Genomic DNA, 72089 nt, shown 5'->3' with positions numbered 1-72089 from the left:
TGGTTTTACTTTGAATTGCGTTGAAAACTTTGAAAGATTCTCGCCGATATAATAGATGGCATTTGAATGCAAAATATTTTTTTATAAACTCAAACCTTTCAAAACAAAATTTTTATGGCTTTATTGACTGTTTATTCCCAGCAGTAGTTTTTGATGGAGCTACTTTATTTTGTTCGCTTCCTATTCAGTTTGCTGCTTTATTGATTTCATAGTACAACAAAAAGAAGAATTGAGGGGCTCAAAGAGCCCAAGCAAAATCTGTCACTCTCTTCTGATATTATCGTGACTTTTTAATGCGGCCCCAGATTTCGTGGTAGTTGAACGAAAAAAATGAAAAATTGAAAACAAAAGAGCTTCGCGCTGATAAGGCTAAAAAGTCTGACAGCAATTCGCCGCTTGATAAAAGTTTCGACTCCGCTGCTGCTGCTGTGGTGCAAATTAATTTTACTACGCAACGAAATCGACCGCCGCTTCGGTTATCCTTTAATTAATCTCTGAAACTAAGTTTTGAGTTTTATTCTCTATCATTGCGAAGGCAAAAGTTTTTTTTTTGAAAAGAAAATTGAAGACACTGTAAAAGAAAAAAGGTCGATAAATAAAAAGCCGACTCGATCAGGCTCTTGTGCGATTGAGATGAAAGTGTTTTGTAATAAACATCGGTTTTGTTTTCACTTCAGTGGACGTTTGCGAGTGAAATATCAGCTTTGTTTTATAATCAAGGAATGAATTCTTAGGAGAATTAGTGAAGCTCAGTAAAAAAAGCATAATGTAGGCTCATTTTTAGATTTTTTTATTTTATTTAAACTTATTTGTTTGTAAAAGAATGTAAGTGAAGTTTTTAGATAAATTGATTTGTTTTTTTTAGCTGTAAAGAGATAAATACTTAATTTAGCAATGTTTGATTAGTTTAGAAAATTATTAAGTTTGTTTTTTTCAATAAAAGCTAAGTTTCATTATTACTAAAAAACAATTTTTTTTTATTTAACTTTTGTTAATTCTCATAATAAATTTAAAGACTACCAAAATTTAAAAAAAGGCAATAAAATAATAGTATAGATATATATATATATATATGTACTATGTTGTTAACTAACAATTTAGTAAATTTTAAAGTTTTGTTAAAAGTCTGTATAAAAGTGTACATACTTTTTATATACTTTAACACATAAAATATTTTTTATTATACGTTCAAATTTAAAAAGATTATGCGTTTTGTTAATATCATGTTCCAAAACTATGTTAACTTATCGATATATTTTTTACTATAGTAATTAAAGTCAACTGTATATCATAGTCTGATATATTTAGTTTTATTTTATATATTTTTGTATAATATGTTATGCTTTAATACTATTACCCAATTTAATAATTTTTTTATACTAATAACTGAGCTTTTTGGAAATTTAATAAAATCTTTTTAGTTTAAATTTTACTTTTAAGTTTTAGGAGTGAGCTTAAATATTAATTATTTACAAACAAAAGCTTCAAAACTTTAAAGTTAATATTTTCATTTTAGGTTAATGTTACAAAAATCATTATTTTTTTATTATCACTATGGTCAAGTCTTAGGCTATTTTTCGGACTAATCTGCTACTTAAATTTTATGAAAACTGCAGAAAGTAACGTCAAAAGCACGAAAAGCATGCAAACAAATGAACTATAATCAATAAAAAATGACAATGTATGATTGGAAAAGCAGCATGTTTTTGGCTGAAATCGAATTTTCATTTTCTTTTACCGTTGGCAAGAAAATTCATTGTTTTTTCTTTTTTTTTTTATTGTTAATTGTTTAGAAAGCAGAATTAATATTTTACATAAAGCTTTTGCTAAAAACTCATTCGTGTTTTAAATGGCCAGCGAAAGTAGTACTCAACTAAAAATTTCCATCATAATTAAACAATCAGTTTCAAACGCTATCAGTTAACCAGTTTTTAACGCTGTTTACAAAACCAGAAATTTGTTCACAGATTTATAAAACCTAACATTGTTTTATGTCGCAGGAAATTCAGGGGAAGGCAACAGCATGCATAATGCATAATAGCTGTTGATGTTTACTTGTTTCGCGAGGTTATTTGATTCACACTTACGTTCCGTGCAATAATCACTTTGCTAATTGAAATTAAAGTGAAATTTGTTGAGATTCTTCCCAGCTTTCCATTGCTGGCTCGCAATGGAGCTCGCATTGCTGCTTTATCTTTCTTGATCAACGCACACTCAACTTTTATTGATTTATTGTCTCAAAGTAAAACTCTCTATAAATTTGAGTTTCATTGTGTCAGCTATATACGTTTAAACAGTTACGAAATTGCTTCCTTTCAGTTTTTATCTGAGATTTTGACTGTTTTTACACAGCGAGGGTTTTTGAACTTTGTACATGAATTTAAAAACATGTATTGCCTTTGATATCAATTTTATCGATGTTTTTGAAGCATCAACAGCATATAAACTTATTTTTTAAACGCTTGCCGAAAATTAGAGTTATGAATAACACTTTGCTTAAGTTATTAAATCAGTAATATACATGCTTTAGTTTGTTGTTGTTCATTAAACTGTTACTATAAAAATCTACTAAAATAAAAACTGTTTTGAAAAGTTTAAACCACTAAATAAGTTTATAAAATGTTTTTCAATAATAAAATATAACTTTATTTAAGATAACTTAAAAATATTGAAAAAACTTCAGTTTAAAAGTTAACAGTATAAATTGAATTCAGTATAATTTCAAAAAAAAAAAACGCTTATCCAAAATCATTTCCAAAATTTTTAAGAAATAGTGCCTAAAACAAAATTTTAAAGAAAGTCTAAGAAAAATTTTCGAATGTTTCTAAAACTAAATGTTTTTTAGCGAGGATCTAAATAATTTTAAAGGTTAAAGTTTTGATTGCGCGAATTCATCAGACCAATCAAAATCCAAAACTGTAATTTGATCGATAATGACGTAACGGTAAGATGACTTGTATCCGGGTTCGATAATTTTTTGACAAAAGTTTAAATTACGAGGATTTGAGAAAGTTTTTGAGAAAGCTTCTTCCGACAAGCATGATCTCTCATGTCACTTGTTCGTCTTAGAAATTGTTGTTACCAGTTTTGTTGTGATTAGAAACGTATCATCTACCTGCAAACGTTTATAGGTCGAAGAAAGCTTTTTTTCTTTGAATTATATGTGAAAATGTGAGCATTAAAAAAATACATGGCCTTTTTGTATTATATTAATGAATTTATAAACTATTAGGAATAACTAAGAAAACATTTCAATAAATAACGAAAAAATTAAGATTAAACAAAATAACTAAAACTTCCTGATGGGTATGTAAAGTTATAGTTTTTTTTGATGATTTTTATTAAGTTTTTAATTTTAGTATTTTACAAATTTTTGATATTTGTATGTTTCTATGTAAGTTATTAACTTGATTTATCATAGTCCAAAAGTCTATTCAACTTAAATTCAAGCGTGGAATTACTAAGGAAAGTTTGATTCAACAAAAAGTTTCAACAAAAAAGTCCTCTATAAATTATTCTATACAGCAAAAGAGTGTTGAGGATTTTGCATTAATAAAAAAGGCTGTGCGGTAGTTTAGATTTCACGGTTATCACAATTTCCAAGCGAATAAACAATAAAGCATCGCAGTTTGACATGACAATTTATATATTTCATTGCCGTGACAAGTCGTTCTTAGTTTGTATATATATTTATTATTAACAGTAGAGCAAACAGTTGTTAGAGATTTTGTTGTTATAAAACTCCTTGAGTTAGTCTTTGTTATAAAAATATTTCATTACCTAGTATAAATAAACTAAAGTAGATAAATATGACTAAAGAAAAACGAAGTTTTGAAAATGAGTTTTACCAGCATTACACAAGTACTTTTTTTTAAGCAATAAAAGCTTTGATTTTAAAAGGTTTTTATTCTAAACCAGTTACGTTTTATATATTTTTTAGTTTTTCAAAGTTATTAAGTACTTGTTTTTAGCTTCTCTCTGTTTTTTTTGTTATTATTGATACTAAATACTTACATAAGTTGTTTCTTTTGTTAACTAGATAGCTGAAGATGTTTTAATCATTAAAAATTTCTAAAATAAACAAAAGTATAACATTAAAGTACATTTTTTTACGACAAAACAATCTTTATATAAATTTAGTAGATAGACGGAGCACTAATCTGTATTAATATATAAACTACTAAAATGTTAAGAAAGAAGTTTTTTTTCTAACTATATAAAAATATACATATAAATAACTAAATATAATACAGTATTTATCTACAATCATTGATTAATTATATTCAAAAATTAATAATGTTTAAAAGTGTTTGTTTTTTTAGAACAATCTATTTTTGTTAATAACTTAGATGTAGAAACATTTCAACAACTAATAATTAGCCTTTTACAAACTAGCTTAGAATAAAGTTGATTTCAAATAACACGAAAGTATTTATAGTTTTTATCATATTAATTTTAAGAAAATTAAATATTTAGAAAGCTGTCAGGATATCTATAAATTGCATTTCATAGCTGTCAAAGATTGTTTTAATATAGATTAAATTTATTTCTTATATTCAAAACTTATATACAGTAACCTCTCGCTTATTTACGCACATTGTGTCCACAGAAAAAGTGCGTAGAGATATGAGAGATCGTAAAGATACGAGAGGTACCAAATATACTTACTATAATGGCTGTTTTTTGATATTGCTTCTAGTTAAAAGCAGACTGGGGACTTTCTAACTATTAACAATTGTTTACTTTATCTATAAATATGAAAACAAAAGATAAAACTAAACAAATATCTAAAAAAATATTCAATTCATATAAAATAATAATACTTGTAGAATAACTTTACTTATTTTAACAATAAGTAGATCTTATCTTTATCTTTATTTATATGTTACATATTTGATACTTTACATTTATATTCTATTCTATTTAGCAAATTCAATTTATAATTAAGCACTTGTTTCCATTTAAAAACCGGTGTGTTGTCTATATTTAAATTTGTTTCTATAGCCTTTTACAAAAATATGCTTTTGGTGCTCTGTAAGAGATTTCTTTTTTTGAACAAAAATATATAACATATATTAAAAAATTTTGATAAAAATTATTTATGTTTTTACAACTTTTTTCTAATTTAATCTCTTATTGTTAACAAAATTTCTGATATACTGAAGTATAACTAAATATTCATTAATTAGTCAAGGAACAGAAGTTTACAAAGTCTAAAGATATAGAGAGGTGAGTTAGCATTTAAAAACATATTTTAAATAAAAAATATACAATTAACCTAGTATGTGCAATTATAAAAAAAAAAATTTTTACTTTTTGAATTTTTTAGAACTCTAAAATGCGTAACTAAAACGAGAGTGCGTAACGTCACGAGTGCGTAAAGATACGAGAGGTTACTGTAATTAATTTTGTATGAAGTTTCAAATCTAACCTAGTAATGAAAACTATATTCTACAAAAGTAATCCTAAAATCAAAAATTAAAATTTACTTCCTAAATTTTATATATTTAAAAGTAAAAGCGAGTAACTTTACTATCGTTTATTACGTAGTGATATCATTTTAAATTTTACTTTTTATAAATATTTGGAAATTTGTTTAGAATATAACTACTTTTGAATAAAAAATCTAAAAAACAATTTTAATTAAAAGTAAAAAAAAAATAATTACAAAAGTAAAGACTTTTTTAAAACGAATTATGTAATTAGTTAAAAACAGTGGTATAAAAATCATTAGTTATCAAATTATTTAAGTAAAGTGTCTTTATTTAATTTAGAAACTGATTATAAAAATTCCATTGTTAGTTTTTTAGTTAATCACACAACTCGGTAACTTGTGATTTTTTCTAAAAGACTTAAAAACTTGTTGGTAGAAACCGATTAAAAAATATTTAATGTTGAGATATTTATTAGATTAGCATTTTTAAGACATTTACATAAAATAATAATAATTTAAAAGATTTTTTCAGCTAGTTTGTATATTCTTTAAACAGTTTTAATTTTTCTAAGAAAACATTTGAATATGTATACCGCAAAAATGTTTTTTTGATAAAAGTTTATTTTTTTAAAATAATAACAGTTTTTTACTAAAAAGTTATTTAGTTAAATGGATAATAAACATTCAATTGCAAAATGTAAAAAGAAGCCAAGTAGTGATAAATTCAGTATAAGGTACAAAAATCAAATTATTTTTTGTTAACTATAAATTAATTTAACATTTTATCACAATAATATAAATAACAATTTCTTTTTCACGTTTTATAAGTAATAAAAATATTTTTTTTCATATTAAACTTTACTTCTTCAACCGTTTTTTGGTAAAGTGTCTAAAACATAGTATTTGTACAGTCTATAGATTTTGTTTTAAAATATTTCTTTATTAGTACAACATTGCATAAAAAATTTATTTCAAATTTCTACTCAAACAACAGATTTGACTGTAAAGATAACGATTCTAGTAGATCTTCGTCTAAAACGTCATTATACAGTGGTTAGTTTACATTTTTATTTAGTATTTAAAAGGATTTTTTTCAATTATTTCATTTAGCTGTTTATTTATCATTTAAGGCTTCAATTTTATTAAGCTTTGTTTTTGAACTTATTTTAAGCCGTAAAAAGATGTCTTATAGGAAGTTTTTATACTATAAAAATATTATTTTTAATTGATGTATTGTGTAACAAAAAATATAATGATATATAATAACTAAGTATGTAGTATAAAATTTATGAATGAGCTTAATGTTCGTGATCAAAATGAATTTGCGCACTTTTTCTTTTTTTATTATAAAAACTCTTAGCTCTACTACTTTATAAGTATGCAGACTGCCTACGTAAAAATAAGATAAACTGGATTTATCTGCTATTAAAAGAATAATTTTTGTTTTTATGAAGTATTTAAAAATACTAACTTACAAAGGATAACAACTTATGCGTTGTTTTACAATTATAAACTTTGTTGTATTTTTCTATTCACAAATAAAAAAAAGCTTAATAATCAAACTAAGTTATAAATGGATTTTTTGTTTTCTCAAAAGATTTAATTTCCTACATAGTAAAAAATGTGCGTTAAAAGTTTCATATTAAAAATTTATAATTGATTAAAATACTTAGTTTAATACTAATACATAAGTTTTGACTGCATTAGCCATTTGTTTACTAAAATACAACAAAAAATTCACGTACTATTCTTAGAAAAAAAAAACAGTAAGGAAAAACAAAATTAAATTTAAAACGATTTGATTTATCTAATTTATTTAAATACTCGAGTTTGTTTGACTGAAGCATACGGCGCTTTAACCTTAACGAGCTTCAGTGAATGCCAAGGCAACAGCTTTAAAATTTATGATGTAAAATTAGAAAATCTAGCATATTTTGCAATGTTTGCTAATTAACAAAACAACCCAAGTCACTAGTTTAACTATTTTATTTACAGCTAAAAGCAGTTTTTGACAACGTTATAATAAGTAAAAAAAAATTAATAACATCCAAATTTATTGTTCAATTTAAATCAAATTTCAAAAAATCTAATAGAATTACAACTTAAAAGTTTAAAGCTGTTTTAGTTATTTTTTGTGGAAAAGTCGTCCGTAACATAATCTTACAAAATACATTGATAAATTTTATATTAAAAGTTAAAAATATAGTTTTTCAAGTATAAATAGTTACAGTCTTATATAAGGAATATCATATAGATATGGATTATGGAAACAAAACATCGAAAAACTTTGAAAAAAGAAAAACAGTTGCTGAGCTGTTTAAAAGAGACGATCATAGTGTTAGTAGCAAAATTATTTTTTTTGTATCAAAACTACTAGTTTAATCAAGGTTTCGAACATATTTATTGTTCAGTAAATGAAATTATGAATAACTAATTTTGAAATTAAACTTAATTTTTTGTTACAAAAGTTATGCGAAACAAACTGATATTTAAACTTATGTATTGAATGTGTTAACAATGTAGTAACATTTTGTAAAATTTTGAGCAAAAAAAAAAAGCGTTGGACTTTTATAGAATTGTATTTAGTTGTTTAAAAATATTGTCATACAAAGTAGGAATTTGATTACTAACTTTTTATTTTCATTTTAGAAAAACTCAAGTTAAAACTGAAGATGTTTAAAATTTTAAGATACTTTCCGACGTTTTTTTTACATAATAAATACTGCCTAATAAAACTGATTTTCTAGAATACAGTATAACCTTTTTTAAATTGCGAATTTAATGACAAAAAAATAAATAAAACGATTTATTATGTTATAATTTTTGAAGATACTAAAAGTTTTACTTGGGACGAATGAAATGAAAAGTACAAAAAAAAATTCTTTAAAGTTTTTTTGGTTCATATGTGTATTTAAAGTATTATTTTAGTTTAAAAATGTTGTTTACTTTTAGAATTATTAAAAGCTTCTGTATTTTATTTTTGTTAGAGAATTTATAAGTCGGCCAGTGTTGTGAAACAATTAATATTTAATTGTAAAAAAATACCGGCAACTTAGCTTAGAATAACTATGTGTCTTTCATTAAAGCATATTTAAATCTTCACTACTTACTTAGAGTATGGGCGTCTAGAATAGAGGTGGTCAACTTTTATAGTCGGCGGGCCATATTTGCCAAAAAATAAAAACATTATGCTGGCCGCGTATTTAATAAAAAAGTTGTACTTTAAAAGCTTCAAAAACGCTTTAAAAGCAAAATTGTATTGAAACAGTTTTTAAATAAGCATTGTTGCAGTCTAAAGATCAAATTGAAAGTATATATGTTAAAATTTCTTATTAGTAAGATAAACTTTAATCGGTCCTCCTATAATATTTTCCACCAAGTATCACATCGCTGACCAATAACTTTTGTTTGTAGGGGCCAAGTCGTTGCCCACCGCTAGTCTAGAACAACAATCTAATACAACAAAGTCCATTTTAAATTACTTTACTACTTGAAATTTTATACTAATTTTGACAACTACCAATAAACTTTACAAACGTTTAAAAAAACACTTTTCAGCATGGTTCTTCTTCCCCGAGGGCCAACAGCGAAGGCGATCTTTTGGGCTACGACCCGGCAAGTGCGAGCAAGCCGGCCCGGAAGTCGTGGCTGAGCAGGGCGAGCACGAAGAACGACAACCGATCGGGAATTACACATCACCATGGTAACAAGAGCAGCTTCTTCAACCGCTTCGACCTCATGATGAGCAAGAGGGGGTCCAACGGAACCAACTCGCCAAAGTAAGCGACGTTTTGAGCTAAAAATTTATGATTAGTGATTTCGTGTGGGATAACTGCTAGTGTTTGCAGGACGGAAGACGAGCTCGAGTCGTACGAGTTGAACATCAAAAATCAAAGTTTGGAAGACGTGCTTTCTTCAAAAGGTAGGTGTTTTGGCTTGAAAAAGCTAAGGTGTGGTCTGGTTTTGTTTTTGCTCAATATATTTTAACTGAAAGCTTATTTTAACAATTCAATTTCTTCCAAATATGTCTTTTCAGAATTTTTTTATTTATTTTGACCACTGATGAGCTCTTTGAGTGAAGCTTAGTTTTCCAAGGAAAGTTTTCAAAAAAAAAAAGTACATTGTTCTTCTTTTATAAAGTAGAGATCTTTTATTGTTTTAAAAACATTCAGAGCTATAGTATTACTTGTAAAAGTTTGTTGAAAAACTGAAAAAACTTAACAGTGTTTATAAAACTGTAAAGTATGAAACGATCTTTTTTAAAAAACAATCATTATTCAATATATTTTTTAGTATAAGTAATAAAATAAGTAGCTTAAACATAAAACTTACAGCAAAAAAAGTTGATATTTGAAAAATTACTTATTTATTTTTTGCTAACAGTTTATATTTTTTATTAATTTAGTAAAACACTAAAAGAAGCTAAAACTTTTTCAGATCTTTTACCTCTTTTTCGCAACTTTCTCCAAAGCGAGCACAGTGACGAAAACCTGGACTTCTGGGAGAGCATCCAGGACTTTAAAGATCTGGCTTCCATGGATAAGTGCAACGAAATATACGACATGTTCCTTAAAGAAGGAGCAGAAAAAGAAGTTTGTTAAAAGCGTGTATTTTTCGAAAACAATTTAAGTTTTTTTTTTTTTTTTTGTAGATAGTTTTGTATAACTACCTGGTATCTTACGTATCGTTAAGCTTTTGACTTTTTTACTGTTCAAACCCTCATAAGATTCACTTAACGTTTCGGAAACAGATAAACGTGAGCTTGGAGATCAAAAAAGTGGTCGAGAAGAACCTGCCATTTCCGACGTACCGGGTGTTCGAAGCGGCGGAAGAGAGCATCTTCCAGCTGATGAAAACGGATAGCTTCCAGCGGTTCAAGACCAAGCTGCTCCACAATATGGCGTCGGGAAACTCCTCGCTGGTCGGAAGGAGCAGGTTTCGGTCGATCAAAACCCACGACAGCTGATCCTCACAGTTGCTTTGACAAAGTAGAGTGTTCTACAGTATTTTTGCGTTTAAATTAGAACATTTTTTTGTAAGTTTTTGTCGGAAACAGAAAAGAGAATTTTTTTGAGATGTTGAACTTAAACTTTTGAACCAATTGAAATCAAACTGGTGTTTTTGAGTGTTGGATATTACTTTAATGGAACAGTTCCTTTAATCTTAGGTATCTCCTTTAAAATTTACCTTAAAAACAATCTTTATAAAACGCTTTAAGTTTGAAAGTGTTTGTTATAATTTTTCTAAAACTTAACCACTGTTGAGAGTTTTTCAATTCAAAATAATAACCCTGTGTTACGCTTCTTTTTAAAATTCATATAAAACATCGCTCTAAAGTACGTTTCTGCTGCTTTTTTATTTAAAATCAGTCCTAACACACATTCCTCACTACCAGTTAAAAGTTAGTAATGACTTGAAACTGTTTTTAATACACTGAACAGTTTTCTTAAACACATCTTTCATACGTACTTTATGTTTTTTTTAAATATTCATTTCAATATTGCTTCGACTTTTTTGACTTTTTTAACTTAAACTAAAAAGTTTTTGTTGCTTTTTTATACAACGTAAAGTATCCTGTGTGTTTTTGTATAATTTGAAACAAAAAAATATAAACGAAGTTTTTTATTAATTAAAAAGTATGAAGAAAATTATTTAGAAAAAAAATTAACAAAACATTTTTTAAATTTATTTTATTAATAGATCTTTCCACTTAAAACACTTTATAGCTAGCTTAAGTATATATTATAGCTTTTTTAAAACTAGTGAAATGTTATTACTAACAAAACTCTAAAAACGTTCTTAAATGCTAAAAGTTAGATAAAACAAACTTTGTCCTTTTATAAAGTAATACACAAATAATTTTTGAAAAAAAAGTAAAGTTTCTACAACTACTGTTTTTGTTTATACATTTATGATGAGTTATTCAACACCTTATTGTGTTTTTTCTTTAATACATGTAGTAGTATAGCAAACGTAAACTTTGTAGTTTTTTTCTAAGTACATGAACAAACAAAAAACAAAGCTTTTTTGGCATTAAACAGTTCTTTTTAATTAAAATTGTAATGACTTTTTAAAGTAAACATAAACACATTTTTCTATTAAAATTATCTTAAAGTAGAATTTAGCTGAACAAATAAATTTTACAGAAATAACTATTTATTTATTTTTTTCAAGTTTTAATGTTTTATCAAAAACTTATTTTTTATCAAAGACTTATAATATAACATACATTTTATCAAAAATTATTATTATAAACTAGCTTCAATGTGCAAAAGTAGTAAGTTTTGTGTTTCTGCGTTTGTAAAAACTAAAAACCAAAATAAAATGAACTAATACGTAGTATAGTAATACTAAAGTCATTGATAGCAGTTTAGTTACTTTATTTAATAAAACTATCACACACAGATGATTTCCCAACCAAATAACTGCTATATTTATTTTTTAAAGTAAACGAAGTATTTTGTTGTTTTTAACCGTAATGTTTTTAAATAAGGCTCAATTGATCTAAAATTGTTTAAAACAAGGCTATAAAACTTGTTTTGCTAATAATCAACTTGCTCAATAGGTGTTGTTTAAGGTTAAAAAAACTTCAGAGAGTGAAAACTTTTACAAATACAAGCACAAATACTTCTTAATATAGATTTAATGCAACACTGTAATAAACCGTAAATATATTTTTTTAAAGAAAACACTAGTTTGACATAAACACAACAAACACTAAAAGAATGATAATAAGACTATCGTTATCTTTTTTGTCAATTTTTTTTTCTTTTGCTTAGCAACTAAAAAAAAGTTTAGAAATCTTGGCCTGAATCAAAAAATAACTTTTACAAACTTTTGAAAAGTAGTACCGAAAACAACAACCAAGACAAGGCAAAAGTGTGTCAGTTTGTATAATGTTATACTATATACTATTTATGTTACTATTCTTATATTACTATGAATATTTTTTATATGTATGACACAAAATAATTGAAAAAACTTAAATAATTTATTAAAATCTTAAAATATACTTTATATTACAATTAAATTTAGGTAAAAATTGTTAAGACGCTTACTTTCAGTATAATTTAACTAACTAAAGAAAAGCGTATTACATAACTGTACTAATTTGAAAAAAAAAGTTTAATGGTAGAAAAAAATCAGTTTTACTCTTCCCTCTACAACGATAAACGTAGACTGTTTCAAAATTTATCCGTAATATCTAGGGTAGCTTTCACAACTCCCCTCAAACATTTGTAAGACCTTTTTTGCTGTTTAACAGAAACTCCGGAACAACTCGTGTAAGTTTCAAATTTTTTTTCGGAATATATAATGTGTTTTTCAAAAATATTCCAGAGTATCTAGTGTAATTTTAGAAAAAGTTCAGAATATCTAGTGTGAGTTTTGAAATTAATTTCGTGTACCCGAAAATATTTTTCTACACACTAAAATACTCAAAATTCGCACCAAAATGCACCACGATAGACTAATGCTCTAAACGTTTGCGCTTTAACCAAAACTATTTTTTATAAATTAAAACTGACAACTTCTAAAGTATACTAACTCAATGAACTTTGTGTATCTTTTTTTTTGTAGAAATATTGACACTTTTTTTTATCTCAAACTTATTATTACTTGTACAATTAACTATTCAAAATAAAAATCTAAGCGTTTGCTAATAAAGATCCTAGCGAAACAAGTTCACTGGAATATATTATAATAACAAATTTAAACAGTACTTTTTCTTTATTACACTAAGACATGTTTCTGTGTGTGAACTTGTTAACACACAAAAATATGTCTTAGTGTAATAAAGAAAAGAACTGTTTAAATTTATTATCATTTTATGTACAACTATAAATGTTTTAACATATACTGTTACTCTTTTATCATTTGACAGAGCTTTAGAAAACTAAGAGTAAATGTGGCAGAAATTAAAAAGGTTATAAACATGATTTCACAAAAGTTAAGTACATCAAAAGTTGCTAAAGTATATAAAGATTTAGAACAGTTGCAACTTTACGAGTAAAATAGGCTAATATATTTATTATTTTAATATTTTAATAAAAAAAAGTTTTTACTTTAAAACTTTTATTAAAAAAAAATTTTGGTATCGATAAACAAATTATACTTAATTAATATATTCTATCGTAAGGCATATAGCTCGATGACTGAAAAGTCATTGTGTCATGGTGTACTGACAAAACTTTTAGGGTCAGTTTAATTTTCGTCTTCAATAAACTACATACATACAGCTTGGTATTTTTTTAGAATATTCATCACATAAGACAAAATCTAGTAACTTTCGAACCTAGACGCAAAAAAACTTTCGATCTAGAAATTTATTTTAATTGTACAAAATATAGGGATAATATAATGTTTTGGTTTAGTTAAAATCAAAGTTTAAATATTAAAGTTATCAAAGATGTGTTAATTTGGAAATAGGTTTATTGTAAAATTAACAAGCATTTTTGTATAAATCAGAGTTAGTCAAGTCTAGCAAGTCAGAGTCAAAAAATGAGTTGTAAAATAGAAATTTAAAATCATTACTGTTTCTTAAACAGTTATTCTTTTTAAGTTTTCAAAACACAGACTTTTTAAAGTTGCAAAAAAGTTAAAGGTCATCGTCATCTGAATCTTCGTTTCTGTTTTCAAACTTGTAATAGCCCCGATTATCTTTGGTGACGGGAGTGTCTTCTAACTCGATGCAAGAGTCTCTTAAACTTAAAACTTTATCTAAGACTTCATCTATGCATAAGTCGATATCTATTTCATCGAGCTCAATTTTTGTGGGAATCTTAACCTGAAGTATTTATATACGGTTATAAAATAAGGAGAGCTTTTTTAGTGTAATTGACTCGCCAACTACAAAATTAGTCCTTGCATAGATTTAACAAGTTTAAAATATAAAAACAAACAAAAACTTTTACACATAAAAAGCGAATGTAAATCATGTTGAAGAACTAAAATAAAGCCGAAAACTATTTTTAGAAAGTCTTAAATGTTTGATACTACCTTGTTTTATTTCAAAACTAATAACTTTTAGTATATCAAATCTTATTGGTTCTTTAAACTAATTCTGTTGTTTAAAGTATGTAGTTTGAGTTAGTAATTTAAGGTTTAATGTTATTATATTTTATCAAAAATTTAATAAAGTTTCTAAAATACTTAAACTAATTTGAAGAAATATTTTATGTTTTGTTTGCTAAATTCATGGCTTTTCTTAATTTTTTTCTATTGTATCAAGTACTAAAAAGTCAAACTTTTTATTTTAGTATTAATCTTATCTACTAAATTTGGCTCTCTAATTATTAGTAGGCTCGATTAAGCGTATAAGCTCTTTTTAGGTTTGGTTAGTATGGTTTTCTTTTTATTGTATGTAAAATTTCAAGGTGTCGTCAATGGTTAAAGTGTGACTACCATAAGTTAGTCATCAAAGTGTTTACGTTGTTTAAACGTTCTTAATTCATCATTGATTACTCAAAATTTTTAATATTTAAAAAATGATAACAGTTAGCTTTGCTTTAAAGAACTTTTTTTTTATTTTAGACATAATCAACTTTGTTTTTAGACAATAAAAATTGATATGCTGTAAATTCTTTTGAATCTTTACGCTAAGTAAAGTTTTTTTTTAATCTTGTCCCGTCGTTACAAAACTTTAATCATTGCTTTTAGAAACAAAAGTACTACTAGCTCTATTGGTAACATGACATATATTTTCACCTTAGCACAGAAGCTTATCCAGCCAGAGCCGCTCAGCATTTTTATTGTATTAGAAGTCTTACTTCCGACCCACTTCACAGCGATAAGTTTATCTTTTGAAATGTTCTCTCCACTCTTGAAGCGCAAGTTCAAAACAGCATACCTATAAATGAATACTTTACAGTACAATTTAGATTTTACTACAAAACAGAAAGTTTTAAGACATGTTCGTTTTTCGAAATAACATCTAAGCATAGTCAAGTAATCACTTTTACCACGTTAAGAATAAAAATTTAAAGTTTATATTAGTGTAAATAAGAAACAGAACATATCTTAAGAATTTTATTAAAAAGCACTATGAGAACTTTATAAGCTACCTGAAGTGAACGTGAAACCAAAGTAGAACTAAAGTTTTAATGTATTTCAAAAACAATAAATTCTAAACTTTCAAGAACAGAATTTGCTAGAAGTATGAAAAAAAACGGAATTGTTTAATTATAAAAATACATGAATTTACTTTAAACTCAGCAAAAGTTATCATAAAATAAAAGTATGATATATGAAGCTATTTTGTAAATTAAACATTTTTTTATAGCTCTTAAAGTCTGTCAATTGAATATACAAGACTTGTACTTTTTCTATAGAGATCACTAAAACTGCTAAACAAAGTTACTGTTATTTTGTTGCTGTGGGAAACTCATAGTGGCGTAATTTTATGTTTGTTTTTCTTTAAAAAAAATTGTACTAAAACACATTCAATTATCTTTATATTGTTCGCCAGCTTTTTTTTCCGTAGTTCAAAACAGACTAGATTTTTAGATATTATACAAAATATGTCCGTTTTTTCAAAGTTGATATAACATAAATATTTAAAACTATATGCGTAACATTTTTTAAGAAGTAAACCGTTTTTTCAACTTATTTAAAAAAAAAGTCTTATACGTGTACAAGTTTGAGCAAAAACATCAGAAAAAACAATTAAAATTTTAAATATTCATCAATGTTTCCTAAATTTCGAAAGATGCGAAGTCACATGCTGGTATAAAAGTCGATAAACTTATATTTTACACTGCCTACTTACTAATATTTGATTAATTTATACTTAGCTTCTTTTATTTTTGTTATTAAAAACAAACATTGACAACTTCTACCGACAGCACTCTGCTAACCTAAATTCATAGAATTATCTATAAAGCTTCAACTGAACGGAATTTCATATTTCGAAAGCTACTGTATTTTTGAATAATTTTAAAAATATTGTGTTTTAAATTACCTTTAACCTAGTTTTATTTTATTCTTTTTTAAGATAAAATTAAGAAAAGAGTTATATAAACATAAAGAATACTTAAATTTGATATATTGTAAGTAATTTATTTCTTATATTTTAAATCTAGTTCAGTTGTGATTGTAATGTATAAAAAATGTATAAAACATTTATAACCTAGCATATTTTACATCAAATGATGTAGCGATCGATCTGTAAAGATGTTTTTTAGAATTTTTGGGGAAACTTTTTAGTATGGAAAGCTTGTTTGTTTCTAAAACTCCTAACACCAAACCGTCTAAATGGTTGCTTTGAACTTTTTTACATGCATCTATAATCTCTGGTGATATGACTAAACCAGATCTAACCATTTTAAACTATATTTCTTGATATAAATCACTGTGAAAAAATTAACTTATTTAAACGAAAAAATTGATATGTCATTAACTTATTTTTTATCTTATAATATGTTCTTCTATTCGTATTATTGAAAGTAGTTTATTGTTATTAACATAATACAGTAATATGCCACGTAAATTCGCACTCTCATAAGTGTATATGTCGTTTATCTTCGGCATTTTCAAAAAACCTTAAACTAAACAACTAGTTAAGCATATTTATTTTATACCAGAGCTCCTTTTTGGAAAACTATCAGTTCAGAACTAATTTTTCATACTAAATTAATTTTTGGGAGGATATTGCCTCCCTAATCGCTCAACTAGTTTAATAACTATTGTTCTATAAGTTAGATTATTCTTAGTCAAGGTTACTTTTTTTTTTAACTGAAATTTCTTTTTTAATGTTTTCTTACTTTTAAGGCTAATCTATTAGCTTTGTGAAAATATGTCTAGAAAAAAAAAGTTTATTACTACTAAATATTGTAGTCTAGCTAGTTCTAAAATTTATCTTGACTTTTCTAATTGCATGTAAATTTAAATTTACTAAATCTGTACGTGTAAAAAGCATACACTTTAAACCTTGGATTTAAATTGGGTTTTGATAGGTTTTTTGTCAGTTTTACAGTTTTTAGCAACATTATTATACGAATTATACACTCCAAACAGCTTCTAACTTTTGACTTGGGTTAGCATGCGCAGTTACTTGGTAAGTTATTGTGGTTGTTTATCGTTTTGTATATAAATAAAAATATGTACTAACAATTTTACAATTTATTTCAAACTAAACAAAAGTTAGATAATAAAAAAAAATATATACACTGTTATGCTTTAGTAATGATAAAAAAATGCTCGGCTATGAAATATATTTCCTCAGAAAGTAACAAACTGAACATTTTTTGCTCCAAAGTACTTGTGGTATCAGCTTACAACAGTAAACTGTAAAAAATAATCTCTTCTCAAGTATATAGTCAAACACAAAATATTATATAATGCAACTAAACCGAAATAAATCTCAGCATTCTGTTATGTTTTATCTGTTAAGAAAAGTGTACTCAATGCTTTTTATTTAATAAATGAGAGGAATACAAGTCAGTATATAGTTACTAAGCTAGTGACGTTTAAGTGACTAACGGCTACCTACGCAGTTTGTCACGTTTCTTGTGTATCTTATAAAAGTTTAATGTTATTTAAAAAATGGATAGTACTTATTTTAAAAAGTAATAAATTTAATTACAAACTATTGAATTAAATTACATTTCAACGATCGAAAAAAGATTACAATAAATAAAGATTTTAATTAGAAGTATTAAAGTTTTAATGATTAAAAAAAGTTCTATTGAGTTCTGGTCATTAAAAAAAGTGTGTGATAATGGTTACAAGTTAATAGTTTTTCATAAACAAATACTAATTAGTAAATATTTTAAACTTACCCATTTAAAACAGTGTAGGTGTTACAGTTTTTTAATATATTTACTTATATATATTAAAAAAAAAATTCAAAATGTATTTAAACAAGATCAAAATCATCAAAGTTTTAAGCAACCTAAAAAAACATGCAGTAAAATGAAAAGTTTTATTATAAGTTCTGGAGACATTAACACATCGACGAAGCATCTTAAAGATAAAATTATTAGAACGCCAGAGAAAACTCCACCTTATTTTATTAAGCATGCTATTCCATCATTAGTTTTTCCTTTATTATTAATTTTTAATTGCTCCCTAGCATTGTCAGAAATACCAAAACAATGGAAAACATCTTATGTAATTCCAGTATACAAAAAAGGTATCAAACACGACCCATTAAATTATAGGCCAATATCCTTAACCAGTACGTTTTCCCGAATTTTTGAACACATTATTTCCCAAAAAATGTTTAACCACCTCTTCGACTTTAATTTATTAACACCAAAACAATTTGGCTTCGTTCCCCACCGATCATCAGGAATTCAATTATTAACATGTTTACATACTTGGCTAATAACTTACTTAAACAATGAATCAGTCACAGTAGTCTATACTGACATCGAAAAAGCTTTTGACTCTGTGTCACACATTAGATTATTAAAAATTATGACTCAATATGGTTTTGATGATAACTTAGTGAATTGGTTAAGCGAATTTTTAAATAATAGGACACAAAGTGTACTCATTAACAACACATTATCAGATCCTCTAAAAATTCACAGTGCAGTACCACAAGGTGGAGTCATTGGTCCTCTTCTCTTTTTAATTTACATCAACGATATCACTTTTAATACTCACATTAAAAGCGAAATAAGTCTATTTGCAGATGACGCAAAAGTATTTAGCAAGTCAGAAACTTCTTTACAAATAACATTAGATAATATTCACGAATGGCTAAAAACAATAAAACTTGATTTAAATCCAAAAAAATGCCATGTTCTAACCATCAATAAAAATAAACCCTTCTCTATTAACCTTTTAATTAATAAAACTAAAATACCAGCATTAAAATCTTTAATGGAACAAACATATAAGTTATTTATACAAAATTGCTCAAAACTCATCATATCAAATACTTAAAAGTTTTAATACCAGTTCTGCTAGTATTCTCACTAAACTATTTAAAATCTACGTTCGCCCTAAACTCGAATACAATACCCCAATATGGTCACCCTATTAAAAAAAATACATTATTAGGATTGAGTCTGTGCAGAGAAATTTTAACCGTTTTGTTTGTATTAGATGCAACATTTCAAATACCTCATACAAAGATAGATTGGTGAAACTCAGATTGGAGTCTCTAGAGTATAGAAGATGGCAGTTTGAATTGATAACACTTTTTAAAATTGTTAATGGTAAATATAAAGAATTTTTCAATCAGTTTTTTGTTTTTTCTAGGACCAATTATAATTTGAGAGGAAATAATAAAAAAATAAAATGTAAATATAATTTTAATAACAGTCAGTGGCAAAACTCTTTTTTCTGCAGAACAATAAATATGTGGAATAGGTTACCGCAGGATGTGGTTTCGTGTGGGAGGGTGGAACAATTTCGATTAAAACTAAAAAAAATTCGATTTAAATAATATAAACACAAGTAAAATACAGTGATTAACGAATAAAAATTCATTTTAAAATATTAGTATCACTAAGATCAATTTTTCTTCCTTACGCCTTCCCCCTACAGATTATAAGTTTTTATATATAATTTTTGTAAATGTGTAATCTTTTCTAGTCTATGCATAGGTTTTTATATGAGAATTTGTTTCGTTTTGTTCTATGTGCATACTAAGTTATTATTTATCGTACAGGACTATTTGTTTGTAATTTTTTTTATTTATTTTTTTTTTTACTGTGTTGTTTTTAGATTTTAATTTTCATTGAATGTAATTTGTTTGTTTCTTTTCTCGTGTGTATCGTTTAAGCGGCTCGGGTTTTAATTCCCGAGTCCATCTTTGCACAATAAACTCCAATAATAATAATAATATATAACTTATTCGAAAATTCAAATTAACAAAAAAGTGCATATGTTTCATAAAAACTATAAAACTGTTTTTAATCATCAGTTCTAAGTTCGAAATGAATTGCACTTTGCTAATCATTAATACAAAAGTTATACAAAAACACAAAAAAAAGTGAGGTAATTACAAAATTTCGTGGAGTATGTACAAGTTTCCAGTACAAAAATTAATCTTTTATCTAAACTAACAACTAAGATTCACAAAACTACAAATAAGTGATTATTACATAAATACTTAAATTTTTTTTTTTAATTTAAAGAAACTTTTTCATAAACTGACAAGACAATATGAGTTCACTCCTTTTGTTTAAACAACCCTCTTTTTTCAACGCATACACAATGACCGTTGATTCTTTTAAGCACAGCCTACATACATGGTTATAACCATCTGCTATTGGCTACACTTTTATCACCTCCCAAGTTATTCTAAAATCAATGTATTGCGCTTTAGGTCGCAAATGTACTTTAAAATCTCAATTTCATATGCACAACCTTTAAAATATTTGTTGTGTTTAGCATATCGGAATCTGAACTGAGTTGAGCATAAGCCGATGTAGAACTTCTTTTCAAGGTAAGAGTTAACTGTTGCCTTGTAAATAATGTTCTCAGAACGTCGGTTGCCCCTTTTAATTAAGTTTGCAGCCACCAGCGCAATTACATTGATTCTGGATTAGATTACTTTTATTTAATATTTTTTCATTGTGTGACTTAATTAATCTCTCCAGATTCGCCGTACATAAACAACTAATTCGCATATTATGTCTGTTGAAGATTTTTGATAATGGTTTATTTATGTTGAAATATTTTTCTACTACACACATAAATTCTCTGCCGATATTTGTTTTAACTGAAATACTGAATGGGAAATTACACCATATTATATTTCGTTTTTTTTGTTGTTGTTCATTTTAGTTTTTTGCTTCGTTTTTTTCAAATTTAAGTTTATCATTGTAACCGAACTCGTAACCGTCTTTTGTCTTTAAAAAGTTTCTATTGTTTTTATGAAACATGTATACTAATCTTTTTAAATTTGAATTTTCGCAGTCAATTATTTTAAAGCACTTCAAGTGGGCTCCGTGGAAGGTGATTTAGTTTATACAAGAAAATAATTTTCTACATACATATGTATATATGCAGAAAAAATTATATATAAAGCGACAGTCATAACTGAAAACCAGACCAAGTTTTATCTTGGCTCGACTGGACTATTGTTCAAGAATCACTACACAAAGCACAAGTACAGCTTCAAACACGAAAAACATAGAAATACGTCAACTTTATCGCAGTACATTTGGAAACTAAAAAATAACAAAGTTAATTTTAAAATTCAGTGGGAAATGTTAACAAGAACGAAAAAAAAAAAAAGTTTAAAAAACAGATGTAAATTGTGCAATGAGGAAAAAATCGAACTTTTAAAAGTTAAAAAATCTAAATCTCTAAACAAAAGAAACGAACTACAAGCTGGCTGCATACATTATCGAAAACAATTTATCTAAAGCTCTGTGTATAATTTTGTCTAAAATCAACTAACTATTCTATTTTTACGTAATACCTAATTTTATATAATTTTATTGCTGTACTTACAAGTTTGCTTTTCATTCGCAGAAACAGCTGTCCCAAGCAAAAGTTGATTTTGTGTATTTTAGCACTATATATATATATATATATATATATGACAATACTTTTTGAAAGTTTTAATAGCATTGACTTCTCGTTCAAAATCTACTATAGTATTTCTACTGATGTTTTTGAGTTATGATAGAGATATAACCTAATATAACAATAAAGTTTAATATATGTATATTATTAAATTAAAGAATTAACAATAATCAAATTTTTCCAATCTATTTTGCTTTCTAGTAAATGCTTTAACAAATATTTAAGTTTATATAAAAAAATATGCTTCGTGTATTAAATATTAGTTTGAAGTTTTAAATCGTTTAAATATTTTTTTACTATTATTACAATACTTCTTTGACTCCTTGTGCTGCCTTAGAACTTTTAAATTATTAAAGAAAATACATTTTTAGCACCTAAAACTATATATGATTTGTTATTTAAACTTTTCCTGTTAAACTTAAAAAGACATAACTTATTTTAACAATTTTTCCTTATTCATTTAAAATCAGTATTGTTTAGCTATTTTATTTACATTACAAGACCTTTTGAGTTTTGTTGAGTTTTGTTTACTTTAGAAGCTTTGAACATTTATTATTATTATTAGTAACTTTTGAACTTGTTTTGTTTGAACTTGAAAGTTTATCTTCCCTTACTACCACATGTACGTAAATAAATGTTGAAACAATGTTAATACTTACAGACCTTTAATTTGCCTTTTAGTTGAATATTACACTAAATTAGTGATTGCACAATTGCATCAATTGCATCAATTATATTTGCATATTTTTATCGCATAGTACTAAGCAAATTTTTATCGGTTTGTGTGATCTGAAGTTCTACATAAGGTTCACAAGCAAATGAAAAATTTGTTTTTAGCATTTCTCAGCAAATAAACTAATTAAGTCATCATCAGAATGACCAACAAACAGAAGATGAGACTTATACTCCGTCAGAGTTTATGGATCAATGCAACGAAATTTTCAATTAAAAACTGTTGATAACCGTACATTTGAATACTTATTATTAGTAAAGAATTTTATCTCTATGTGTATTTTGTTTAACCTTAAACAATAACTATCCAATTCTGAACAGTAATCAAAAACCGGGGTCTTGCTGCAAAAAAAATATTAGTATTTTAATTAAAATTTTAACTTTTTTAAATAATCTTGATTAACCTAATAAAACGTCCTGATATACTTTTAATATTTTAGAAGATAAACCTTTGTTTTCTTTAGCAAATTGTAAAAATTAAATTATAAATGAAAAAAAATATACAATCAAACTATGCGAAATTTATTGGAAATTCAATCAATACGAATACAAAAGCTTCGAAATGAAAGTAATATTTAAAAAAAATATTAATTTTTCAATATTAATTTTAAACTAGATTAGTTTGAATAGAAAACCAAACATTTTTTGAGGCTATACAAGTGCTTATTAAAGTATATATCCAGTTGATCACTAAATAAAAATTTATATTAAAAATAAAACATCTTTCTAATAGCGACTTATATTCAAACATAACATGTATAGAATTAAAAGAATTACTATTGAGAAAGTTTAAACGTATAAAAATACTAGCAAAAGATTAAAATTTATCGAAACTTTGCTTTCTTATGATATACTAACATAATGTATACAATATACTAACTGAACTTATAAAGAAAACTATACTTAATGTCTAATCCAAGGGTGGTTATTAATCCCATAAGAATTCAACATATGTTCAGGATGTTTGTGCAACATATGTTTTATGAAATCCGAATATGCAGCGGAGTGAGTTCTTGACAAGGGAAGTGATTTGGTAGTAATTTCTCCACGAGAGTTAAATGCAATTTTACCTTCAAGAACGAAGTACAGTACCAAAGCAGCACACCATCTATCCAAGCCTTTTCCGGTAGTTATATTTCTATGCATACGAAAAAACTCAGGGGGGTAACAGATTTCCGTGCCCGATATTACATTTAATATTTCTCTCTGATAAAAAATATTGAGAAGTAAACATAGTGTTATTTAACTTTTTTAAATAAAAATCAGATAATTTTGTACCAACTTAATTTTGTTTCTATTGCAAAGGTTTCAACTACTTATTCCATTAACTCTGAATAAAAACAACTAACAAATTTTAATTATACTTTACTATTATACATACTAATGCTCAAAAGTAAATTTGTATAGTAATACTGTACTTTTACTAGTTTGATTTAGAATAAAAAGGTAGTGTGCTCATTTTAGGACTTGTTAATTTTTATTAAGAGAACAAATTATTATATGCTAATACTTTTAACTTACCGGAAAAAAAGTTGCACAGCCAAAATCAAACAACTTGATTTCATTGGTGACTGGTTTGAAAAGTATATTTTCAGCTTTTATGTCCTTGTGTGCTATTGAATAGTTATGGAGCATTTGCACAATATTCCATAGCTGTTTGTAATTAGAAAGTAAATTATATACAACTATAGCTTCTTTTAATTTTTTTATGTATTCACGATCAACTATTATTTTATCTTAACTTAAACAGTTAAACTATTTAACGTTATATCAAGTTTCACATTAAAATAATTGTTTTTCTCTTCAAGTTTGTCTTTTACTTAAGCAAAACAAAAACGTTTATAATGAATAGTTCAACGGATTTAAACAATGCAAGAAAGAAGTAAGTTAATATGATATGTAAAATTTTTTGTAAGATGTATCAGTTTTATTACAAAACTGAGTGTGACCTTATACTCCAATAAAATTTACACCTAAACCTTTTTATATTTAGTATTATACGATTTTTTTTTATCTTAGACTTTTAATACGTATAATTTAGTTGAATATTTAGCAAACTTTTTCATCATGTGATCGAACTTAAAAAAAAATTTAACCAAAGCTAAACTTTCAAAAACATGATTTACATTAATAAAAATTGTTTTTGCTACTTCTTCTGATAATGGTCCATTTTTTCTTATATAATTTGCGAGTTCTTCAAATTCTTTTGGTTTTTCCATTACTATAACACAACACTTAGAAAAAATAAACCAATCGTGTATTTGTATAACGCCTAAAAGTAAGTATTACTTATAAGTGTATTTTCCAGACATAATTCAATTAGTTATAATACTATGAAATTTCATAAACTTGTTTCTAGCTTCATTTAAATATTTTTCAGGTACTAGTGTTCAAAAACTTTTAACAGGTTGCAATTGTAGATACTGTTTTACTTAACATCAAAACGTGTGTATTTTAACTTAAAACTATGTAATTTTGTTAAAAAAGTTTATAAGACGCAAATCACGAAAATCTATTTAAGTTAAGTAAACATTATTTAATTAGTAACCTTATCTATATACAAAACAGTAATTGTAATAAGTTTTACTAAATTATTTAGTAACTAATTTAAGCTATAAGATAGAAAAATTTTCCTAGTTTTTAATTTAATTAAATAGCTATTATAGACTAAGTAAAAGCTAACACATACCAGAATAGTACAAGTAACTATTCCTATCACATTCACAAGCACGTAAATGCATAGCTAATTCATATGGAAGTTGTTTGCGCTGGTACAAGGTAGTTAACTCGTTTTTATCATGGCTTATAACTTTGATCGCAATTTCTGATGAAGTGTTTAAAACAATACCTGATGACAACGCATTATTTTAATAATATTAACAATTATTACGTATCTTTTTAATTTTTACTTTGTGTACAATATCAAGTTTAATTCTAAAGGAAATTCAAAGAAAGTTTTACAGAATAAGTATATCACAACCATTTTTAGAAGTATTTTCTAAAATGCATATGTATGATATAAATAAGAACAAATTTTATAAGTATATAAAGCCTTAAAATCATACAAATCAGGATGTTCAAAATTTTAGTGACCTTTGTCTGGATTTAGCTTTTCTTACAACGAGCAAAAAAAAATTTAAAAACTAAGATTTTTAAACTTGTTTAAATTTATTTCTTAATACTACCTCTTCTTACCCGAATATACAGATCCTTGCCCTCCTTCACCAATCTTTTTGTTTATCTGGTAATGTTGGTGAAAGTTTGTTCTTTCACCCATTGAATCTCGGCTTTGTTTTGAATGGAACCACCTTGTAGAACTGCTGGAGTCGAAAGTTCCGAAGCGAATTTTGTACATCAACCAGTTGTGCAGTTTGAACATTGTTTTGAGCTGGCATTGTGTGGTGCTGCTGATCCATCAGTTCCTGGTACATTCCAATCAAACGTGGGCGCGTGTTCTTGTTCTGCATTAATGTATTAAACATGTGTTGCTCGTCTATTGGCTGATTCATTTGATGCTCAACATTCATTTGTTGGTTTTGATACTTTCGCCATTTTTTATTTCTTCGTCGTTTTTTGTTTCTTCGCTGGTTAGTGGTATCTGGCAACGGGGAGGCTGGTGTGTTGCGTTCATTTTGTAAACCATGACCACGTTGTAAGTTTCTACTCATGTTTTGGTTATTTTCACGGTTGTGATTCATGCTTTAGTATCTAAAATTGAAAATAAATAAAGTTATCATAAAGAATTACAAAACAATCCTTATTCATACATTGACAGCTTTATTGTACTAAAATTACAAAAGTTTTACAACTAGTCAAGATAGCAGCTCACTGTTCTGATAAATCAAATGAAATATCTTTGAATAGAACAGGAAAACTTAAATTGTTTAGTAATTAGAAGAGTATTATACCAACTATATAGAAATAAAATTATTTTAGATTGGATGTTTTTGAGCATGTGTGATTTTTACCTTAGTTAGAATGATTGTGCTTAAAAAAAAACTTAAGAGAGCTAATAAAAAGTTTTAAAAACTAATGCAACCCAATAAAAGTTAATAGTAAAATCACGTTTGACTTAGTGCTGAAATTTTTGCTTATGGTAGTATGACTTAGTTACATTTGAAAAATTGTTTAAAGAATTAAGGTAACTATAACTTATTACATGTTTAACTTCAAATAAAAAACATTAACTTAAATCTGCTTGTCTTTATCCAGAAACTGTCTTTATTCAGTGTTCTTTTAAAATTCCAAATTTATGACAATTTTATATTAATCAATTACTTCATTAAAAAGTATTTACTGGAAATTACTCGTAAATTTAAGCATTAAAAGATTATTAAATGCTTAATTGATTGTTTAGCTGTTGATTAGTGTTTCAACTTGAAATAAAAAATTTCAATATAACTTTGTAAAGCTTTAAAAGCTGTTTTCAGATATTTAGCAATCGTATAAGACTTTAAAGTAAATTGATAAATATTTTTGTTGAATCTTACTTTTATATAGATTTTAATAATGGTAAAACATAAAAACAGTTTCAAACAGAAGAGTCCTCGATAAGGTAAGCATTTTAAACCCAAACAAAATGAACCCAAACCTAACAGTCTTAAAATAAACTTTCCCCTTTTAACCTTAACTATATCTACAAAAATGATTATGCAAAATTAAGCGCTAAATAGTTTTTTATAATTCTTACAAACTTTATTTTATGTGTTTTTATAAATTATATAAAAAACCCATTTTTGTTCATTTAAAAAAAAAACAAGTTTAATTAATAAAGATTTTTATTTGTAAAAATCTTGATTAATTAATCTTGTATATATGTCTCCTTATTTTCAAATAAGTTGAGAACTGTTTTTGTTCAATTTAGAACCTCAAATGTAAACTTTTTTAAAATACTATAGAAAAAAAAGGTTTAAGTTTCACTAATTTATTATCGTTCGCGTTTAAAAATACAAAAATCAATTAAAAAGCTTAAACTCATACTTAACTTAGTAATAATTTTCAAAACTTTTTTGGCATATTTTATAACTTTATATTTTTCTGATACACTATCAAAATCCACCCGCGTTCAAAATTTACCTGTTTTTTTTTTCTTTTATTAATTTATTTGATATGTTTTTGTTTATTTTTCACTATATATTGTTACCCCTAACCCTTACCCTCGATCGGTAAACGGTTCTCAAATTTGACTGGGTGGATTTTGATCGGGTGGATTTTGATCGCGGGTAAACTTTAAACGTGTCCCGTTTTGTCTACACCAAAACAACGAGGTGAGTCTTCATGGTTAGTTACTAGAGACTCTTTAGGGTATGATTTTTGTTGATTAATATTAAAATAAGATGGGTATGCTTATAAAGAGAGCAACTAAGAAAACGAGCCAGTTTAAATAAAATAATATAACTTAAGTTCTGTTTAAACAAAGCTTTTAATTATAAACTATACTTTTATACTGTAATAATTAGTAGATATACGAATGTATATGTACTTGAAAATAGAATTCTTAGCATTTGTACTGAAATTTTTGTAAGTTCATAACATTTTTTAATCTTTATTTGGTAATTTTTCTTAAAACTTTTAATTTGTATTGAGAAAGTTTTTGATTATTTATAATAAATTTTGTGCAAACAACGTTTATTTTACAGCTAACGATTAAAATGTCGAAATAATTAATAAAATACTATATACCTTAATAATTTATGATTTTAGCAGTTTATGCTATAGATATGTAGTGCATAAAGATTTATTGTAACACTAGGATACCTGCCTGATTAAAAAAAGATATAAAAAATATTTCTTTTGAAAATATAAGAATAACTCTTTTACTAGCCTAATTAAAAGTAATTTATAGGTTTTTTTTAGGATAAAGTTGGTTAAAAAACCCATAGAAATTTTTTTTTTTAATTCCGTCAAACCATTTATTTTAAATGTTCCTAGTATTTAAGTATCGTAGATAAAAATTAGTTTAGTTCTTTTGATTATAAAATTTTTCAGTTTTTAATAAAATCGAAAAAAAAAAATTTCAAAAGTAAAAACTTTATTGAAAATTATTGCAATGGTTTTGAGATAATTTTAAATTCGATAAAAAGAAAAATAAAAAAAAAAGAGTTATAGTATTATGAAAAACATAATGTGTATTTCTAATCTTTTAATAAAGTTACTGATAGAGTAGTTACCAACATGTATATTCATTTAAAGATAATTTTTTTTAATGATTGAGCTGATTTGTTTTTTTGGTAAAAATAATTATATAAACAGTGTTTAGAAAACTAATTTATTTTAAGTCAACTAAGTACTTATTTAGTCTCAAAAAGTATTTAAACTTTCAATATTTATTGATGTACGTGATAATTAAAGGTAGTATAAAACTTTTTTTAGTTATTAGCCAAATTGTTAGCAAAAAAAAATACAGCAACCTAAAAGAAAATGTTTCAATTTCTAAAAACTTTAATATGATTTTTAGTTGAACATAATATATACATCAATATCTAATCTTCATAACACTACATTCCGGTTTATCCTTTTACTTTCTTGCAACATTTGAGAAAGCGATTGAAAACCTTCGACTAAACCTTCACCAGTGACAGCACTGCAGCCCTGCACATGCCAGTTATTGAGCTTCAAACTTCTCACATTCAACTTGTCAATGATTGTAGCGACGTTAGAAGCTTGAGGCAGGTCTTGCTTGTTGGCAAAGACAAGCAGAGGTACATTTCTCATGAAGTCGTTTGAAACAATATTTTGGAGTTCTTGGCAGGCTTCAGTCATTCGTGAGTGGTCCGTGCTATCCACTATGTAAATTAGTCCTGCAATTTTCATTTTGTAAACTTATATAAAAAATAAACCAAAAAATATTACTTATACTTTTGAATAATTTTTTAAACTCCATAATGAAAAACTATTTATCATTTCACTTTAATGATTATTTTACACCTAGCTTAAATTTAAAAAAATATTTAAACAATGTATACACATAAAAGTATAACTTTATGTAAAAAACTAGAGTAATTTAAAAATATTTAAGGTATAAAATAATCAAAATAAGGTCTAACCTTCTGCAGTTTGATAGTGATGATGCCACAGAGTCCTGATGCGGTCTTGACCACTGACATCCCATATAGTGAGTGACAAACCTTAAAAGTCATAAAAAGTCTAAATAAGTAAACACTTCATAGTCAAATTAGTAGCAAACCTTTACACGGGCTGACTGTTTCCACGTTGGAACCGATTGTTGGAATTGTACACACTTGCTCGCCCAATTTTAGATTGTACAATGTCGTTGTTTTTCCTAAATTAAGTGTAATCTTTTGTGAACACTTTTGTAAAAATCTTATAACATTAAAACTGCTTGTGTTAAATTGAAACTAAACAGCGTTTGCTTTTTTTCGGCTTGAGATATAGTTTATTAAAGTATTTTGTTAGGCTAAAAATTGTGAAAGCTGATGCGTATTTTTTTCGTAATAAAATAAAAAAACACTAATAATTCATCAAAAACACCAGAAAACACATGCTTAATTGTTGTTTTTACTTTTTTAACTGAAGGTCAAATAAACTTTTATATTTAGTAAATATATTATATTAATTTAATTGTTAAGCTATTTATTTAGTGCATAATATCTAAGAATGTTTAGTTATTCAAATAATATTTAATAAAACCTGCAGCGTCCAATCCAAGCATGAGAATATTTGATGGGTTTTCTGACGTAAAACTTTCCCAAATTTCATTTATTCTTGATAAAAAAATTCCCATATTCTTAATAATTTTTACTTTATAGTTAGCAAACAATGCATAAATTTGATTTTCGTTTAAAACTTTTTCTCATATAGTACACTTCATTCCATTGTCTTCTGGCGTAAACATTGACAAGTTGCAAAAATTTCGTTAGATTTGTACACGTGTCATGAACAACGTTTTTTAAACAAACAACTTAAAGAAAAGAACGACTTTTCACGTGGCTGTGACGTAATTTTGCAATGTAATACATAAAAGTTTAAAACCAGAGTCTTTCCGAATATAGTTTAAATTTCGCAAAAAAAGGAACTGACCTGGAGGTTTTTAAAGAACTATAATAACTATTTTTTTCACTAAAAGCTCAACTAAGTTGTGTATATTAAAAACTGAACTGTTTTTCTCTATTTATACGTTAAAAGAAGCAAAACATACTTTGACGCATCAGTAGATTTTTTTATAATCTAATAAAAAGGTAGAAGATATTTTTTTACAGTTTTAGAATAACATTACATTTTTGTTCAGCTCTTCAAAATAAAAGTTTGAAAGTTAACACTTGATGCTAAAACTTTAAAAATATATATTTTTTTTTTAAATTTACTGGTATGTAATTTTCGTTTGTATAGGAGTTTAAACAGATCAAAGCTGCTTTAGTTACATAATTTAACGATGCAAAATAGTTACATTCCATTAGAAAATGTTGTGAAGTCAGCAATTTTTTGATTAATTGATTTACAACAGAAACATTAGACAATTTGTTTATTAATAACTACAACGCAATTAAAAAAGTATGTTCTATTAAAAATCCATTACTTTTAATCACTTTTAATCCATGATATACAGTAGCGTATACATGTTTTGTATGTAACAAACTAAATTATTAACTTAGTTTCATTCAAACATTTTTATATAAAGTTAGTAAGATGGACAAGACTAGAAGTTTTGATGGTAAGAATAGTTTGCTACTTCTAAAACTTTTTTTTGCCAGGAAGTTCACTTATAAGACGAAACAATACTATCAAATAGTAAAATAACTAGAAAAATCATAAAAGTCAAATAAAAATAAGTTGATATATAGTTTTTGCTAATCTCAAGTTTTTATTTTTATAAAGTATGTCATAAATTTAATGTAACAAGTTGTATAAAGTGCTGAGAATAACTTATTGACCAATGTTTTAAATAACTGTTCGAGCTAAATTTTACTTTTATATTAAAAAAAAATTTTAACCAATTATATTTACACAATTCTCAGTATAAGTGCAATTTCTTACGCAACTAATTTTCGAAAGTTTAAATTAGTTTCAAAGCTCTGTAAGTATCAACAAAAAAATATTTAATTGCTAAAATGAATCCTTTTCAATAAATAAAAATTTCGTTTCTATTTATGTATAGATAGCATTTGATACATCATATGATAAAAGGAGTTTTTTAATAAAAGGTTATCAACAAAAATACTTAAAAACCATACTACATCTTTAAACATAATTTATAAATAAACTAAATTATACAACTAAAATAGAAATATGAAAACTTGATATTTTTAAATGAAATAAACGCAGTCGTCAGACAAGATATCCAGTGAACGTAATTGTTGATAACTGTATAAGTTATATAGTTATTTATTTTTTTATATAATAAACATCAGTTTTGTACAGCTATCACATATATGATATATTTCTATCTTATATAATTCTCAGTAAATCTTTGGCTTATTAAACATGTTTTTCATAAATTTAGAGTTTAAAAATTGTTCAAATAAAATGCGTAGTAAAAATGTATGTTTTAGTGAAGTAAGTTAAGTTTGACAATACGCAGCTTTTACTTTTGTTATTGGTTTAAGAATTTGTGCACTTCTAATAAGTTACGGTAAATACTATCAAAAAAATTGTTAAATATGGAACTATTCAAAATTCAAACATTAATTTTTAAATTTATTACTTTTAAATTAGTATCTTCAGGTCTTTTTTTATTGTTTTTAATCAAAAAAATATTTTGAACACAGCGTTTTTCGGCTAAAAAGTGCGTACCATTTCGGCAGTACGTACCTAGGTGGCAGGTTAATATATTTTGTACTGGGTCTGTTACAATGTTATTGAACTATCTAAAATTTAAAAATTTCAAAAACTAGGGTTGTTGCAAAACAATACTAATATTTAAAGTATATATACAGGCTAAGTTCTAAATTAACTTGTTTAACAGAATATATTTTATTTAGTAATTGAGTTTCTATCGACAAACAAATTGTACGAAATTTATTGGAAATTTTAATCAATACGATTACATAACCATCGAAATAAAACAAGATTTTAAAGAAAAGAATAAGTTTTTAATGTCAGCTATTAGTTAAAGGTGTTTAAAATGAAAAATAAACATATGTTTAAAATGTTACAAATTGCAAGATAAAGATCAAAATTAAATAATAATCTTTTCAAATAGCGACTTATTTTCAAAAATTTACATATTGAAAAATCTAAGGAAATCTGCATTAAGAATACTCTTTTTAAATACATATTTAATTAAAATGTTTGCAAAAAATCAAAAAACCTTGTTTTTCTATAATTGGACAACATACTTAATAAAGTTGAAAAGAGAATTTTACTTTCTCGCTAGTATTTCAACTTTAAATCCAAGCGTAGTTATTTATCTGTTGATGATTTAACCTATTTTGCGGATTTTTGTTTAACATGCTTCTTATAAAGTCTGAATATGATTGAGAGTGATTATTTGACAAGCGTGGTTCATTGAATTTAATATCTCGAAGAGAATAAAAGGCAGTTTTACGTTCAACAACGAAGTATAATACCAAAGCAGTACACGATCTATCCAAGTTTTCTCCGGTAGTAACAGCTCTCAGAAAATACTCGGGTGGGTAATTAAGTTTCGTTCCCGACACTACAGTTAAAACTTCTTTCTGTTTAAAACATTTAAAAATAAATTTAGCTATTTTTTGATTGTTAATAAACAAAAGTGTATACACTAAATTAAATTTGTAATTATCGCTAAATGTTTAATTACTTATTCTTTAGGTTAATATTCCTTTTGCTGTAAATAAAAACAACTAAATATTATTTTTATTTATTTCCTTATTAAACAGAAGCTTAACAGTTTATGTTGTTTATTAAGTTTACATTAAAAGTAACGAAGATAATGAATATCTTTTAAATTTAGTTAAACTGATACTTCTTACTAACCGGATTAAAATCTGCAAAACCAAAATTAAACAACTTGATTTCATATGTTATTGGATTGAAAAGTATATTTTCAGCTTTTATATCTTTGTGTGTTATAAAATTGTTATGAAGGTTTTCCATGATATTCCAAAGCTGTTTGTAGTTAGAAAGTAATTTATATATACTATAGCCTCTTTTAACTTTCTTATATATTCGTTTCTATTAATTGTTTTATGTTCAGTTCACCAGTTAAAATTCTTAATGTCAAACTAAGCCTTAATTTTAGTTATTCTTGCTTTTTATATATTTAGTTTTTACTATAACACTACAAAAACTTACAAAAAAAAACAATAAGAGAGATTTAATAAATGCAACTAGTAAAATAAGCCTGTAACCTATGCAATGTTTTTATTAGTATCACAATTTTTCTAAACAAAACAAGGTATAACTTTTTATTCTACTATATTGTATCAAAACTGGTTTTAATCTATAATTAAAATGTTTATAAACTGTTAAAGTATGTATAGCAAAAATTTCGATCATGTTATCGGTCTAAATTTTGAAGTTTTAGTTTGGAGTTCAACTAAACTTTCAAAAAATTATTGAATCTGTTACCTTTACAAAAAATATTTTTGCTGCTCTTTCTGAAAATGGTCCGTATCTTCTGATATACTTTGCGAGTTCTCTGTAGTTGTCTGGTTTTTCCATAACTATTACACAACAACTGGAAAACATAAACCAATCGAATATTTGTATAACGCCTGAAATTACGTGTTACTTTTAAGTTCATTTTTAATACTAAATTCTTTAAGTTAGAAAGTCTGGTGTTAAGTTTTAATATTTTGTTAAACCTTTACAGTTTTGTTTAATATTCAACCTTATACAGTTACTTGTTATAAAAGTTATGTAAGCAAAACTTATTAAAAAGTTGCAATTGTACTTACTTTTTCTCTAAATAACAAAACTTATATTATGTATAAAATTGTTAAAGTTTTCTTTTAATGTATAAGTAAACTTATATGATAAAATAATTTTTAGAGTAAAAATAAATAATTTGGGTTACTTGTTAACATCTTTATAACAATATGCAACAAAAATTGTTTTGTGGCTAATAAATACTTAGGATAAAAAATAATTTTATAAAATTATCTACACTTTTTTAGATTTTATATTTTTAATAACGAAGTAAATTTTAACACATACCATTTTTTTCACAGTCACAAGCAGCTATATGCATTGCTAATTCAGATGGAAAAATTTGTCCCTTGTAATTGGTAACAGAGTTGTTTTTGTCAAAGCGAATAATCTTGATCGTAACTGGTTGACCGCATAAAAATGTACCTGTTGACAAAATTTTTTCAATTAATATATATATATTTTAAGTCTAGTATGTAATATCTAGTAAAAGTCTAGCTATGTGCGTTATAAAAACAAAACTATTTAGATTTTAGTAATTTTCAATCATTTATAGAAAATTTAAAATATTTCTAAATATCATAAAAATAAGATATATTTTATTATTAAGAGATGAAGAAACACATTATCAAGATAATTAATATTTTAGTGACTGATGTATGGATTTGGCTCTTTTGACACCAAGCAAAAAAAGATTTAAAATGTATATATTGAAATACTTGTTAGTATAACCTCTGCTTACCTGAATATACAGATCCTTGCCTTCTTTCACTAATCATTTTGTTTACCTGGTAATCTTGATGAAAGTTTGTTCTATTATCCATTGAATCTACGCTTTGTTCGGGCGGAACCAAATCATTAACCATATTTTTAGGAGTAGTGTTGACAAACTGCTGGAGTCGAAAGTTCCGAAGCGAATTTTGTACATCAACCAGTTGTGCAGTTTGAAAATTGTTTTGAGCTGGCATTGTGTGGTGCTGCTGTTCCATCAGTTCCTGGTACATTCCAATCAAACGTGGGCGCGTGTTCACGTTCTGCATTAATGTATTAAACATGTGTTGCTCGTCTATTGGTTGATTCATTTCATGCTCAACATTCATTTGTTGGTTTTGATATACTTGCTGGTTGGTATTATTTGGGAACCTGTAAGCTGGTGTGTTGCGTTCATTTTGTAAACCTTGACCACGTTGTAAGTTTCTACTCATTTTTTGGTTATTTTCACGGTTGTGATTCATACTTTAGTATCTGAAAATATCATAAAATAAAAATTTTATACAAATCAAGACAATCGATCCTTAGAAATTTACATTTTTATCTTACTGAAAGTTACAAACGCTTCACAATTAGTTTTGATCGCTGCTCACTATTGTGATAAAGCACATTAAATATATTAGAATATACCAGGAAATCCAAAACTATCGTATAATTAGGAGGCGATAATACCAACTTTGGGAAATTAACTTTAGGCTAGTCATTTTTATATTTTAATTTTTTTTAAACTGATGTTGTTTATTAAGTAAACCTGGGATGTCTATTTCAAAGATTTTAAACTATCACAACAAAAGAAGTTTTTTATAAAATCACGTTTGGATTGTTGCTGAAATTGTTTATTGTGGTAGTTTGGCTTAGTTGTTATTGAAAACATTTTTGTAATTTACAGTAACTATAACTGAATGTATGTTAACTACAAAAGATGAAACTGTAAATTAAACTTGTTAATTACTTTAAATAATTCTTTAAAAACTGTTTTATTAAAGGCAAGTTTATATTTAAAAAATTGTGAACATTTGTTGTTTGAACTAACTAATTATTTTATAAGTAGTTACTAGAAATTACTCATTCATTCAAACATAAAAGATGATTATTTGCTTATTTAATTGTTTAAATGTTAATTAGTGTTTGAACATCAAATTAAAAACTTCGTTATAATTTTGTAATGCTTTAAAAAAAAATTTCAAATAATTAGCAATATCAGAGAACTTTAATTTAAATTTAAAAGTATATTTTATTAAATCTGACTTTTTTACAGCTTTTAATACTAAAAAGATGAAAACTATTTTCAACAGAAAAGTAGTTAATTGATTATGAACGAAGTTTGAAATTTCATTTCCAGATATTTTAAAATAAACTTTACCCTTCTTATTAACCTTAATTGAAGCTATAAAAAATAAATCTGTCAAAAACAAGCGCTAAATAGCTTTGCATGATTTTTACAAAAAAATATGTTTTTTATTCTTATTAATCATATTAAAATTTTATTTTTGTTCGTTTTTATAAAATACTATGAAAATTAAGGTTTTATTGCTGCTAATTTTTGATTTTAAGTTTGCGAAGTTACGAAAATAAATCTAAAGCTTTTAAAACACATACTTAATTTAGTAAAAAACTTAAAGCATTTTTTCGAGTCGTTAATATTTTTTTATTTTTCTTCACCAAAAAAACAAGTTAAGTCTTCACCATTGGTTTTTTGAGTTTTTTTGAGGCGAAGTTTTTTTTTATTAAGGACGGTTTATTTTTAAACGTTTTTTTTTAAATTCAATTTTCATAAAAATTTTTTTTTTTTTTGTTTTATAGTTATAAGTTTTAGTTTAATAATGTTAGTTGATATTGAAAAATAAAAAAGCTTAGTTGTAGATCTTTAGTGTTTTTCGTTGATAGGGCATCTATTTCTTATTTCAAAAAAATATTTTTTTATAATTTACTTAACTTTTTTCACTAACTTTAACTTTTTTAGTTTTAGAATATTTATACTATCAAGCATGGAAGACTAATCAGGTAATAGTACGTATAAACAACAAAACCCTTGTGTTGCGATTCACTGACTAAAACTAAATCTACAATGTAATTAATTACTAACTAAAACTGTATAAAAATAATAATGTTGTATGGTAAAAGTAAAACCGTAAACCTACTTAACTTAGCTAAAATTTTAAAATTATGTGTTTTTAATTATTTAAAAATATACTTGAAACTTCTAAAAAAAAAAAGAATAAACATTTTTAGTAACAATTTTTTGCACTAGATCTTAGCGATGAGAATATCGCCACACAAATTTAAAATATCTAAAAAGTAATATTATAAATTCTTAAACATGGTGCTTGTAAACATTAATTTTTCTCCCGAATTGTCATAAAAATGCACTACAGTCTAGCTTCATAAAATCAATTAACTTTACTTCTTATTGAATATTTACTGAAAACACGATAATTACTTTATTTTAAAAAAAAATTATCATTTCAAAATTTTATTTCGACTACTTTAAACTTATATATTAATGATTTATAAGCTTATCCACTAAAATTGAACTGATATTTATAACAGCCTTTTATTACTTATCTCAGCTAGTTGTTGGTGACTATTACTAGTTTTTTGAAAAGTTGTAACCCTCTTTAAATGATGGATTATTCGAATAATAAATTTAAAAAAATATTAATTTCACAGTCTTTATAGTTATTGTTGTATTTTTTATAGTTTAAATTATCACTTGATGTACTCGTTTTAAATTTAGACATTAGAACACCTTACGTTTTAGGTTCTTAACATTTAGTAGAAATGAAGAAACATATGCTTATAAATTGAAATCTTTTGTTTTTGTCAAAAGCTAGTTTGAATTATAATTAACAAAACCTAAATCATTGAACACAAAGCGCTTTTATTTATTAATCTTTATATTAAACTTTGCCGAATCTGGTACTTTAATCATAATTCACGTCAAGTCGGAACCAGTTTATTAAGTAAAGGTCCGGACCGGACAGAAATCTTTTTTTTTAAACAAGACTTTAGTTTGATTCAGATCTTGGCAAATTGTGGTTAGATCCAGCGGTAACCGGTAGAAAATTTATGTAAACCCATTTAAAAGAACTAATTTTTTTTATAGTTCAGTGGTATCGTAAAAAATATTATTTTTAGCGGAAAAAATGACTAGTAGCTATAAAAAATGGTTTGTTAATCACCCAATCTTTACTTTATTGTCCGTGATATACGAACTCAAAAATAGATAAAGAAACTTAATCAAATGATATTAAAAAATTAGGAATAATTTTAGTGGACTGTTTTATTTTAAATAAGAAATGCATTGAAATTTTTCGGCGCTAATTTAAAAAACCTACGAGAGTTAAAAAAGTACTTTTTAAGGTTTTATTGTATACTTACTAACTGACATACCTTGAACTTTTTTACACTTAATATTAATTATTACACAAATTTTCCTACGTAAAAAGCTTTAGTATTATTTGTGACTCTAGTCTACTTATGAAGAAAACTTAGACTCAGACGGATTTAAATAGCCACGTTTAGTCATGCTAAATGTCAAATATAAAAGTCTACTATTGTATGCTAAAAAAAATTAAGATTTTGCCACTTAAGTAAATAAAAAACTTCTACTAAATAAGTGTTTAATCTTGTTGCTAATTTCGAAGCATTTTTAAAGCGTATTTGTTCAAGTTAGAAAATAAAGTAAAGATTTCCAAGGAAAGCAAACAGTTTAAAATTAGAAATAAAAGCCTCACCAAACTTATATAAAACTATAAAACTAAACTGAGATATCACAATGTTAATTGCGTTATGTGAAATCCTGTTAAGTTTAACTTTTTTTAAAGGTAACTAATGAGTTATCGATCATGTGATAACACAAATATATAATTCAAAAGCAACTGAACGGAAAAGTTATCATAATTTGCATTTTTGTAAATACATTAAATGTAGTCTCTTTGCTAGATTTCACTTAATGTTTTAAGCCTTTATTTTATCAAATTCAACGCTAACAACAAAAAACAGCCAACTGCTGTAATTAAAATTGTTATATCTACAAGTGCTTTTAAATATAAGTAGCTTATTTGAGGCTATACGCTCATCGAAGTCATACTGCTATATTGAGGATAACATGGTCTTTAAAGTTTAAAGGCTTAAAAATTTATGCAAATATTCAGCGTGTATTTTTCTTCAAAATAATGTAAAACTTGTTGTAATAAGGTAAACAAAAAGTAAACAATTTTGATAGATATAAAAGACAAAGTAACGTAGGTATTGTTGATATCGACGTTCATATGCCAAAATTAACAAAACAAAAACAACAGCACTTACTTACTTAGTAAGTAGTAGTTCAAATTTTTTATAAAAATATCAAATTATTTTATAAGCATACGTCAGGAAGAGTAAATAAAATATGTAACCTTCTATTGTAAACATTAAAATTTTAAGAAGACTAGGTAGGTATTATTATAAATATTAATTTGTCCTAGACATGACTTTAAACTGTATCTTGGTGTATGACTCGAAAACCGAAAGGTTTTTTCGTACACCAGGTCCTAGGACCAAATATTTAAGCGCTTTTTTTTTGTTCAATAAACAATAAAATCTTTAAACTTGTACTTGAAAGTAGAAGCGGTAATTAAATAAAAACATATGTTTTAACAGCAATATTATTTGATTTTTCTGTCCATTTAAAATTTATTAAATAATAAAACTGTTTTTAAGTTACAAGAATTCTTTACTGAGTATTTTGTATATAAAAGTTTGATAGTTTATTTCGAAACTTTAAACTTATTTAATCATAGAATAAAAAAAATCTTAATAGAAATTAATCAAATGTCCTTAATTTCATTTTTAATGATCTGTAATATATACCTATAGTCCTATTACATTTATAGTTAGTTATTTTTGTTTGTAATATAAATTTCAAAAACTCTGAGATAAAGAAAACTTTAAAGTATTTTACTTTGAGAACACTGAACATCATAACTACAAACTATTTTATTTGTAACAATGCAGCTATTACAACATGAGATTAGGCATTTTCAGAATTTAAACCTTAATATCTGCATGAGTGGTCTATAATTGAAATCTGTGCACACTAAGCTGGAAAAAATCTATAAACCTCAAGCTAAAAATAGACCTTTTTTCTCTTTATTTCAGACTCCAAAATATCTAGTGCAGGTTTTAAAATGAATATAATGCAAATTTCATTCCTTTAAATGGGATTTGAGGAAACCAGTGGTGAAAAGTGGTCTTTTTGTTAGATGTGAAATATTTAAAAGTATTTAAAAAGCCTCTTAGTTTGATATTTTTAAAAACTAATTTAGTACTATAAAAATAGTACATTACAACAAGTAGTTGAACAACTAATTTGTAAACAGAAGTTTATTCTATAAGTAACAATTTTAACAACTTTATAAGGCCCCGTGTCGTCTACTAAATATGAAGATCACTGACCTATACTATATTCTATAGCTAAGTCTAAGAAATAAGTAATGAGAGAAACTGTGTAGGGCTTGATTAGGTTTTTTTCACAAAAAGTTAAGTTATTTGAAAAGTTATAAATAAAAAGAAATACTTTTTTTGGACAAAAAATTATGTTAATTTTTACTTTCAACTAAAAAAGTATTTGAAAATCAAAAACTTTTAATAGGATATTTTATATAAGATACCCAAAATGCAAAGGTATAATGAATAACTTTTTTATGTTTTTTTTAATAAAACCTTTTTTTTTTATAATTTTTTTCTAGTTTGTAAATAACTAAATGTAGTCATAAAAAAGTTGTTTAATTATAAAAGTTTGTTTAATTTTAGCTTAATAACACAATAAAATTTATTTGAAGTTGAAAATTTTCTTCAAAGCCCAATTCATTTTACAGCTTTAAATATGGGTTGCGTTTCAAGCAAAGAAAAGAAAGAAAAAAAATCTTCTGGGTTAGTTTGTTAAGATTTAAACATAGTATTTTACACTTTATAATCAAATAAAATATTTATACCTAAATAGAGTTTTAGCCACAGTTGCCACTTACTAAGGCAAGTTTGATTTTTTTCTAATTTAGCTAGTTTGAAATAGAAATAAACTCAGTTTAGCTTGATGAGACTCAGACTAGTTTTTTATCATCTGGCTATATTTTTTCCTTGAAGGGTGGCAATCCTGTTCAAAATATGTTGTGTTTCCATGCTCAAGCTGATATAATCTAACTTTGCTTTGCTTTTAAGATTAAAGAATAAAACCTTATCAACTTAGTTACACTGTTTTTTTTATTAAAAAACTAAAGCATCTAATTTGTATTCAACATTTAAGATAATATTTTAAACATGTGGTTTTTTTAAAAAGTTAGTAAATGAATATTTATTTTCGAATACATGCTATAAAAAGAATGCATCAAGTTTTATAAATATACCAAGTATATAATTTCAAAAAAAAATCTACTGTTAACAATACATTATCTATGAAGTTTATGTAAAATTTTTTTTTTTCTAGTTTTAGTAAGTAGTAAGTATTTGAAAATTTTTGTTATCTTTGTAAAATATATATTTAGCAGGGTTGCCACACACTCATAATAACGCGGGTATTTTAAAGTTTTTGGTAATCTCAGGATGACTCATGATAATCCGGGATATTTTGAATTATTTTTATGAACTCAGGCTGATTCAAGATAGTTATTCTTTTTTAATTAAAAACTCAAGATAGTTTTAAGATTTTTTTAAATCTCAGTAGATTTTTCTTTACAAAATTTGAATGAGATTCAGTTAACTTAGTTGGAATACCTTGTTAAAGACCTTAGTTTTGGAAAATTATAAAACTTTTTTTAAGGATTTGAAAAAACTCAGAATGACTCAGAACAGTTTAAGGTCACTCAGGAAAGTTTTTTGACTCAAAAAGTTGCAACTTTGATTTAGTACATATAGATGTTTTATTTCAAGAAAGTTTAAATTCTACATCTAATTTCTTTTAACTTTTAAAGTTTCTAATCTATATGTATTACAGTTTATTTTGAATTTTTTTTTGTCTATGAAGATTGATACTCTTTTAGTAAAGTTAAATAACTTTTATCAAAAACTAAAGAATAAAATAGAATACATGTAAAAAAATATATTTCTTACAATAGTTTGTTAAATTTTATTACTTATCAATAGTTCATAATTACATTTGACAATTTTAAAAAAATGTGTAGAATTTTAACATCAACTTCAGCTAGTGAGAAATTGAATAACTTATGCCCTAATAAATTAAGTATTTTTCCCCTATGCTCTAAACATTGGCTCATATATGAAAGTTTAAAGTATTAAGTATTAATCACTTTTTAGATAAAAAAGTGTTTATTTATTTTAGAGATACAGTGCTTTTTTTTAATGTTTTTGATACAAGCATATGGATTAAAATTTTCATTGATTAATTTCTCAAAAAATTAAAAGTCTATATTTTTTATTTGAGCTATAAACTTACAAATTCTAGGAATTTTTTTTTTAGTATCAAATATTTTTTAAGGTGTATTAGATTAAGCAAACTTTAAACTATATTCCCTAAAAATTCCTATCTTATGCTGTAAGTGGGATTTATATTTTTATATTTAAAAATATTTCTGCTTGTAATCTTGTGTTCAAGTTGTACTTTTTGTTTATGTTGTTAGATAGTTAATTTTTTTTTATTTAGTAATTTTAAGGATTTTAGTTTTTAAACTTAGTTTAAAATTTTTGGTATTTTAGTACATGTAGTTAGTTATATTTCTTTTATGGGTAGCACTTTATAAATTGAAATGTTTATTAACTCAATAAAAAAAAGATTAGTTCCTTTTTCAAGAAATTTAAATATATTTTTCAGTGTACCAAGTAAGAGTTAGGACTTTTTAGTAGAGTTTGAGGAAGGTTATGATAGAGCAGGTAATAATAAGTTTTTACAGCTATATAGTTCATTATGTTTTTATTTTATCTTATGTGGTAGCTTAGCTTTATTTATTGTAATAATTTAAATCTAAACACTAGGATTTTGTTATATACTTAGAAAAGTTTCAGTTTTTTTTTCGAAGTTTTTGACTTAGTTTTGTTTTTGTTTATTAAAAGTTTTATTTAAGACTACAATGATGTTTTTCAAAGAAGTATTAAATAAATAAATAAACAAGACGCTAGTATAAAACATATAAACTTATGCTTCAGATTAAAATTTAATATAGTTACTTTTTAGTTTTTAAATTTATTTGGAATATGATTTTAATCTTAATCTAAATCTTCTGAACTTTCAACATTATTATCTTATGTTGTTCACTTAAACTAGGGATAGTTTTTGCATTTTTCAATACTAATATTTCTAAAAATTTTTATCTAGGTTAGAATTTTTTTGATTTTATTACTTATATTTAAAGTATTATTTAAAAGTTTTTTGCCCTTACATTTCTAAATTTTTCACAAAAACTGATCACTACAAATCTCACTGAATTTCGTATAAAAATATTTTAGGGCTAGAGATTGTTAAGAAGACTTTTTTGATAAAAGGACATATACATTCATTACATACACTTGCTTAACTTCTTATTTGTCCAGTTTCCAACACATAAGCCAGCCCAGCCAGGGCATGCCAGGGCAGCACGTTGACCTGATGCTGACGCCACAGCAGCCCTCCATAGTTCACATGCACTCCAACATGATGCAGTCTTCATACAACTCACAGCAGATTTCATCGCCGATGCGCCACCAAGGCTACAACAGCTACGTGCCACACTCCCAGCACAACATAAGGCACCCCATGCCAGGTTTTAGATGGAAAATGTTTTTTTTTCTCTCATTCTTTAGCTACCTGTCATCTTTTCAATCAATCATGCGTTTTTATTAATGATTATCTGCTGATTTTTTCTTCGACTTTTGGCTGATTGTTTTGATTAAAACTAACATTTAGATGTTTTGCAAGTTGCTTTCTCAAATACTTACAAATCGTTTACTCTTTTAGAAGTAAAATTACTGTAGTACAAATTATTCTCTGTTAAAGTTAGACAATTGATGTTCATACTACTTGCATGAAAATTTGTGTCTTGTTGTCTTTTATTAACCTTTGTTAACATCTGTTTAAACTTATTTGCATGAAGTTACCTGTATATAATGCTTTTTGAGCTTTAAAAACTGTCTATCTTCGAAATCCAGAAGTTAAAAAAACTTGTAAACCTTGAATTTTAAGTAGATTTTGTGAAAAGAGACAGCCTTGAATTTTTTTTTATTAGCTGCAGAGATTTATATTTTGAGTTTTAAAACCATACATAAACAAAATGTGTATGTTTTTTGTTTAACAAAGTTAAGTTTATTAAAAATTATTTACAACAGTGTTTAAAATATTTTTTGTATTTTACCATTTAAAATAAAATAATTTTATTAAACTATTTTAACTTAAATACTATAAGTAAGTTTAAAAAAATTAATTACTTTTTAAAAGTTTATTTGTATGATTTTTTTTTTGCTTTTGGTATATAGAAAACTTGATATTTCACAACCTCGTCTCCCCACTGAAGTCACAGTGATTGATGCCAGTAGTAACTTGCTACCAAACAAACAATACACTTACCAGCAGCAGTTTCAGCAAGTAACACCAAACTATAACGTTGATAATACTCCAGGTTGATTATATTTCAATGTTAATTTTAAATTTTTTCTGTACAAAACAAAATTTGATTATATCACAAAGAGTTGAATAATTAAACTATTGTTTTTAAAGTTCACAATTTGTTTTAATAATGTCCTGATTAATGTTAAATAAATGTTTTATATCAACACAAAATTTCTTACATGATAATTCCAAAACTTACATTTATATTTAAAAGCTGTAACTTATAACTAATATCTGACAACAAGAAGTATTTTTAAGATTTAACTTATTGCGATGTTTAAATTTCATTATAGTACATTATTTTTATCCATTTAACTAGTTTTAGTTAATATTAATGATTAACACAGACATTTTCAGTAGTATTTATTATAAGTTCTGTTGCATTACTGCGTGTTTAAAATTAATAAATTGTGGATTAAAAAAAAAACAACTGTTTGTGTTTTTGAGAAATGTTTTTTTTATTTTCCTACTTGTGCAAAAACAAATATGTGACTTATAATTGTATATGTACTAATTTTTACTATAAAATGAAAAACATAAAATGGTTTCAATTTTAATTTTTACACATTTGTTTTAAGAAAGGTACACGTTTGTTTTATGGCTTTAGTAATTAAAAATTTTATACACAACAATTATATTTTGTCATTAATTTGTTTTGTAATAATTTGTAAGTTTTCATTACTAATTAAGGTAGTTAAAAGTGTTAAAGTAATTAGTTTATTATATACTGATAGTTTTTTTGTTTGTATACTAAGTAAAAAATTCATCTTTTTTAAACATTTTTTCATTATGAGCTTTTCATAATTTTTCAAGTATGAATAGCAACTTATTTTTTTTTAATCATTACTTTGCCAACAATATGTTTTATGAAGATTAACTATTAATATAAAAATAAATATGTTGGTAATACTTTATAGGTTGATAAATATCGCTTATCATTTTATATTGCATTGCAAGTTTTTAAGTGTTAACTGCAATAAGTAAAACAGGTATACCATACCATGTATTTATTTAGAATATATTTTACTTTAAAATGGAAGTTTTTATGATTTATTAAATAATTTATGTACTGATGTTTGTTTACAAAAGGACTTACTTAGCATGTTTTTTGCATTAAAAACTTTAAAAATATAAATACTTAACTTTTTCAATATTGTAAGTTGTTTATTCTTGATTTATTAATTTAATGACATGACTACTGAAAAGTTATATATCTTTATTGTTTTAAGTTAGTAATATTATTAAATATATTCTCTTTTGTTTAACTTGAGTAAGCTATTAAGATTTTTAATTATCACATTATAGACAGTTTTTAATTCTATAAAAAAAAAACTAATACACTAAAATTTTAATAAACATATTTTAGATTTGTAACTGTTATTTCGGAATATAACTATTTTTCAATTAGATTAAGTTTCTTAAAAAATTTTTACAACTAAAAAGTTTTTGATTTGAAGTTCAAAACAATAGTACACTGTTTAGTTATTCAAAATGTTCATGGTAGAATATTTGTTGACATTATCTAAATTAAGCTGTAAATGTTTGCGGTGCTAATTTAATTCTGCTCTGGTAGATCTAAGTAATTTGTTTTCTTAAATCAATATTAATTTGTCAAAAAATTTTTTTTTTGCAAATTTTAAATGTTTTAGCTATTGTTGGACATTTATTTGAAATTGTTTTTAAAAATTCTGTTCATTCAGTTTTCTCATTGAAAAAATTAAACGAGTTTATCGTTGATTGCATGATAAAGCTCAGCATGATTCTGAAATTTCTTTGTAATAATACATAATTTGCATGCCAGCATGATTTTATGTTTTCTACTTGTTTGTTTTAAATGAACTATTATTTTTACAGTTAATTTCTGTTTTTTTTTTAATCTTAAGTTGTTGTTTGTATAAGAATAAATTTATACAAAGTTTCTAATATAACAAATGTAAGAAAGTAAATGTTAATTTACACTTAAACTATAATGTTTTGATACTTGAAGTATTTATAGCTAAAGGTGTATTAGTAAACAAAATGATTTTATAACTACAGGTCAATCTATAAGGTATGTTGCTTTATACGATTATGAGGCAAGAACAAAAGAAGATCTGTCATTTGAAAAAGGAGAACAACTTTTTATTTTGAATAGCACGTTAGTTTTATAGACTAAACAAGAATAAGATTTTGTTTTTCAGTACTTTTCTATAGTTTTTTAAGGTTTAAATTTTCACAAGTTTAAAATTATTGTTTTCCTTAAAAATATCTAGAGGTTTTTTTGAGAGCGATTCCAAGTAAAATAAATAAACGTAATTTTAATTGTAACTGTGAATTATATTGAAAAAATAGTATGGTTTTAAAGTTTCTCATTATTTTTGCCATTAGTTGAACTTCTTTCAGAAACATGCTGAATGTTTCTCTGTGTTAAGTTTTAATTAAAAGTTTTTTTTTAACGTCAGAGATGACAGTTGGTGGTACGTGGAAATTTTAAAAACTGGCCACAAGGGCTACGTGCCCAGCAATTACGTGGCCCCCGAGGAAAGTCTGCACACCAAAGAGTGAGACGCCATGAACTGCATGTATTTATTTTGTCCAATTTAGTTCAAACATGCCAGATTTAGTTTAAAATCTCACCGTTTATTTTTAATTAGAGATGTAACAAGTCTTTAACCTTAGTTTTTCCTTTACAGTTTTTATCATTAACAAATTAGACTTTTGACTTTGATTGAGAAATTTCTCCAAAAATATTTAAAGTACAAGTAGGTTGAGGTACCTCAAAAGCTGTTTTCATGTGTAATTTTTAAATCGGCCAGTACGTAGATAGTAAAATTAGGGTCATTGTTAGAAAATATTTTATCAGGTAAAATAAGTAGTAGGAAGTTAACTTAAGGGCATAGGGGGGTTCCGACATTTTTTTACTAAAAATAACATTGGATCTTATATGAAAGCTTGAAGTAAAAACTACAAGCCAGTTTTTATAGAATTATAAAATCTTATTTAACTTTGAGATATTGTAATTTTTGTAAAAAGTTTCCCATACAAACGTATGGACCGCACATTTTTTGGGGTCAATTTTCTTGGAAATTTAAAATATCACTAAAAACCTATATTCTCCTTCATTTTTTGAGCTAGAGACCTCAAACTTTTAGGAAACGTTTCTTTTATAGTTTAAAAGACTTTGATTGATAAAAAATATCAAAAAATAAAAATTTTAGATAAAAAAAACATAAAAAATAGTTGATTTTTTTTAATAAAAATTTTATTTTTCAAAATTAAAAAAATTACTGCGTTTAATCTTTTTAAAATTTAATAATACACTTTCTGTGAAAATTTGAAGAAGATTGCTTAAAAAATGAAGGAGGAGATAGATTTTTAATGAAATGGTCTTTTTTAGCGTTTTTAGTTTGCGTCTTCTATTAGGAACCTATTGAGGTCACCGACTTTAATCGCTCATATCTCAAAAAATACTTTGAATTTTTTTAAGCGGTTAAAAATGTCTGATAGCTCAGATAAAACTCTATAAAATAAGATCAACTTGTAAAATTCAAGGTGGACCCCCCTATGCCCTTAATTTCCGATTTAATCTACAACAGTATAACTTTATATTATTATAAAACAACAAACCAAAAAAAAGTTTCAGTTCATGCCCATCATGCACCAATTTTAGTTCACTCATTTTTTATTTTACGAACTAGCAAATGTTTATTTACAACAAATTGCATGACAACTTCTGCATGTTACAGTGAAGGGGACTGGTGGGAGGCTAGGAGCGTGGCGTCGCAAAAAACCGGCTACATTCCCTCCAACTACGTCGCCCCCACCGACTCCGTACAATGCGAAGAGTTAGTTGCATGTTTTTATTTTCTGTTTTTTACCACATTATTTTTAATATCAATTTATTTAGTTGACTTTTTTTTTTGTACATGTTGCACTTCTCGATTATCAGTTAAAAAACATTTTGTTGAAGATTAATTTTAGCACAGTTTAATATTTCTTTTAAATTTAGTTCTGTTTTTATGTTAAATTTTAAGACCTTTAAGCTTTGTTTTTTATTAAATTTTGACTACAAACGATTTAATATATATTTTCCATTAACATACACTTTGTTTTATTTGTAAACGATTAACTAACAATTTCATAAAAGTAATAATTTTCTTGTAGGTGGTTTTTTGGAAAAATAGGACGCAAAGATTCTGAAAGGTATTTACTTTCGCCACATAACAGAGAAGGAAGCTTTTTGATAAGAGAAAGCGAAACACAGCAAGGTAAAATATTTTTATTTTCGTTAAATTTTAGTCTTTCTCATTAACAGCTGCAGCTGAAAACCAATTAAATTTGGTTAAAGATATTTTAAATTTGCTGATTGTAAAAATTATGTCTAGTCTTTTGGTACTGCATCATTTGTGTATGAAAAACAAATGCTAGCTTAATTTCTTTTTAAATTAAACATTTAAAATAAAACTTTTACCATCACAAAAAAACCATCGTATACCTACCTCAGTAACATTTGCTTATTTTTAAATTTTATCTTTTTACCTAACATATTTTAATTTTGTTATTACAGACTATTTTGTTAGGCTTGTTTAAGTTTGTTATTATTTTAAAACTTTTCGAATTTACTATTCACCTAATAATCTATATATATTAAAAACGGGTGTTGTAGAACAACAAAACCATCTTTTGATTTTTATAACATGATGAAATTATATATCAATGTGTTGTTATAAATAGACTAATGTCTAAGTCAGGAGTTGGCAAACTACCGGCCGCGGGCCAAATGCAGCCCTTGAAGTTAAAATATGCGGCCCTCAAGATACTTTTCAACTAAAAACATACCTTTTTAAAATACAGTAATACAAAAAGTTTTTGCGGTAAAAATTTTAAATTAGGCTACTACTTAAGATTAACTTACAACTAGTGCTCTATTATAGCTTATCATATTATTTTTTTGGTTAAAAATAGTATTTTTATATTGACCACTACATTTTGAAAAATTGCGGCCTGCGGAAGACTTTTTTTACAGTGCGGCCCGCGAGCAATATTATATAGAAAAATTGGCCCGCGACTTATAAAAGGCTGCCGACCCCTGGTTTAAGTAATCTTTAAGCATAGAATAAATGCTAGATTTTTTAACATATATTTGTGAATTTTTAAAAAAACTAACATTTTTTTTTTCAGTTATTTCACTGTTTACTTGTTGGTCTGATATTTTAGTTGGTAATCAGTTGAAAAACTATTCATATTTTTAGGGTTTTTATATATTTATTAGTATCCAAATCTTTTAGTTTCTTAACTAAATATTTTCATAAATCCTATACAAAAATAAATAAAATTTAAATAAACTTTAGCAAAAAATATAATTATCTTTACTTTTTAATTGTTGTCATTGAACTACAATTGATCTTTTTTATTATCATTATATATTGCGATTTAATCACTTTTTAAGTGAGAATAATAAACTTTATATATAAACTAATAACAAAAAAGTATAAGTTCGTAATTTATAAGCTGAAGTATAATTTTACTACATACTTGAAAATTTTATTGTCTGTTTTTTTATTACTTCCTTAGAAAAACAACTGTACGAGTGAAATATTTTAATGTATAAACTAAAGATTTTATAGTAAATCATTAAACATGCAATATTTTACTACACAACGTTTTTTAAAGTTTTTATAATGTAAAAATAGAATATTTTATTATTTGTTTTGCGGTGTATGCTTTGTGTTGAAGTTGTTAAAACATATGTGTAAAAAGTTATAATTAGTTTTTTTATTATTATCTTCAGGTTCCTTCTCGCTTTCAATACTCGATGAAGACCCGAGCAAAGGGCCCAATGTGAAACACTACAGGATCAGGAAATTAGACGCAGGTGGCTTTTACATAACTGCAAGGGCAACATTCAAAAGCCTTAAAAAACTTGTCGAACACTATAAAGGTAAAATGATTTCGTAATAATATTTATTTAATATAAAACCTTAAAGGTACGATGAGACTCTTGTTTTGTTGTGTAAAACTTTTTTATTTATTTTTAACTTCTAATATATAGTTTCGTTTTTGTTCATAAGATTTTATTTATGTTATTAGTAAACTATAACTCATATTTGTTTTATTATATTTAATTTTTAATTAAAATAATTTGATGCATAAATTTAGTTTCAAAAAATTCACACTTTACACCTAAGTCAACTGAAACTAAAAACTTTTATTTTATACTTTAATTTTAAGTAATAAGATTACGTTTATAAATTTTATTTATAAAACTTTGATTACCTTAATTTTTCTCATTTCTTTAGTATTTATAATTTAAATCTATTTTGTTTTCAAAATTGATAAGTTAAATTATTGAGTAGTTATTTTTTTCTATGAACAATGTAGTTTTTTGTATATATGTATTTTTTTGTTCCATTTTTGTTTTATAGCTAAAGTTATGTTAAAATTGATTCGTTTATAAATTTGTAGTTTCAAGTATTTATTTTAAAATTTTGATGAACTTATGTACTGATAAAAAGTAATTTTATTTATGTTAATTTTTTTGAACAGTCATACAAAGTTCAAAAAATATACCAACCGTTTTTAAATATAAATTAGCATAATAGTTTTAAACAACAATGCTTATTTATCTCTTTGTTTAAACTTTTTATTGATAAGCTTATTGTTTTGCAGTGTAATTATAAATTTTAATCAAATATAAATCACAAAGCGTTTTAACTTATAAAGTTTGCTATGTTTTAGTTCACATAACAAAAACTGAAAAGCTTCTTTCAAATTTAATTTATCGCAGTACGTTTTAGTAATCCTAAAATTTTCAATATTGATATGTAATGTATTTCTGGGGAAGCGCAAGTAGTCTTTCGTTGACGCAGTGAAAAAAATTTGGAAAATTTTTCACGATTGAGCGACCTCAGTTTAGTGAGAAAGTAGAAACTGTTCTGTCGGCTGCAAGCTGTCACAGTTGAGCAAAAAAATATATGAAATTTGTAACACACTCAATGTAAATTTACAAGCTGTCACAGTTGATCAATGTACTCAAAAAGTGCAAATTTCAGCCGCCCAGGACGGTTTGTGCTGCCGGCTGACTCTGCCCTGCCCCCTGCTGGAAAAACCGCAGACGATCACGATAGGGAAGGGCAAGTGGGAGGTGAGCAGGGACTGCGTGACCCTGGACAAGAAACTCGGCGCCGGAATGTTCGGTGAAGTCTGGAAAGGTTGGTTTTGTAATAAAAAGTTTCGTTTTAAAGTGCAATTAAAATAAAGTTATATTATTATGTAGTAAAAAAATAAAATTCGCGATAAAGTTCGCTTTTTTAATTTGAATTTTGTCTTTTTAGTTATGTTTTGTTATTACCTACGGTTGTGTGATCAAAAGAGCTAAACTTTATCTCTTTATTGAATATATAATAAATTATATACAAACCATTTCGGGAAAGTTTGGAAAGGTTGATGTTTTAAAGGTATATATTTTTATGCTGTCGAATAAAAGAATTCATTGATCTTTCTTGTATGAAAGTCTCAAATAAAAAAAATTATTTTAGGGAGTAAATTTTAACAAGTTGAGTTTACTGTGATCATTTTAGTTTTATGACTACGGTTGTGAGATTAAACAAGATAACTTTAACTCAAGATCTTCTTTAACAAGTGTTATATTCTAAATCAATGTTTTTTTGTTTGTTTGTGTTTTTGTCAGTTGTGTTTGCAATACTTACTGCTGTATTTAAGTTATACTTCAGTTAGCATTCAAAACTACTGATCTTATACGCTTAATTTTCTTTACAAATTTTCAGTCAGTTGCGGTTTTTTTGGTAGAAACGTGTCGTCAGTTTAATTCAAAAATTATAATAGTTATTTTGGACAAAAGTTTTACTTTGAAACCTGATATTTAATTACTATTTAAAGTTAATAACCATCCCATAATTAAAACCTTTTTTATAATAAAACTATAAATTAGAGTAATACTTATTTTACTCTGTTCATATACTTCAAAATTCTTTATAAAAGAAAAAAAAAATTGTACTTAACAAACACTATCTTTATATTTAAACGCTTTATTTTCAAATACTTTGCATACTTTTTTTTAATTTGTAAATTTTTAAAGTAACCATAGTCGTTTAGTAACAAGCGAACCGTTAGAATTTATAATACAAAAAACCAAAATACTTGAGTATGATTTATCAAGTGATAATTTTAGGTATTTTTTACAGCTATACCTTTTGTCTTTTAAGCTATGAAAAGATACAAAAATTATTAAATGGTTGAAATCAGTTTAATTATACTACAACCACAACACAAGTATTGTAGGAAATAAACACAAGTGTTTTGCCGGTGATGTTGCATCTGTTGCGAAAACGTGACTTTAGTTACAACGTTTAATCTACATATTAATTTGTACTTACCTTGAACGGTACTGGCTTTTTGTATTTCTCCTAAATTAAACGTGCGCTTCGTTTAATTTGCTGGAAACAAAACTGAATATGATAATTAGTTTCATGTTAAGTGTAAGTATTTCTACTAAAGACTGAATTTTATTACTTTTACTTTATAGTATAATTATATAAAAACTGAATACAGGTGATTTCGAAAATAAATGCTGTTAAAACCAAGTACTTTCATTTCTTTTTGTATAAGATATGTAAATATTACAATAATAAAGTTTCATTAACAGAATTTCTCCTAACTCTGTTTAAATATTTACTTTCGGCAAAAACTGTAAAAAACATTCTACTTAAAACATAGTACTAAGTTTATTGTTGTCTGTATTGTTTTTGCGTTACAATTTAGATTTATTTGTTAAGTATGTAATTTTCAGTATTCGTAAGTTATTTGATCAGAATAAAACTACTAAGAAAATTAAGCCAATTAAACTTTTGTTTTGAACAGACCATGAACACCATTAACTAAGTCCATTTTTCTCAAAACTTTCACTAAAATGTTTTAATGTGTACTTAAATATTGATGAGTTATGATAACATTTCAAGATAGGTATATTTTCTATCTTATCATATTTTGAAAAGTTTTCTGACAGTTTTTAAGAATTTCTAACACATTGTTTGTAAGTAAATACAGTAAAACCATAATAAATAAGTTTCGTCTAATATAAATAATAAATAACCTACTGTGTACAGAATTTTTCATTTATTAAACTACTGTGCACATTCTTTAGAAGTTTTGGAACCACTGAGTAATGTGTCAAGACTATGTATTGGATTATCTCAGTATAAGCATTATGCTTTAAATTAGTAAAAAACGAGTTTTAAGGTTTACATTAGCTTATTTTTTAACAACTATTTTCTAACTTTCTACCATAATTAGTGTCTTACTTTCACACAGGATACTGGCAAGGCAACTTGGAAGTCGCAGTGAAAACTCTCAAGCCGGGAACGATGAGCCCTGAAGCGTTCCTCGCCGAAGCAAAAATAATGAAGGAACTCCGACATGAGAAGCTAGTGTCGCTCTTTTGCGTTGTTAGTACTTTTTGTATCGCTTAAATAACAGTGTTGACTTTTCAGTTATTTTTTAGCTATGTTTGTTGTTGAAGTATAACAAAAATAAAGAAACATAAAAAAAAAAAAGGTCATCATAAGCAAAATTTATACACCAATATAGCGTTAAGATCTTTGTAGTTTAAAATTTATAAATTTTAACCTCAAGTTTACATAGATTTTTAATGTCAAATTGAAATGATGTCCACTAATTTTCTAGACATAGTTTGAATTTTTTCAATTTCACCTTAAAAAACCTGTAAAGACTCTTATGTCTGTTTAATCTTTGTATTGGTAATAAAAACTGTTTATTTTTACTAATAATTACAATTAATTCTGTACATTTGTTTATATACGAATTAATTTTAACACGATAATATAAATTTTAAAAATCAACTTGTTCAGCTCATTAAAGAAAATTAAACTTATAATTTTTTTAAGCAGATTAAATTCAATAATTTTGCCTTTGACTTTCATTTAGGATAAAAATCTCTAGTATATCTTTATCGTAATAAACTTTTTTTGAACTATATTTAAACTGAGCTAATTAAGGTCATAGGGGTCAAGATGTTTTAATAATAGAAATAACATTGGCTGTTATAGGAAAGTTTAAAGTTGAACTACAAGTTTATATAATAACAATAAATAAATGTAGGTGACTAATAAACTAATGTTATAAACCTTTTATTTTCATCAGGTTTACATAATGTTTGTCATAATAAGCTAAATCAAATAAGAATAATAAAGTATAGAACTTAAAATTCAACTCATATACACCCGGATTGAAAAGTGACTTTTGTTTCTTTGCTTGCAATAATTAACTCTCACATTTAGCTGAACGTTAAACGTTTTACATTGGGAGTAAATGTCCTAAACTTTTGAAGAGCAACTAAAAAAAAATACCATTAATAGGTGGTTGAAGAACCTATATACATAATAACTGAGTTCATGTGCCACGGAAGCTTGCTGGACTTTTTGAAGGAAGGAGAGGGAAAACAAACCAACTTCGTTCAACACATCGACATGGCTGCGCAAGTTTGTTTTAATTTTTGTTGCCTTTTCTTTTGTTTAGGTATCTTTGAAAGCTTCTTGGTCACCTTGGTTTATATATTATATAAGTTATATTTATTTAAGTATTATTTATTTGAAAACCTGTATTTTGTTTAAGTTTACTGGATATTTTAGAAACGGTGCATCTACTTAAAATTGTTTCAACTTTTAGTTTTATTTTAGAAGGTTTCTTTTCAACACATTCAACTATGAAACATATAAGAGGTGTTATATTTTAAATTACTTTATAACGATTAATAAGTTACTATAAGTTTCAGGTTTTAGTATGCATTCTTACTATTTTTTTAAAATTTGTTACTTTATTTAGTGTATAAATTAATTTTTCTTAGCCTTACTTAACTAATTATTACTTCAACAAAAGTTTCAAACACCAACTCACTTTTTCACAGGTCGCAACCGGGATGGCCTTCATAGAAAAGATGAACTACATCCACAGGGACGTGAGGGCGGCCAACATACTGGTCGGCAAGAACCTCATCTGCAAAATCGCCGATTTCGGACTGGCGAGGCTCATTGAAGACGACGAGTATTCCGCCAGGCAAGGTTCATGCACATTGATACATATGTATGGAAAAAATAACAATTCTTCATGTTTTCAAAAATTACCATATTCTGTAAAACCAAACCGTTCGATTTTTGAAAATTTGTTTGATTTTATGAATAGACGTCGTAAGTTATTGACGCATTTTTTGTGCGAACGACTCCCGTTTTGGTTAAGAAACGCATAGTTCAATAATAAAGAGTAATGTATTCCTTTCTGTATTTAAAACTTGATCAAACATGCTTTTTTCTTATAACTTATCAATGCGTCGTTTTAAATTCTGAATTACGATTTATTATTTGATATGGTTTTTGATAAAATACTAATGGTGTTAGTAGAAGTTACTAAACAAAAGTTCTGTGTACAAATAGAAATTTGTTCAGGCGCAAAGTTTCCGATCAAATGGACTGCTCCCGAGGCGGCAATGTACGGAAAATTCACAATAAAATCCGACGTCTGGAGCTTTGGAATTTTGCTCACTGAAATTATAACCAGGGGAAGGATACCATACCCAGGTAAACTTTTATCTTTTTTTTTGTTCTATTGTTGTTATGTCTATCTAGTTAAGTTCTGCTTATTATTATTATACGATTTCCTCTACACACTACTTGTTAAACACAAAAAGTTTTTATGGTACTTAAATATATAAAAACAAAAACTTAATCTGTTTTTTCTTACGTAGTTTTAGATATAATCGTTTAGGTTTAAAGTAAATGTATCATTTTATAATTTTATTTTTCGTTATAAAGTTTGAAAAAAAAAAAAAAAAGCCATTTATTGGTTTTAGAATAAAATATTTACACTATAGAAAGTTACTGCGTTGTAGTGTTGTTTGCCATATGTTATTGTTTTTTAAATATACGCATAATACTCACTGTACGCAAATATTTACTTAACATGTTAACAATTTTATCTTTCCTACAAATCAAATTTTCTGCGTTAAAACTTGAGTTAAATATCTTTTAAATTAAATTACCAAGTGATGCATGTTCAATCATTAAGTAACTGTGCGATTAACCTTTTTTTTAAAAAGTTTGACGAAATACTGTTTCACAGGCATGTACAACAGAGAAGTGTTGGAGCAAGTGGACAGGGGTTACAGGATGCCGATAATGATGATTTCCAGCAACGAGATGTGCCCAAGCTCGCTGTACGACGACCTCATGATGAAGTGTTGGAACAAAAACCCCGAAGAAAGGCCGACATTCGAGCACATACAGGTAACATAAAATTGCTTAAAACTAATTGTTGTTAACTTAATTTAGTGTTGATAGTTTCTTGAATCTAAAAAAACTTTTATGTGCAATAAAACAAACATAAACAACTTAAGATAAGTTTAAGAAAGAGTTTTTAGGTTAGGCAATTAACTTATTTGTGCACAAGTATAACTTTAATACTTTAAAGCTTATAGTTGTTTCTTAAAATATTAAGAGCTTAGTTTGTTTTTATATGTAATTTGATATGTAGATATGATGTTTATGTATTAAAAAATTCAAAAACGTTGCAGGGATTTTTAGATGACTACTTTGTATCTAGTGAACCGAATTACAGAGAAGCGAATGAATTTTAATTGAAAACTAGAATAAAAACTTGAAAAGTGACTGAAAATCGACTGAATAGTGAATTTTTACAAATTTACAAATTATGTATTGATTTTAAAAGTTTTCAAAAAAAAAGCTTTTAAAGATAAAGTAGTTTTGGTACCTAGTCCTATTTGGATACGCCAACAATTTAAAGTTTTGATCTACATTCATGATATGCCTTCATATATATAATAACTCAATGCCTTTTTATTATTGGTTGCGTCTGTTTGATACGGTTCAATTTTAATTTTTTTTAGCAACGTATAACAATTACAATAAAGTTATTGTGTTAGCACTCAACACAACAATCTTGTATAGTTTTGCAAAAAAAAAAATCGGTACATTATTTTAGTGCATTTTTTGACAGTATTTGCGTTGTATTGCAATTTTCATCATGTTGAATTTTTATTATTACGTTTAATATGACAACATTTTTTTCACCGACGTGTTTTTATTACTACTTTTCTGATGATGCTATACTCGTATAAATTTACAATTTAATGTTACTTGAAGTTGTGAACATATTTAAAGAATTTTTATTTTCTGTCTATTTACATTATGCTTAATTCAGTTCGCCTTGATAATTAAGCCTGAATATGAAAGCAGTTCTACGATAAATCAAACATTTCACTTCAATAGTTCTTTTTTTTAGATATCGCGACTTTAAAAACTGTTGTTATTTAGATACTGAAGTTTTCGATTATAATGACTACCTTTGAATCTGTGTATTAATAATGTACCAAATATATACAACTTGCTTCATAAATAAAAATATTAGAGTTAATTAAAATTTAATGAAATTCATATAACCATAAAAATGCTTACAATGTATTCCTCTAACTGTAATGTCAATATTTTTTTTAAATTTGTAAACTTTGATAACTCTTTGAGTTTTGCGGAGTCTTTTAAAATCTGATATAAGTATTTTACTTTTTGCTTAAATTTCTGGTTTCATAGTAACAATAGTTTGCTTTTTAGCACATAATTTTTTAAGTTGTTATTTGTTTCTGAAATAAAAGTTTTTAAACTTTTCAACATTCAGAAAATGAATTTGAACGTATTTAGAAAGTAATATTGATGTTTTTTATTAATCTTATCTTTGTTTAGTAAAACTTGTAAAACGACTTCAAACATTATAATTTTAATAAAAATTTCCTTTGATTTTTTTTTCTTTTTAATTAATCTTCATTTCGATAATTATACTCTATATATATAGTAGTAGAAAATAGTTAGAACTAAACGTTTTTTGTTATTTAAAAGACTGATTAACAGAAATATTTATATAAAACTAATGCGCCTCTTATTAAAATATTCTTTTACAAAAAATTAGATACATTTATTATATGTTTAATAAGCAAAGACTTAAAAAATTCGCCAGGTCCTTAGTCTAAATTTTTTAGCGCTTGTTTTTTATGTTCAATAACTGTATAAATTTTATTATAATTAACTTTGTTTTGAACAATGTCAATAGCCTCAAGTAAATATACAATAAATCAAAACAATCAGTTACTAAATTTCAACTTGCTAATAACTTAAAGAAAAGTTTTATTTTTGCATTAGTCTATCAGTGTTAGTTTATTGAGCGACAAAAAAAAAACGCTCAAGGTATTTGGTCTTGGTGCACAAAGAACCTTTCGATTATAAGAGTGTTAGTTTTATTGACTGGTTTAATTAAACCTTTATACATTAAAATTTTATTTCTTCCCACTTGTTAAAATTTCTAGGATTATAGTTTTAATATTTTTCTTGTTTATAAAGGACCTTTATTTTTTGCTTTTTGTGTCATCTTATCAGCCCCCAATTTCTTGAAGTTATTTAAGTTTTTAAGTAACTATATTTAATAGTGTAGTCAAATTTCGGAAAAAAATTATTCTAAGGATAAATGCAAAAACTACAAGTAAAATATAAAGTTCAACTGATATTGATTGTCAAAAACCTTGTTTTTAAAGATTAAAAAATATAACAACGAACTGTACGATTAGCCGGCCATCAATTAAACTTGTTAGCGAAAAATTTCAAGTAAGCAAATAACTAAAAACAATTCATTATTGTTATATTTATGCACAGTTTTGGGATATTCTTTAGTTCAAAAATGTGTATATCGTAAATTTATTGACTACTTATTAAAATATTAACTGAATACGGATTACCAAAAGACCAAGCGTATTTGCTATAGATAATGTTAAAAATATAAGTAGTAAATAAAGGTTTGTGCTGTGAGCACTGATATATTTGATGTAAGTTTAACTACATAAAAAAGTACTAAATAGAACACTACCATAAAGTTTAACTAGTAGTTCAAAACTTTTTTATTTGCAAAATTGAAACTTACTAAGATTTTATGAAATTAGGTAATGAACTAGCCTCTACGCTTTTAATCAAACTAAAATTAATTTTATAAGTTTTAACATAAATTTTGGTTGCAGACTTTCCAAATATCAAAACCAACTTGCTTTTAAATTGCTGTGGTGTAAATGCAAGAAAATTATTAGTTTGCTTTTTATTTAACATAAGGAATAGCATTTAAGAACTAGTTTGTTTATACTTTGTAATTAAAATTTTATGATGAGCTTTATATTCCATCTAAAATGTTCTTTTTTTTTATATTTTAAACTTTTAGATGGTAAGCTTTTTTTGATTGTCACCTGTTTAGTTTATTGAAATTAAATTCCGTGCCAAATATTCAAAAAGTTTTTTTTCGTTCAAAACTTCTTTTACTGCTAAATAAACTTTGGATATGAAAAGGAAATCACTTTTTGTTTTTCTTTTAAGGATTACTTAAGCCCGGTCCATTAAATTTTAAAGTAAATTCAGAGTTCTTTTTAAAGCGTTTTCTAAAATAATCATAACAATAAAAAGTTGATTGACAGTTTATTTAAAGCTATTTTTACTAATTTTGAATATATATTACATTTTAAAAATTTTTCTACAGAGTAATTACATTTAAATCGAATATTTTTTGTAAAAGAAATTAAAATAACAGGTTTATATCTATCGTTTTTGAAAATAGCTTAAATGTAAGCTTAATTAAACATGTTAAATTTTAATTATTTAATTAATATGGGATTAAGGTAGTCTTCCTCTTTTGATTTTAAAGGCCGGACAGGATTGAATTTTAGATAAACAAAAAATGGTTAAGACCATCAAAAATTCAGTCTTATACAAACGCTTTAAAGAGATTTTTCATTTATTAAAAAACAAACCTTTTCAATTCTGTAGAAAACAAAAATATATACTAGCAACTATAGAAGATAAAATACCGTAAAATAAATGTATTTAGTAAAATTTAAAATAAAAATAAAAATTACCATTTTATTAAAATACTGAATTTCATACCTATACTTCAAATTTAATGGAACACTTATATTTGAGATTAGTCAGTAAAGTTTGATATAATTTTTTCAATTTGAGAAACTGAGAAAACGACACTTTAGCAAATTACTTTTGTTTACTGCAAATAAGAAAAACTATTTCTATAAACAACAAACAATTAAAAAAATCTTCTAATATTGTACTTGATAAACAAAAAAAAATTGATGATATTTTGAATTTTTTAATAAAAACTATTCCTTAAAAACACTGTTTAAATTAGTTTTTGCCTTAGTTTTTCTAATCCACCATTGTTCTGTATAGTTTTTTATTATATTTGTATTATATGTTTTTCAATTGTTTGTTGTTTATAGAAATAGTTTTTCTTAGTTACAGTAAAAAAAAGTATTTTTCTAAAGTGTCGTTATCTGAGTTTCTCAAATTAAAAAAATTGTATCAAACTTTACTGACTAATCTAAAATATAAGTGTTCCATTAAACTTGAAGTATAGGTATGAAATTCAGTATTTTAATAAAATGGTAGTTTTTACTTTTATTTTAAATTTTGCTAAATATATTTATTTTACGGTATTTAATCTTCTCTAGTTGCTAGTATATTTTTTTGTTGTCTACAGAATTAAAAATGTTTGTTTTTTAATAAACGAAAGATCTCTTCAAAGCGTTTATTTAAGAATGAGACTGATTTTTTTGATGGTCCTAACCATTTTTTGTTTTTGTTAAATTTTAATTTAAGTATTTTGAAAAAAAAAAGAAAAATGTAGATGAGCTTTGATAAAATACTATATAAGTATTGTTTAGTATAAGTATTGTTTATTGAACGATAAAAAATGCGTTCAAAAAGTTTGGTCAAAGGGCCTAAAGTACAAAGGAGCCTTTCGGTTATCAAGTCGTACACCACATGCTTATAAAGTTTCTTATGAGCTATTTCACATAATGTTTTTTGTCTTTTAAATTTTTAGTAATAAAACAATCAATTTAACGAAGTGAATGAAAAGAAAGCTAAACAAAATTAAATAAATTTTGTGTTTAAAAACGTACTTAAAAACTTGTTTAGTAACATAACAACTAAAACTTATATATAATAGATATAACTTTAAATTAACTTATAAAATGAGACAAACTACTAATAGCAAACATGTGAAAACTTGAATGATAGGTTAAAACTTTTTTAAAGAAATTAAAAATGTTATACGCTTAAATATTTTTACGTTTAATTTTGTCAGTATTTTGTGCTAAAATTGTAATTTTTATTTCATTTAATAATTTTACTTGAACACTAAATATAATTTTACATTCGAATGAATAAATAAATTGTTATATAACTTTTTAACAATTTTAAAGAAGTGAATACATAACTGAACTTAACTTTTATATATGAAACTATAAAAATAAATACTGTAAAACTTATGCTTTAAATAAGAAAAAAAAAACAATAATAATATTAACAACAACAAATTTCTTTCTATTTTAAAATATACTTTTTTTATGTTTTGCATACTTAGCGAAGTCTGAAAATGTAAAAAAATAGAAGGCAGACAATATTTGTAAACATAAAAAAGAAGAATTTTTTTTTCTGATTTCCTCAGAAAAGTAATTTTTTTAACATAAGTTTGCTTGAAACAATTATCTCAGCCTACTTCTTAAATACTTAATTTTATGTTAAAGTATATACATCTATAACTTTTTTTTTTATTACATTGGCGTTCTAAAAATAAACAAAAAAGAATAAAAAGTTTGTAGGTATTCTGAACTTAATTTAATAAAGTAATCTTAAAAAATAATCTTAAGAAAGATAGATAACCACATAAAAAATATTGCAATCTATTTACTATAAATTTACTCAACCACTGTTTTTGTAACTAAACAAATCAATTTATGAACAAAAAAACAAAATAAAAATATAAAAGTTGGTCATTAAATAACAAATACTACTAACGCCTTAAACAAAAGTAGTTAGACGAGTAGCAATGATCACTAATGACCTTGTTAACCACTTTTTAATAGATAACTTTTAAGTTCATCCTGGAACTATCCAAAATGACTTATTAATCAAACATATTGGTAGCTTAATCCATAACTTACTTCCTTGGTAGGATAGCGATTTGTGACCTATTTTGCTGTTGAATCTAGGTAGGAAAAACTTTGTTTCCGAAGACCTCGTATGAAAATTTTGGATATTTTTTACACTTTTATAATAACTATTAAAGTTATTTGGTAAAAAATTATTGTTAAACTTAAACATAAATAGACCTAATTCATATAGATACAGACTTTCAACATCTAATATATTTTTTTGAATTTTTAATTTTCTTACACTACCATCATATTTCTTAAAATGTATGCATCTAAGTGCTCTGTTTATGAGAACATTGATATCATTTAAACATTTTTTATCTGCTCTTCCCCAGCACAAGAAGTCATATCTAACATTGCTCACAAGCAAAGAATAACAATAAGTGTACAATTTATTAAGTGTACAATTCTTGATGTATAACACCAGTGGTGTTTAAGTTTTTCCAATGAAACTTGTAAAACAAAGGACGTATTTATCTTGTTTTATCATTCATGACATTTTCTATCCCTGAATCGTTGGAACTTTCAAGCTGGATTTGGACTGTTTCATCCTGGTTAATAAATGTTTATTGAAATATCATTATTTAAAACATCTAATGTAATTCTAAAAATTTAATTTGTTTGAAAGGTGTTAAAACATTTTCAAACATTCTAAAATTTATAAAATAAAGTAGAATAATAAAAGTTTATAAACTAAATGATTAATACCTTTTTACCAAAGTTGAAATACTCTCTAATTAATCTAGTCAAATCTCTTGGAGCTTTTAAAAACGCAGTCCTAATATTTGCATTGATGAGCGAAATGAAAGATGTTGCAATGAATTTCAAAGCGACATAAGCACAATTGAAAAGTATTGAAAAAGTAGTTTTTTTCAATTGGAAAGCTGTTTCCATCAGTTGTTTCAAGCTGTTGAAAACTTTGTCGATCTGGGTTTTTATGTCCTCAAATAGCTTATAAATAGCAATTTTTATAACCCAAAAAGCGGTTATGATCAAAGATGTTAATCCTCGATACAATCCATTAACAACTCTTCGAGCAGTCGCATATGTCATAGAAATGAACAAACTAAAACAAATGATTTTTTTTAAGTTTTTTGTTAAACATTTGGTTTATTTTAATAATTTATTTTTATTTATTGGTTTTAAATTTTTACTTTGATAAATTTTTTCATAAAACCACTTAAAGCTTTGTATTTGCACAACAAAAAAAAAAGTAAAAGTAAAATAGGACAAACTTGCTTCGAACAAAAATAAAACACATAACAAACTTTTTTTTTTATAAACAGTAAAAACTAACATTGTGAGAATTTTAGTTGCCCAAAGGGCGAACAGCCAAATAATAATTACGTGATACTTGTTCAGTTTATACCCGTAAGTCGCAGCAAAGTCACGGATATGAGAGTTGATGAAGTCATGTTTTTGTTTCAAGAGTAAGCCGAACAGGCAGGGAATCCTGTCGTCGCATACATTTATTGGCTCCGGCTCTTTCCAGGGGTTCATGGCAAACAACTTTTCTGTGAAGGTCATTTCAACGAATTTCTTTTGCTGGATGTCCACGACCCCAGTTTGAAGCTTTAGAAAGTCTCTTACACTTTTTTCATAATCGGTTATTTTTGAGCACTTAATTTTGTACTCGTCAGAAGTATAAACATCATCTGTATCTGATGCGGATGTGTTATACAAGCTGTTAAGTGGATAACAAGATGATAGAAGGGCTATAAATAAAAGTTTTTTCTCCATAGTCGTTACTTTCAATTATGTATAAAGTTTGAAAAATTAATGTTCTTCCAAACTTTATTTTAGACTACTTATGACGTTTAGAAGTTGCTTAGCAGCATTTACCGAAATAAAAACAATGCTTTAATACTTTTAATAGCTTTTTTTTATGATATTTGATTAAATTTTGCTAAATTTTAAAATAGAAAAACTACATCGTTTGGTAGTTAAATCTAAAGCTTTACGATAAACTTTATACGTTAAATAATTAAATTCAAAATTCAAAATACGTTAAATATATAAATAGCTAGTGTACGTTATGTAAAAGCTATGTTGCTACTAATACATTATATAATATGGCTTCATGACAATTGAAATTACCATTATTCAAGTCCATTTGAAATTTATTAATGGAATGTGTCTCAAAATACAAATTAAAATTAAAAAAAAAACAAAGTACCAGAAAAATATATTAATTAAAATTATGGTTGTAAAAAATCTTCGACAAAAGTATTTACTAAAAAAATCATAGTTTATAAAGTAATGCATTATATCAGAAGTTAAAAGAGTTATTTATTTATATCTCAAATAACAACTTGAATTTGAAAAACTATTGTATGAGATAAATCTCAATAATTCAAAATGTGAGAATTTGAGTTTTAAGAGTTTGAATTATCGTGCACCTATATAATATATGTTTAATATTAGTGGTAATATACATTTTCACCAAGTATACCTTTATAGTGTTGTTTAAGAAATAACTCTTATTTATTATATAGTTTTAGTTTATTTAGTAACTTACATTAATCTCAGTACGTTTTATATGGTTCGGCTTTAAGTTTCAGTTTTGTATTAAAAACACTGTATGTTCAAAATTAAAAGGTTTTAAACACTTTGTAATTTTTTGTTGTTACAAACTATTTATTTAAAATTTTGGTACATAAAATGTTACAAAAAATTCTATAATCGATCAGAGTTTCAGTTTAATTTGTTAAGTTAAAGTTAAGACATTGGTGACAAAAAATCGAAAGATGTCAGATATATATCTAACATAACACTGTAACATATGTTTCCTTGAGTAAGATAGTGCGGTGTTTGCGCTGACTGATGTTCTTATAATGTCGTTCTACTGCTATATTATGTTTATTTAAAGCTTAGATTTACAACTTACAATATGTTATGCTAAACAAACACGAATTTGTAGCCTTTGATTTTTTATTATTCAAGTATTTGATAATAGTTTTATTAACAGCTCAAAGGTATTTATATTTCTAATCATTAGTTGGTAAAGATGTTTAATTTTGAGCGTTTAAGAAAATATCAGAACAGCCTACACATTTAGATACTTAAAAGTTGAAACTTTACACAGGTTTCAAAATGATCTCTGGTAATTCAACTTCTTTTGAAAACTCAACCTTGTTTCATGAGAAGCGAGAGGAAGTTGGCATCACGGTGGTGGTTTGTCTACTGTCACTAGTTGGCGCACTTGGCAACTTGCTCGTCATAGCAACGATACTGAGGTGTAAAGATCTGCAAACAAAACAGAACCTCATCATTTGCAGCTTGTGCTTCTCAGATCTGATTTCCAGCGTTCTGTGCTCTCCACTGTTGCTCTACCGTAGAACTTGGGGTTTCGAAAACTGGCTGTGGGGTTCTTATCTTTGTTAGTTGTAAAGATTAGCTATTGTAAAATTTACTTAGGTAGTATGACTTTTAAAACAGATTAAATAAATAAATTGCAGATACTTTTTAGTGTGGATTGTTTCAATAAGTTTAGAATTTTGGTAAACATTAAAGTTTAAATTTTGCGAACAAAAAGGAATGCACGCATTAAATTTATATTATTAAAAAATATTTAGTATTTAAGCTTCGTTATTAAATTTCTAGAAGAGGTAGTTTTTGTTTATTATTTTCAATAAAAAATTTTTTTACAAATATTTTTTATTCAATGCTACAACTAAAACAAATACACACAAGTTCTTTCTTATACTGCATACTTTTTCAAAAACTTAATACGTGTTTAAGTGGTATAAAGATGATTTTAAGGCAAATTCTACTGGTTGATGGACTTCACTACTAGCTATTCTACTTCACTGCACATCATGCTGTACGCATACCTGAGATATCTGGCAGTCAGAAAACCCTTTGCCATGAACGACGTTTCAAGAAAAGAAATCATTTTTTATGTGATTATCATCTGGTCTCTGTCATTAGCTGCAAGTGCTCCGTTGAGTGTACTTTGCGGTGTGAGAAGTCATAATGACCAGCGTTAGTCTAAAACTCATAACTAATGTTGATCTATCCTTCTTTATAGGTGAATATGCAAAACTCTATTTTTACTTTTTAAAAAGCATTTTTTAAACTATACTTGCAAAAAAATATTTAACACAACAAATTTTAAGATTTCGAATTATTTTTGTTTGCTAATAAAAAACAATAACAATTGTTCACGGTTAACATTAAGTTTAGTATAGATTGCTTAAAAAAAGTGAAAATATATTTTTGTTATTTTTTTCTCATACAGAATCACCGTGGCCATCTTGCTCTGTAATGGACGATTTTGTTATGGGGTATTTTTTATACGCAGTGGTCGCTTACTCTATTATGTTTGTAGTACCTTTAGTAATCATTGCAGTACTGTCCTTACTCATTTATGTGGCGCTCTCCGAACAGGAAAAGTTTGTATAAAACTAATAATTAAAACTGTACTGTTTTATTTGTATCTGTATATGCACGTATACTTTTATAATAAATGCTGTTTTGACAATTGGTACAAATCGAACTGAAACAATTGTAAAAATTTGCAGGATAAAAAAGAAGTTTTTTATACAAAATAATTAGATCTACAACAATGAGTTGCATAAATGAACTGTGAAAATAGCTAATCAAAAAAACAACACTTAGCATCTACACATATATTTACAAATTCTGCTTTTGTTAAAAAAATGTTTTATAGCTTAATTAAATTATCATAACATACTATAAAACATTGATGATTTATTTACAAACCTAAAAAAAAATAAAATAAAAAACATTTTTAAGAAACGTATAGTTTAACATATAATTTAACTTTCAGCAATAAAAAACATTAATTAATTTTAGCTAAAATGTACAAAAAAAAATGTTTGTTGCTTTTTCAGAAAAATAAAATCACTTAGCCAAAGCAGAGTGTTCGCAGTGTCAAAGTGCAAAGGTGCTTTCCGCCTTTCAAACGACTTCTTCGTGGTGAAGCGAAACAGGCGAATATACAAGCAGCTGACGGCCATCATAGCCACGTTTGCCGCGGGTTACGTCCCATTTGTAGTCTACCTACTGTGGACGATAATTTCCAACATTTCCGAGTCGAAAGCCAGTGACAAAATGCTGGACTACTGGTTCGGAATAATATCGTACCTCTGCGTCAGTTCCAGCGAGTGCCTGGACCCTTTGATATACAGTCTGGCTTCGTCTCAGCTGCGCAACCAGGTGGTTAAACCAGTTAAACTGATTTTGTCGCCTTCTAAGTGTTTTTATGATTATGTTTGTTCTATTCTTTCGCACCTCTTTAGTGTGTTAAAAGTATGTTTGTTTTTTTGTTTAACAAAAAAAAGCTACTACTTTGATGAAGAAAAAAAATATACAACACTAAAAGCATTTCATAAATATAAAACTTAAAAGCTTTAAAAAAATTAACGTAATTGAAGTACAGTTTTTTTAACACAACAAATTTTGAGTATTTTTCTGTTTATATAAAGTTTTTTGTTATTATCATGTTTTATAAAAAAAAGTTTTTGAAATTTCCTTATGGTTTTTTTTATTGTTTCTTCTTAAATTTCTTTAAGTAGCATAAGTTTGAAGTATTTTAACACAAAACTTGTAACTACATTTTCTAGATAATAAAAATTACTTAGAAAAAAATAAATCTCTTCATATTTACTTAAAAGCAAAAAATTGTCTAAAATATTTACATTTAGCTACTAAAAGGAAAAGAAGTTACTTTTTTGTTTTATGGTTTTTTTAGGTAGTTTTCATAGAGTAGTTGCCATTTTTTGATGAGCATGTCGCCACAAATTAGCATGGATTAGATTTATGGTCGTTAGAAATAATATTTCAAATTTAGATATTCAACTATATTAGTTTATTGCGCTTAACTTTTTATAAGGAGATGCATAAAATTCTTAGTGCAAAGGGCAAAAAAAATACAAAACTACAAACTTTGCAACTCTGATGTGATGGGTGACATAATATTTTGATAAAACGTTGTAATTTATTGGTTTTGACTAGTTTAAATTCTTATAAGATAAAACTAGTAAGCCTCGAAATTTTTTGTAATAAAACAAAACCTAGCACATTTTGATTATGGTATAACCTAAACTAGTTGAATATTTTTTGAATTTAGCCAAGTTTGGAAAAATAAATAGTTTGAATGCAAATGAATGTTAGTGCTTATGATATTTTTAGCGTTTATTAGTTATTTCTACTTGTTAAGAAAAACACCAAGAATGTTAATAAAGTTAGATGTTTTTGTTATTGTATTACAATTAAGACAGGTCATTTTTAAACAAAAACATAAAAAAATATATTTTAATAATTTGAAAATGTTATAACAATTTGTTAATTTTACAACCCTGGTTACAACCTGAATTCTATAAATAAGATTTCTGAATACTGATTAAGGTTTGTTTGTATTAACTTAATGTCATACTCGAGTCGAGTAATTATGTGGCAATTCACTTATATTTTTCTAACAACAATACAACTATAGTTGTTAGATTTTAGATCAAAGGTAGTCACATATCTACTAAAGTATAACATTTAAAGTTGAAACAAAAACTGTTTTTTCAGTGTTCAAAATTATTACTTTTGAAATTTAGAAAACTCTACTTATGACTTAAGTAAAGTTAACTTTTGTACTAGCTATTTTTTAAATTAGTTTCTTAATGAGTTTTGTTTGACATGTAAATAAGTAGAAGTAGAAACAATATTAAGCTTCTAACAACACTAAGTTTTTTATACAAACAATTAAAACTTTTAGTTAAAACTTCTGTATTATAAAAAAAACAAAAGTTGCATGTAAATAAATCAAAAAATAAACTGAATCCTTTTATTTTGCACATAAACAAAACTCGTTCATATAAAAAATTATAAATAGTGACTCATAAGTAGCATAAAACAACTTTTAGTATTCAAAGCAGAGTATACATATACAGATAATGAAGTGTGTTTTGTTGGGAAGAACAAACAGGTACTAAGTATAAGCTTCATTTAAAATAAAACTTTTTACATGGTATTTAAATTCTATGAGCATATATATGGTTAAAAATAAAACAATTTATGTTTCTTAGAAATGTTTTATATTACAATACAAGTTAAGTGTTAAGCTTTTTTTCATTGAATGTAGTTTTTGATGCTGTCATCAAAGCTTTTGATCCATGGGGCTTTGTGAGCGGGAGCTTTGTTGCCAGAAAACTTTGAAACAAACGACTTGTCCCTGTATGTCAGAATATCTTTCACTTTATCATGTTCCCATTCAATGAACATGTCAGCAACGTCCAAGTCTTTTTCATACTTGATATCCGTGGCCAGCCGCTGCAAATATTTAGTCTGCGAATCAATTTCCTTAAAGTAATCCGTCAAGTCCTTGTTAGAATCGAGCCATTTCTTGATTTCTTCCTTGCACTCGGCTGCAACCGGAACTTTTATTTTACCGCAAACTACATTCGATACCCACATGGCTTGCAATGAGAACATGGTAAACGTGTAAAACTGATCCTGCATACCTGCGTAGAAAAGCCTGCCGTTGCAATCCTTCTGACTGTTATCAGTTGCGTACCACTGCAAGTCTCGGTACAAGTTGGGCAGGTTGTAAATGTTTGTTGTGTTCAACCTAAGTTCCTTGGGCATAAAAGGAAAGTGGTGCTTGTACCCCGTGCACATTATTATCGCGTCCACGTCTTTTTTGTAGCCGTCCTTGAATAAACAAGTTTTTCCCTCAATTTTAGTAACCAAAGGCCGTTCCACGACGGTATCCGGCCAATTGAAACCCATCGGCTTGGTCCTGTAGGAAGTGGTGACGCTTTTGGCGCCAAACTTGTAGCACTGCAGCCCGATGTCCTCAGCGCTGTAACTCGCTCCCACCACCAGCACGTCCTTTCCGGTGAACTCTTTGGCGCTCCTGAAATCGTGGGAGTGCAAAATTCGCCCGGGAAAGTTGCTCATGCCGGCAATTTGAGGCACGTTTGGAACTGAAAAATGCCCCGTCGCCACGACCAGGTAGTCGAACGTTTCCTCGAACTCCGAATCTTCCGGCAAGTTTGCGACTTTCACGGTGAACTTGTCATCCCGGTAGTTCACCTGCCTAACACAGTGGCTCTTCAGCACGTCGGCTTCTTCGTCGACTCCCAAAAACTTCCAGTATCCCCTCAAGTAATCCTTCAGCACAGGCCGAGGCGGGAAAGACGGAATCTCCTTGCCGAAGTGCCGCTCGAAGGTGTACTCCGGAATTTCGAGGCACTCCTTGGGCCCGTTGCTGAACAGGTCCTGGTACATGGAGCCGTGCACGTTTTCTCCGTACTTGTCCGTTCCCGTCCTCCAAGTGAAGTTCCACAGTCCCCCGACTTCCTCCTGTTTTTCGTAGCAAGTCACTTTCAGCTCCACTCCTTGCTCTGCGCTTATTTTCTTCAAGTTTCCGATCAGGGCCATGCCCGAAGGTCCGGCGCCAATAATGCACACTTTTTTTGTCATACTTAAAATAATTTCTGAAACTTCACATATTTTCCTTTGGTAATTAAAGTTTTATTTAAGTAAGTAAATGTTACGGTTGTAGTTGCTTACTTAATTCATCTTCTAAATAAGACTTTGATTAAGTTTAAAGTTAGAATAAAAAAAGGCTTGGAGGATTGAATGCGTATAAAATTTTAACAGTTTAGTTCAGCTTTTGAAGATGTGTTTATTTAGTATACACTTCAAATAAAAGTATTTGTTGCGGCCCGCAGGACTCAGAAAATCCGACGCCTGTTTTAGAATTATGATGATACAACTTGTTTGAATAAAGTATTAAACACTTCGAAAGTATTTTTAATATCATAAAGGCCGAACTGCATCTTTCAATTACGCTTTTTAATTTTTTTTAACAAAATAGATGCTTGTTTTTCTTTTTTAACAAAAATAAAAGCTTGTTTTGTTTTAAAGAACGTAAACAAAGCTATAATAAATAAAAATGGTTTTTCATGCAAATTAATTACGCGTTAAAATAGACTAATGTATACTTGATAAATAAACTAAGACAGGATTTATTTATAGACTACTAGCAAAACGCTGTACATCAAAAAATATATACTTGAAATCTCTAAAAGGTTGTAAATATAAAAACTGATCTCGATCTATCTACAAGCTAGAACTAGACTTACTATCTACACATTCATAAGATTCTAATTAAAAATGTTCAAATACTTCTCATTTATATTTTGAAAATAAAAAACATACTTATGACAAAAACTAAAAATTAGCTACTTCGTTTTAAAAAACTT

At 26.1% G+C, this 72089-nt stretch overlaps 5 protein-coding genes across 5 annotated transcripts; 2 read left to right on the top strand and 3 right to left on the bottom strand.

Moving 5' to 3' along the window:
• Nucleotides 1-14030: 14030 nt before the first annotated feature.
• LOC145832367 (uncharacterized) lies at nt 14031-16753 on the bottom strand. Its single transcript, XM_082939686.1, has 3 exons — nt 16560-16753; nt 15140-15281; nt 14031-14219 (listed from the first exon to the last, which is right to left on the bottom strand). The coding sequence occupies exons 1-3, from the start codon at nt 16751-16753 to the stop codon at nt 14031-14033; spliced, it is 525 nt and encodes a 174-aa protein (XP_082795812.1).
• A 12390-nt stretch (nt 16754-29143) lies between these two features.
• Nucleotides 29144-30398, bottom strand: LOC145832366 (uncharacterized). Its single transcript, XM_082939685.1, has 4 exons — nt 30305-30398; nt 29841-29936; nt 29701-29781; nt 29144-29454 (listed from the first exon to the last, which is right to left on the bottom strand). The coding sequence occupies exons 1-4, from the start codon at nt 30396-30398 to the stop codon at nt 29144-29146; spliced, it is 582 nt and encodes a 193-aa protein (XP_082795811.1).
• Nucleotides 30399-41027: 10629 nt separating this feature from the next.
• Nucleotides 41028-58418, top strand: LOC145832045 (tyrosine-protein kinase Yes-like). The gene is made up of 13 exons (XM_082939411.1): nt 41028-41149; nt 43757-43965; nt 46845-46944; nt 48533-48631; nt 48951-49054; nt 50578-50727; nt 51839-51997; nt 54117-54250; nt 55181-55303; nt 55729-55882; nt 56264-56395; nt 56937-57100; nt 57388-58418. Exons 1-13 carry the CDS (start codon nt 41103-41105, stop codon nt 57448-57450), a joined length of 1638 nt encoding a protein of 545 aa, XP_082795537.1. The 5' UTR covers nt 41028-41102; the 3' UTR covers nt 57451-58418.
• A 7540-nt stretch (nt 58419-65958) lies between these two features.
• On the top strand, nt 65959-69812 carry LOC145832365 (growth hormone secretagogue receptor type 1-like). The gene is made up of 5 exons (XM_082939684.1): nt 65959-66244; nt 66628-66849; nt 67106-67259; nt 67722-68046; nt 69771-69812. Exons 1-5 carry the CDS (start codon nt 65959-65961, stop codon nt 69810-69812), a joined length of 1029 nt encoding a protein of 342 aa, XP_082795810.1.
• A 136-nt stretch (nt 69813-69948) lies between these two features.
• On the bottom strand, nt 69949-71304 carry LOC145832364 (trimethylamine monooxygenase-like). Its single transcript, XM_082939683.1, has one exon. It carries the CDS (start codon nt 71302-71304, stop codon nt 69949-69951), a length of 1356 nt encoding a protein of 451 aa, XP_082795809.1.
• Between the last annotated feature and the right edge of the window lie 785 nt (nt 71305-72089).

This window comes from Thalia democratica, chromosome 3, assembly GCF_965202585.1.
Source record: "Thalia democratica chromosome 3, ktThaDemo2.hap1.1, whole genome shotgun sequence".
NCBI lineage: Eukaryota > Metazoa > Chordata > Thaliacea > Salpida > Salpidae > Thalia > Thalia democratica.
The sequence above is the reverse complement of the archived record's forward strand: the minus strand, read 5'-3'. Positions and strand labels throughout refer to the sequence as shown.

Coding starts and splice junctions, on each gene's coding strand:
- LOC145832045 (XM_082939411.1), top strand. CDS start 41,103: ATGGGTTGCGTTTCAAGCAAAGAAAAGAAAGAAAAAAAATCTTCTGG. Junction 50,728..51,838: donor ACTTGTCGAACACTATAAAG/GTAAAATGATTT, acceptor TGCAAATTTCAG/CCGCCCAGGACGGTTTGTGC. Junction 55,304..55,728: donor ACATCGACATGGCTGCGCAA/GTTTGTTTTAAT, acceptor ACTTTTTCACAG/GTCGCAACCGGGATGGCCTT.
- LOC145832366 (XM_082939685.1), bottom strand. CDS start 30,398: ATGGGAATTTTTTTATCAAGAATAAATGAAATTTGGGAAAGTTTTACG. Junction 29,782..29,840: donor AACAGTCAGCCCGTGTAAAG/GTTTGCTACTAA, acceptor ATGACTTTTAAG/GTTTGTCACTCACTATATGG. Junction 29,455..29,700: donor TCACTATCAAACTGCAGAAG/GTTAGACCTTAT, acceptor TGAAAATTGCAG/GACTAATTTACATAGTGGAT.
- LOC145832367 (XM_082939686.1), bottom strand. CDS start 16,753: ATGGTTAGATCTGGTTTAGTCATATCACCAGAGATTATAGATGCATGT. Junction 15,282..16,559: donor TTTGATGTAAAATATGCTAG/GTTATAAATGTT, acceptor ATTCATTTATAG/GTATGCTGTTTTGAACTTGC. Junction 14,220..15,139: donor GGATAAGCTTCTGTGCTAAG/GTGAAAATATAT, acceptor TAAATACTTCAG/GTTAAGATTCCCACAAAAAT.
- LOC145832364 (XM_082939683.1), bottom strand. CDS start 71,304: ATGACAAAAAAAGTGTGCATTATTGGCGCCGGACCTTCGGGCATGGCC.
- LOC145832365 (XM_082939684.1), top strand. CDS start 65,959: ATGATCTCTGGTAATTCAACTTCTTTTGAAAACTCAACCTTGTTTCAT. Junction 66,850..67,105: donor GAGAAGTCATAATGACCAGC/GTTAGTCTAAAA, acceptor TTTCTCATACAG/AATCACCGTGGCCATCTTGC. Junction 68,047..69,770: donor CGTCTCAGCTGCGCAACCAG/GTGGTTAAACCA, acceptor ATACATATACAG/ATAATGAAGTGTGTTTTGTT.